The 72,089-nt window shown below is 39.7% G+C and overlaps 3 non-coding genes across 3 annotated transcripts; 1 reads left to right on the top strand and 2 right to left on the bottom strand.

Annotated features, from left to right (window-relative positions):
* Positions 1 to 32,290: 32,290 nt before the first annotated feature.
* Positions 32,291 to 32,397, top strand: LOC112739393 (small nucleolar RNA R71). Its single transcript, XR_003170331.1, has one exon. It is a non-coding gene; the product is annotated as a small nucleolar RNA R71 (small nucleolar RNA).
* Positions 32,398 to 40,978: 8,581 nt separating this feature from the next.
* LOC112739342 (small nucleolar RNA R71) lies at positions 40,979 to 41,086 on the bottom strand. The gene has a single exon (XR_003170278.1). It is a non-coding gene; the product is annotated as a small nucleolar RNA R71 (small nucleolar RNA).
* A 10,430-nt stretch (positions 41,087 to 51,516) lies between these two features.
* Positions 51,517 to 51,620, bottom strand: LOC112739842 (small nucleolar RNA R71). Its single transcript, XR_003170778.1, has one exon. It is a non-coding gene; the product is annotated as a small nucleolar RNA R71 (small nucleolar RNA).
* Positions 51,621 to 72,089: the final 20,469 nt, after the last annotated feature.

Here is a 72,089-nt window from a genome sequence, read left to right as displayed (position 1 = left end):
CTTGCAAAAAAAAAGTAAGCAGAAAAAGCCAAAAGCTCTTTAAACCAAAAGGCAAGAGCAAAAAGCCAATAGCTCTTAAAACCAAAAGGCAAGGGATAATAAAAAGGATCCAAGGCTTTGAGCATTAGTTGATAGGAGGGCCTAAAGGAATAAAATCCTGGCCTAAGCGGATAAACCAAGCTGTCCCTAACCATGTGCTTGTGGCGTGAAGGTGTCAAGTGAAAACTTGAGACTGAGCGATTAAAGTCGAGGTCCAAAGCAAAAACAGAGTGTGCTTAAGAACCCTGGACACCTCTAATTGGGGACTTTAGCAAAGCTGAGTCACAATCTGAAAAGGTTCACCCAGTTTTGTGTCTGTGGCATGTATGTATCCGGTGGTAATACTGGAAAACAGAGTGCTTAGGGCCACGGCCAAGACTCATAAAGTAGCTGTGTTCAAGAATCAACATACTAAACTAGGAGAATCAATAACACTATCTGAATTCTGAGTTCCTATAGATGCCAATCATTCTGAACTTCAAAGGATAAAGTGAGATGCCAAAACTGTTCAGAAGCAAAAAGCTAATAGCCCCGCTCATCTAATTAAGACTGATCTTCATAGATGTTTTTGGAATTCATTGTATATTCTCTTCTTTTTATCCTACTTTGTTTTTAGTTGCTTGGGGACAAGCAACAATTTAAGTTTGGTGTTGTGATGAGCGGATAATTTATACGCTTTTTGGCATTGTTTTTAGGTAGTTTTTAGCATGTTTTAGTTAGTTTGAAGTATATTTTTATTCGTTTCTAGGCAAAATTCATATTTCTGTACTTTACTATGAGTTTGTGTGTTTTTCTATGATTTTAGGTATTTTCTGGCTGAATTGAGGGAGCTGAGCAAAAATCTGATTCAGGCTGAAAAAGGACTGCAGATGCTGTTGGATTCTGACCTCACTGCACTCGAAATGAATTTTCTGGAGCTACAAAAGTCCAAATGGCATGATCTCAATTGCGTTGGAAAGTAGACATCCAGGGCTTTCCAGAAATATATAGTAGTCCATACTTTGCTCAAGGATAAACGACGTAAACTTGCGTTCAACGCCAGTTCTATGTTGCATTCTGGCGTTAAACGCCAGAAACAGGTTACAAGTTGGAGTTAAACGCCAGAAACAGGTTACAACCTGGCGTTTAACTCTGAAAACAGCCTAGGCACGTGTAAAGCTCAAGTCTCAACCCCAGCACACACCAAGTGGGCCCCAGAAGTGGATTTCTGCACTATCTATCTTAGTTTACTCATTTTCTGTAAACCTAGGTTACTAGTAGTATTCAAACAACTTTTAGAGATTTATTTTGTACCTCATGATATTTTAGATATGAACTTTGTACTCTTTGACGGCATGAGTATCTAAACTCCATTGTTGGGGGGTGCGGAGCTCTGCTGTATCTCGATGAATTAATGCAATTATTTCTATTTTCTATTCAAACACGCTTGTTTCTATCTAAGATGTTCATTTGCACTTCAATATGATGGATGTGATGATCCATGACACTCATCACCATTATCAACCTATGAACACGTGCCTGACAACCACCTCCGTTCTACCTTTGATTGAATGAGTATCTCTTGGATTCCTTAATTAGAATCTTCGTGGTATAAGCTAGAATCCATTGGCAGCATTCTTGAGAATCCGGAAAGTCTAAACCTTGTCTGTGGTATTCCGAGTAGGATTCAAGGATTGAATGACTGTGACAAGCTTCAAACTCACAAGGGTTGGGCGTAGTGACAGACGCAAAAGGATCAATGGATCCTATTCCAGCATGAGTGAGAACCGACAGATGATTAGCCGTGCGGTGACAGCGCACCTGGACCATTTTCACTAAGAGGATGGATGGTAGCCATTGACAACGGTGATCCACCAACACACAGCTTGCCATAGGAGGAACCTTGTGTGCGTGAAGAAGAAGACAGGAGGAAAGCAGAGATTCAGAAGATAAAGCATCTCCAAAACTCCAACCTATTCTCCATTACTGCATAACAAGTATTTAATTCATGCTCTTTTATTTTTCGCAATCCAAACTGATAATTATAATTGATATCCTGACTAAGAATTACAAGATAACCATAGATTACTTCAAGCCAACAATCTCCGTGGGATTCGACCCTTACTCACGTAAGGTATTACTTGGACGACCCAGTGCACTTGCTGGTTAGTGGTACGAGTTGTGAAAAGTGTGATTCACATTTCGTGCACCAATAGCACTTCATTTCAGTCTTCCAGCCTTCCAAAATGGGCCAAGAGCCTTCAAAATTCACGCAGCACGTGTTTCATTAATGAAATCATGTGCAGGGTCCTGTGCGTATGCACAGATGTGTTCGTACACACACTCAGCTGAAAGCTGACCTGTGCATATGCACAGGTACTTATGCGCACGCACACCTACAAATTTCCTCTTGTGCGTACACACTCTGGCTTATGCGCACGCACACTTCTCTGTGTGTACTTTTCCTTGTTTTCTTCATGTGTGCTCCCATGTACATGCTTTCTTCCACTTTTGGCTATCCATTCTTGCCTAATTGAGCTGAAATCACTCAACAAACATGTCATGGCATCAAATGGAATAAAAGTGGAATTAAATTGCTCAATTTAGGCACAAAAATGCATGTTTTCACATTTAGGTTCATTTTAGGAAGATAACACAAAAGTATGATATTTTGGTGTTTAAGTGTGAGTTTATGTGATGAAATCCACTCAAATCAAACTAAAATATATAGGAAAATATAGACTCATCATGTATATTGGATAGTAATTTTGAAATCATGTTGAAAATAGTAAAAGGTTAAACACCAGAGGATATTTTGAAATGTGGGGTTTTCTAACCTCAAACACCATCAATGTTATGATATGTGTCTTATTTTTATCGGTGTTTTAAAAATTTTTGAACACCCTGATGAGCGGATAATTTATACCCTTTTTGGCATTGTTTTTACATAGTTTTTAGTATGTTTTAGTTACTTTTTATTATATTTTTATTAGTTTTTATTCAGAAATCACATTTCTAGACTTTACTATGAGTTTGTGTCTTTTTCTGTGATTTCAGGTATTTTCTGGCTGAACTTGAGGGACTTGAGCAAAAATCTTATTCAGAGGCTGAAAAAGGACTGCAGATGCTGTTGGATTCTGACCTCTTTGCACTCGAAGTGGCTTTTCTAGAGCTATAGAAGCCCAATTGGCGCGCTCTCAACTGCTTTGGAAAGTAGACATCTTGGGCTTTCAAAAAATATATAATAGTCTATACTTTGCCTGAGATTTGATGGCCCAAACTGGCGTTCAAAGTCAGCCTAAAACATCTTGGCGTAAAACGCCCAAACTGGCACCAGAATTGGAGTTAAACGCCCAAACTGGCACCAAAGCTGGCGTTTAACTCCAGGAACAGCCTATGCACGAAAAAACTTCAATGCTCAGCCCAAGCACACACCAAGTGAGCCCCGGAAGTGTATTTCTGCACTATCTGCACTTAGTAACTCATTTTCTGTAACCCTAGGCTACTAGTTTAGTATAAAAACTACTTTTAGAGATTTATTTTACGTCTTTTGTTAATCTTATGCTATCATAGACCATTGTACACGTTTGGAGGCTGGCCTCGACCATGCCTAGACCTTTCACTTATGTATTTTCTACGATGGAGTTTTTACACCCCATAGATTAAGGTGTGGAGCTATGCTGTTCTTCATGAATTAATACAAGTACTATTGTTTTTCTATTCAATTCACGCCTACTTCTTCTCTAAGATATTGACTCGCACTTCAACCTGATGAATGTGATGACCCGTGACACAGATCATCATTCTTACTTATGAACGCGTGCCTGACAGCAGAGCATTCCATTCCGTGAGATCATTCCATTCTGTGAGCATTCCATTCCGTGAGATCAGAGTCTTCGTGGTATAGGCTAGAAATTATTGGCAGCCATTCCTAGGATCTGGAAAGTCTAAACCTTGTCTGTGGTATTCCGAGTAGGATCTGGGAAGGGATGACTGTGATGAGCTTCAAACCTGCGAATGTGGGGCACAAGCGACAGTGTGCAAAAAGACAATGGTCTTATTCCGACGCTAGCGGGAACCGACAGATGATTAGTCGTGCAGTGACAGCGCATATGGATTTGTTTTCATCCGAGAGGATCATACAGCTTGCCATGGAAGGAGGTAACGCATGGTTGGAAGAAGGCAGTAGGAAAGCAGAAGTTCAGAAGCAACAAAGCATCTCCAGACGCTTATCTGAAATTCCCACCAATGAATTACATAAGTATCTCTATTTTATTTATATTTTAATTATCAAAACCTCATAACCAACTGAATCCGCCTGACTGAGATTTACAAGGATGACCATAGCTTGCTTCAAGCCGACAATCTCTATGGGATCGACCTTTACTCATGTAAGGTTTATTACTTGGACGACCTAGTTCACTTGCTGGTCAGTTACACGGAATTGGGAAGAAGTCTTGAGATCACATTCTCCCACACCAAGTTTTTGGCACTATAGCCAGGGAATGAATAATCACGATTTCGCGTACCACACCCCAAGCTATATTTCCACTAATGCTACACTATGGCATTCTCTTAAATTTTTAATCACTTAGAAGTTTTAAACACAGAAGACATGGAGGAGTTCCTAATTTATGAAGAAATATCAAGTGGTGTTCCAAGAAAAAAGGGAATAACAAAAGAGAAAGAGAAAATTGTATATATGTTTTATTCCTTTCAATGGCCTCCACATCAAGAAAAAAGGCGTTGAATGAATATTTTTCATCAATGAGGTGTTCAACTCACACTTTTGAGAGAAAACAACAACTATGATGGTTGTGGTTGATTATCTCTTGCAAAAATGTTCATACAATAATTTGAAGAGAAGGACATGAATGTATGCCCTAGCAGAATCATTCAAATATTCAAAACGTGTGTGATACACCTGAAAAGGTGTCTAAAGGTGTTATCTCCATCTCTATCAGGTGTTCTTAGCAGAAAACTTCTAGAATGGGTACGTATATAAATTAAAATCAACACATTAAAATATTTTCTCTTTCTTGTCAAAGATGCAATGAGAAGTGTTCATTTGTATGACGGCACAGAAAAAGTGTCATCCTAATGATATTCAATTAGAATACGTCTATTCAAAAGGGATTTCATTCAAAAAGGGTACTAATAATTCGAATAAAAGTGTTCACTCATCTCCATCAGTTAGCTATTCTTTAAAATTATGAGTACATACCAAAGAAACATATTTTAAAAAAGGGAAGAAAGTGTACCTGTGCATCGAAGTCCTCACAATGAATACTTTCTGAGCCAGCATCCAAGAGTTCTTATAATAGTCCTTCTTTTGGGTTACCAACACTAATTGGGGCTAGCTACTGTTAGCATCATCTCCAATTTCTCTATATTAAGAATTTTTCTACAACAAAAGTTCTCTACCGAGGAAAATGATCTCTACAACAAAAATATTCTATCCAAACTCATCTACATTGATCATGTTAGATATCATAGAAAATTATCATGCATGGGTAGAATCTTTTGATCAAGGTCATTGTCTAATTAAGTAAAGTCTTGGGGTACCGATAAATCATATAAACACCTACACAAATACATGCTACATATCACATTTGCCACTTTAAGTGTTTATGATGCGCAAAATCATGTTATATACGATTAATGTAAAACCCAGTCAAACCGTAATTAATTAAATAATAAATTAAATATGAGCGAACATGGTTAGAAAATTTATCAATTGGAATTTGATAATTTAAATATAATATTTGAACTCAGTAGATTTTTCTGAGTCGGAAAATATAGTTTTCTACGTAAAAATGTACACAGGGAATTTGACCAGCAGTACCGGCTGAAATCTGTCTGGTACTGCAGCTGAGGAAATTAATTATAAGTGAATAAGGTTAGGAAACTAGAAATTATAATTTGGAAAGATAGAATTATTTAAAATACGATTTAAAACTCAAATGTTAAAGGTTTTGGCCCAAAATTTGGCCAACGGGCTAAATCAAGTGAACCGGGCCCAAGTGAGCCCAAGTCCACTCTATATAAACTCCATTTTAGCATACAAAAACCCCTTCTTCCCCACCTTGAGAGTGAGACACGGATTGAGAGAGAAGAGAGGTGAGAAACCCTTTTTACTATTCATCACCAACTTCAAACCACCATAACTTGAGCTACAGAGCTCCAATCGACGAGCCGTTTGTGGTCACGCGTCGCTCTTCTCGCCCTCTTGGATTCTATTTAGGTAATGTGGTGAGTTTCTTAATGACCTCTGTCCAGTTTTGTTTTTCCTTTTGTATTTTGAATTTGTTTTGGATTTTGACGAAATCTTGTGACTTTGGTTGTTTAGGGGTGGTCTAGTATGAGCCATTGGTGAATTCCATCAACCAATTTTGTGGGTTAAGGTAAGGAGTCTTCTAATCCTTGTAATTTATGATATTTAGTGAGCCCTAAGTTGATGTATGTATGTAATGTGTTTATTAGAGTATTGGGTACACTTTTGGAACTTAGATCTTTCTTGTGAAAGTGTTTGTTAGAGCTTGGAGCTAAGTTTTGGTGGAGACTTCCAAGTGAGAGCTTAAATTTGACTTCCAAGAAGTACGGTTTAAGTTTCATTTAAGTACTGTGTGGTGTGATGTGAATTCCTAGGCTAGATGACCCTAGGATTAGGTTTGAATTATGTGTCTTGATTGGAATTGATTTATATAGATATTATAATGTGGAAATTAATGAATTAGAATGAGTTTTATGTGAATGAGTGTGTTTGGTATGTTGTGGAATTGAAGAGTTGGATAATGTTTAATGGTTTGTGGAATGTGCATTGAATTATGAATTTGGGCCGGAGGCCGTGGAGTTTGGGTCGGAGGCCGGAAAAAGGTAAAGACGGTAAGAGATGATTGAATTGTGTGATAATGTATGAGATTGAATGAAGGGTTGGTATGCAATGTATGAAAATGTGATTAATTAATGAAATAGTGGAAAATGAGGTTTTTAGAATGTGGAATAGATGCAATTGAGGTGAAAAGTGTAAAAGGAGTATAATTGGAATTAGTTGTGTGTGAATAGGTAATTGGAGTTGGTCTAGGTTCATTTTTTGGTTGGAAAATGATTGAGACTAGTGAATAATTGGAAAATTGGTAAATATGTATTTTTGGTAAAAATGAGCTTTAGGCTAACTTTGACGGATCATATCTGGAGCTGCCGTTTTTGAAATTTGATGAATTTGATATCAAATTAAAGATTATTCAAAGAGCTTCAAAATAGTATGGATTTTGTAGAAATCTGAATTTTGTAGAGAAAGATATGATCATTGAAAGTTGATGTCCAAAATTTAAATTCTGAGATGTTGCAGAATTTGTGATTTCTGGTTTGTATGTGCACATACAGCCTTGTGCGCACGCACACCCTGTGCATTTTTGAACTCGTGCATACGCACACTCTTGTGCGCATGCATACACAGGGATATGTCTACTGTTGGGAGCGCTAGCACGCTTTGTGCGCATACTCAACCTACGAAGTTTCGCAAGCTGTGCGCACGCACACGCAGGTAGGTGCTTGATGATTTGCATCATCTACCCTTCTTTCTTGCATAAAGAAGACCATAAAAGAGCATAAATCTCATTTGATTAGTACAATTCATGCATTATTTGATGAATATTATGGTACACTACTTTGAGATGAGTTGTGCTGAATTTCAGGTGAAGAAGGCATCAAAAATGGGTAGAAGACAAACAAGAAGCTGGGCGTGCAAAACTGGCGTGCCACTTGGGAGAAAACGCCACAAAAAAGCACTGGCGTGGCACGCCAGGAGCTAGACGTGGTATGCCAGTACTAAAGTCCAGAGACGAAGTCCAAGCATGCCTGTGAGCTTGGCACGCTAGGGACTGGGCGTGGCACACTAGTACAAAAATCAAGAGAGCAACAATGGAGGACACAAAAGGGACGTGGCACGCCAGGTTGGGCGTGGCATGCCTAACCCATCAACTACTATGGGCGTGCCACTTGAGCAAAGGGGCGTGGCACGCCAACTCGCCATTCCAAGAAGAACCTCCACTATGGCGTGCCACTTGGTATCGAAGGCGTGGAACGCCAGCTCCAAGAAGTCACTTGGGCGTGCCACTTGAGAACCCAGGCGTGGCATGCCAAGCTTGAAGAGTTCACAAATCCATGGGCGTGCCACTTGAACAGCATGGCGTGGCACGCTGGTACAATAATCCAGAGAAGGGGGCTAAAGGCAATTGAAGACTGGGCGTGCCACTTGAAGTCAAAGGCGTGGCACGCCAACCTCTCAACCTCACTTAGGCGTGCCACTTGAGCAACCAGGTGTGGCACGCCAATGCACAAAGATAACAAAAGCAAGGACTGGGCGTGCCACTTGGTGTCGAAGGCATGGCACGCCAACCCAAGCATGTCACTATGGCGTGCCACTTGAAGGCTGAGGCATGGCACACCAACTACTAGAACCAAAACAAGATCATGGGCATGGCACGCCAACCTTTAGGCATGGCACATTGGTATAAGTTCCCAGAGAGGATGAAAGAGGCTAATTACATGGGGCGTGCCACTTGGTATCGGAGGCGTGGCATGCCACTCACTATTCTTCACTTAGGCGTGCCACTTGAATCCCAGGCATGGCACGCCAGTGCCATTCAGAGAGCAAAGAAGCATTGGGGCATGCCACTTGAGTTCGTGGCGTGGCATGCCAAACAGAGGAACCACTCACTCATAAAGGGGCGTGGCACGCCAGACCCTGGGCGTGCCACGCTAGTGCAACTTTCCAGAGAAGCTTAGCCAAGCATAGAGCAAGGGCGTGGCACGCCAGACCCTGGGCGTGCCACGCTAGTTCAAGTTTCCAGAGGCAAAAAGAAGTGGAAAAGGCAAAGGGCGTGCCACTTGAGTTTGAAGGCGTGGCACGCCAATACAAGAATTCCACTATGGCGTGCCACTTGAAGGGCTGGGCGTGGCACGCCAAGCTAAAAGCAAAGAGCACGTGACACACCACTAGAGCGCCAATCACACGCCAGCTGGGAGATCACACTTATTGAGCTTCTTTTCCCTCCAAAATGTAATTTTTCTTTTTCACTTTTGTAATTCTTTTATTTTACTAGGAGTAGTATAAATACCCCCAAGGAGTTCTGAAGAAGGGGGTTAAGCAGTCAGTTTAGATCCACTTTTACACTTTACTTTTGAGTACTTTTTGAGCTATGAGTAGCTAACTTCCCTCTCATTGAGAGAGGGAGCTCTGTTGTACTTGATGGATTGATAATAGTGAAATTCTTCTTCTCTTCATCTTCTCTTTGATTTGCTAGAAGGAATTTCGTTCTTAAGGCTTAAGTGTTCAATTATCTTGGAAAAGAGATTGAATTTAATTGGGTTTCATGGGAACCTTGGGAAAGAAAACATGAAACCATGCTTGAAATCCCTTCTCACACTTGAGTAGAATCTGGGTTTTGGTGTTTGGATATGTGACATATAATCCTCCCTCTACTTGGACCTATAATGGTGTGTGGTATAATCAGGGACCAAGCATATCTCTTCATGAGCAATTAGACCAAGGAATTAGCTATTGATCAAGATCTGAGAGATTGAGTCACCAAGGGATTGGGGCTCAATCAATCATGATTGCCAAGAGGTCAATGAATTGCATGATTGAAGAGGATATAAGCTAGATTTGATCCAAAGAGACAACATCTCCCAATCTCAATGAATTTTCCCATTCTCATCTATCCATTTCTTTATAGCTTAATTTTACATTCAGTAATTCCCCATTTCCATTTACATTCAAGTCATTTATGATTCTGCAATTTGCATTCTGCCATTTCTATTTCTGCACTTTATTGCCTTTCTTTATATTCTAGTCATTTACATTTATGTCATTTACAATTCTGCACTTCACAATCTTATTGATCCGCTTGACTAATTCATCAATTAATTAAAACTGCTCGAATTTGCCAATCTCTGTGGATACGATCCCACTCCACTGTGGGTTATTACTTGACGATAATTTTGGTGCGCTTGCCAAAAGAACTAATTCACCAATTTTTGAATGGGGATGTGAATCGGACTCATCAAGTTTTATGGCCGTTGCCGGGGATTGGCTTAAATTTGATAGTGATTAAATTGATTGGAGAGTTAGATTAAGCAATTTAGATTCCTTGTTGGTTTATTTTATTTAGCGCCTTTTATTTTTTATTTTTATTTTTATTTTGAGTCATATTTCTTTCTTCTTTGATTATTTTATTCATCATCCATATTTCCACTCTTCTAACTGTTTGATTAATTGCACCACTCACACTAACAACTATTCTAACAAGAGTAACTTCTTCATTCATTTTCTTTCTTGCTTTTTTGCCTTGTTGGTTGTATGACAGGTAGAAGAAGCGGGGCTTCAACTTCTTTTGATTCTAAACCTGAGAGGACCTTCCTTAGATTAAGGAGGGAAGCAAGAGGGAAGGGAGTTGTTGGTGCTAAGGAAGAGGAAGAGTATTTTGAAACAGACATGGAGGAGAATATGGAGAACCACCATGACGAAGAAGCTCACAATCATGCTAGAGAAGGCCCAGTAAATCATGATGGGCAAGAAAGGAGAGTCTTAGGCTCCTACATCAACCCAAACCCAGGAAATTATGGCAGCAGCATCCTAAAGCCAACAATTCATGCCACTAATTTTGAGCTGAAACTTCAGCTCATCACACTTGTTCAGAATAATTGCTCATATAGAGGAAGTGCCCAAAAAGACCCTAATCAACATCTCAACACATTCTTGAGGATATGTGATACTGTAAAGTCCAACGGGGTACACCCTGACATCTACAAACTACTCTTGTTCCCTTTCTCACTTAGAGATAAGGCAGCAAAGTGGTTGGAATCATTCCCCAAGGATAGCCTAACTACATGGGAGGAGGTCATGAACAGATTCCTTACAAAATTTTACCCTCCACAAAGAATCAACAGGCTGAGAGCTGAGGTGCAGACCTTCAGACAACAAGATGGAGAAACACTCTATCAGGCATGGGAGTGATTCAAAGATCTGACAAGAAGATGCCCACCAGAAATGTTCAATGAGTGGGTACAACTACATATCTTTTATGAGAGTTTATCCTATGAAGCAAAGAAGGCAGTGGATCATTCTTCAGAAGGCTCACTCAACAAAAAGAAAATCATTGAAGGGGCCATAGATGTCATTGAGACTGTAGCTGAAAACGAGTATTTCTATGCTTCAGAAAGGACTCAGAAGAAGGGAGTGCTAGAACTCAACTCTGTAGATTCTTTGTTAGCTCAGAACAAGGCAATTGTAGCTCAAATAGCAGCTTTAACCAAGAGGATGGAGGCCAATCAAGCCTCAGTCATTCAAGACCAAACCCCTCAACAAGAAGGGAATGCACCAGAATCTGAAGGTGGCTGGGAACAAGCTAATTATGTGAACAACTCACCCAGACCACCTCCCAGGTTGGAGGAACCACCCAAATTTTGGGTGGGGAAATCAACAAAATCACAGCCAGGACCACAACAAACCTTATTCATCAAATCAACATTCCAACCACAACCCCAACCATCAAATAGGGAACTATAATCCCTACCATAACTCACAAAACACATCATACCATACCAACCAACCCATATACAACAATCTCAATCAAGATGCACCATCCTCATCTATGCAACCATGTGAAATCAAGAGCAACTTTGAGAGGATGGAGGCTGTAATAGCACAACTGTCATCACAGATTACAGGGGCAGTCTCTACCTTCATGGACAGACAAGCACAAACTGAAAGAAGGATAGACATTAATCAAGAAGAATACAGGTCAAATCTGAAAAATCAAGGTACGACAATCTCAAAGTTGGAAGCACAAGTGGGGATTTTATCCAAGCAAATCCCACTTCCCACACACACATTTCCCAGTAACACCATGGCTAACCCAAGAGGGAAATGCAAAGCCATTATTCTAAGAAGTGGGAAGGTTGTAGAGGAAGGAACCCCAAGCAAAGACAATCATGAAGAAGTTACAGCAAAGCATGGGAACAAGAATGAAGGAGAGATCCCTGCTCTACCTCCACCAAAACCAGTCTTGAAGCCTTATGTGCCAAAAACACCATACCCACAAAGACTGGGAAAAGATGGGAAGGATGGCCAGTTCTCTAAGTTCCTAGAGATCTTCAAGAAGCTCCAAATCAACATACCATTTGCTGAGGCATTGGAACAAATGCCACTCTATGCCAAATTTTTGAAGGAGCTTATAACCAAAAAGAGGAACTGGGAGGCAAAAGAAACCATAGTATTAACTGAGGAATGCAGCGCCATCATACAGAAGAAGCTGCCTCAAAAGCTGAAAGACCCAGGGAGTTTTCAAATCCCCTGCATCATAGGGGATATCACTATTGAGAAAGCTTTGTGTGATTTGGGAGCTAGTATAAATCTGATGTCCCTAATCATGATGAGAAGGATGAGGATTGAAGAAGCCAAGCCAACAAGAATGGCACTCCAATTGGCTGACAGAACATTTAAGTTTCCACAGGGGGTGGTGGAAGATTTGCTAGTGAAAGTAGGAAAATTCATTTTCCCTGCTGATTTCGTTGTGCTGGACATGGAAGAAGAGGCCAACACGTCAATTATCCTAGGAAGACCGTGAAGAGAAAATGGTCTTCAACGTCTTCAAAGCAATGAGTTACCCCAAGGAATCTATAGGAGAGTGCATGCTAGTAGACACCATGGAACAGATAGTTCAAGAAGTCTTGGAAGAAGAACAATGTGGAGGAACCATTGAGCTGAAACAAGCATCAGATGAAGAACCACCACAAGCAACCATGAGAAACTCAATCATGCCAACCACAACAGACAACAAAGATGTAGAGTCACCAAAACTAGAGCTGAAGACCTTACCACCCAGCTTGAAATATGCATATCTGGGTGCTAACAACACTCACCCAGTGATCATAAATTCAAGCCTGAGTAAGGAACAAGAAGAGGAGCTTATCCAAGTGCTAAGACAACACAAGGATGCCATAGGCTGGACACTTGCAGATTTAAAAGGGATCAGTCCTTCAATGTGTATCCATAAGATCCTGCTTGAAGAAGATGCCAAACCTTCAAGGCAACAACAGAGGAGGCTAAACCCAACTATGAATGAAGTGGTTCAGAAATAAGTGTTGAAATTGTGGCAAGCAGGGGTGATCTACCCTATCTCAGACAGCCCTTGGGTAAGCCTGGTGCAAGTAGTCCCTAAGAAGGGAGAGATCACTATTATAGCAAATGAGAAGAACAAATTGATACCCACAAGGACAGTGACCAGATGGCGTATGTGCATTGACTACTGGAAACTTAATGAAGCCACTCGGAAGGACCACTTTCCCCTACCTTTCATGGACCAGATGCTTGAAAGATTGGCAGGACATGAGTATTATTGCTTCCTGGATGGGTATTCGGGCTACAATCAAATTGTTGTAGACCCTAAGGATCAGGAAAAAGCTTCATTTACTTGCCCATATGGTGTCTTTGCTTATAGGAGAATGCCCTATGGATTGTGCAATGCACCTACAACATTCCAAAGGTGCATGCTCTCCATTTTTTCAGACATGATTGAGAAGTTCAAAGAAGTATTCATGGATGACTTCTCTGTATTTGGGAACTCATATTCTGATTGCCTATTCTATCTTGCTTTTGTGCTAAAAAGGTGTCAAGAAACTAACCTGGTTTTAAACTGAGAGAAGTGCCATTTTATGGTAACTGAAGGGGTGGTTCTTGGTCACAAGATTTCAAAAGATGGCGTAGAAGTGGACAAGACAAAAGTGGAAGTAATTGAAAAATTACCTCCACCTTGCAATGTCAAAGCAATCAGAAGTTTTTTGGGACACGTTGGGTTCTATAGGAGGTTTATCAAAGATTTTTCAAAGATTGCAAAACCCCTTAGCAACCTACTTGTCTCAAATACTCCCTTTGTTTTTGATAGAGAGTGCATGGTAGCCTTTGATGAACTTAAAAAGAAACTCTCCTCTGCACCTATTATAGCACCACCAAGCTGGGATCTTCTCTTTGAACTAATGTGTGATGCATCTGATTTTGATGTTGGTGCTGTTCTAGGACAAAGGAAAGACAAGCTAGTACATGTTATTTACTATGCTAGCAAGGTTCTTAATGAGAATCAAAGGAACTATACCACCACGGAGAAAGAACTTTTAGCCGTAGTTTTTGCTTTTGATAAGTTTAGATCATATCTTATTGGCTCAAAAGTAATTGTGTTCACTGATCATGCAGCACTCAAATACTTGCTTACCAAACAAGAGTCTAAGCCCAGACTAATAAGGTGGATTCTGCTACTCCAAGAATTTGATATTGAGATTAAAGATAGGAGCAGAGCAGAGAACAAGGCAGCTGACCACCTCTCAAGGATCCCACAAGAAGAAGAAATGCAGCAAGTAGCAGTAAATGAAAGCTTTCCTGATGAACAATTGATGATGATTCGAGTAGCCCCTTGGTTTGCAGACATAGCTAACTTCAAAGCTATTGGAGAGCTACCAACTAACATCAATAAGCACATGAGGAGGAAGCTAATTAAGGATGCCAAACACTACATCTGGGATGACCTCTATTTGTTCAAATAGTGTGCTGATGGAATCCTAAGAAGGTGTATATCCCATGAAGAAGGGCATGAAGTGTTATGGCAGTGCCATGGATTCGCATATGGAGGTCACTTCAGTGGAGAAAGAACAGCAGCAAAAGTGCTTCAATCAGGATTTTACTGGCCAACAATGTTTAAGGATGCCAAAGAAATGGTGTCAAGGTGTGATGAATGTCAAAGAGCTGGTAATCTAACCAAGAGAAATGAGATGCCATAGCAATACATACTAGAGCTGGAGCTATTTGATGTATGGGGGATTGATTTAATGGGACCCTTTCCAACCTCCTACTCAAATAGCTACATATTAGTGGCTGTTGATTATGTCTCAAGGTGGGTAGAAGCCATAGCCACTGCAACAAATGACAACAAAGTTGTGTAAGCTTCTTGAGAAGGAACATCTTCAGCAGATTTGGAGTTCCCAGAGCCCTCATTAGTGATGGAGGGACACACTTCTGCAACAAACAACTCGAGACACTCCTTCTCAGATATGGAGTAAAGCACAAAGTGGCAACTCCATACCACCTACAGACCAACGGACAAGCTGAAATCTCCAACAGAGAGCTGAAACGAATCCTTGAAAAAACTATTGGAAGCTCAAGAAAAGATTGGTCTAAAAAGCTGGATGATGCACTATGGGCCTACAGAACAGCCTATAAGACTCCCATTGGGATGTCTCCATACCAACTGGTATATGGCAAGGCTTGTCACTTACCAGTTGAACTTGAGCATAGAGCATTTTGGGCTCTAAAAATGTTAAACTATGATGAGCAAGCTGCTGGAGAAAAGAGATTAATGCAACTCAATGAGCTGGAGGAGTTTAGAAATCAAGCATATGAGAATGCAAAAATCTACAAAGAGAACACAAAAAGGTGGCATGACCAAAAGATAGCAAGAAGGGAGTTCACTGAAGGACAGAAGGTGTTACTCTACAACTCAAGACTCAAGTTCTTCCCTAGGAAACTTAAGTCTCGATGGTCAGGACCTTTCACCATACTCAAGGTGTTTCCCTACGGTCATGTGGAGCTCATGGAGGACAAGACTCATAGAACTTTTACTGTCAATGGCCATAGACTCAAACACTACTTGGGAGGCTCCTTAAAGGAGCATAGAGTGAGCTACCAGCTCAGCTAAAGATGAAGAAATGTCAAGCTAATGACAATAAAGAAGCGCAAGTTGGAAGGCACCCCAACACTTTATCCTTTTTGATTTAATTGCTTTTCTTAGAAGTAGTTTAAAATCTATTGCTTTAGATAGTTTAATTTTCAGTCTCACATTTGTGTTACATTACCAAATTAGGATTAGTTTACAATTGTAGATTAGAAAGTTTGATATTAGCTTTGGTAGCTAGATTTTCTTTACACTCTTTTATTTCTTTCTATTCTGGAATTGCAGCTTGATGAAGGCATAACTCATGATGAGTGAATGGGCTGAGAACTAGCTAAATCGCTAAGTTTGGTGTGGCCTCCCACCCACTTAATCTAGGCTTACAAACAATTAATAGCTTGATTTTGAAGAGTAAGCCCAGAGATTAAGTTTGGTGTGGCCACCACCAAGGATCATCTAGCAGCCCAAGTCACCCAATTCGAAAGCACTTAATGTTTTGGGCAAAAATATGAACGTGGTTTAATGAGTTCAAAAGAATCAGAATCAAAAGAAAATGAAAAGATTGATGTTACTCCATTCTTATGAACACATTAAATACACAATGATGAAACCAATTTATTAAGATGCCAAAGGATTAAGTTTAGTGTCCCAAGGGACACCCATCAGTTGCAATCCAAATCACTCTTGATAAGAAGGAATGTGAAGGGATTCTTTTGTTATTACTAATGGGTTCAGTTTCAATTTCAGGAAAGAAGATGGGGCCCACATGGTAAACAACTCACAAAGCAAGGAAGTTAAAGTGTACTTGCACTTTGGAACTCAACACATGCAGAAGACACTGTGAGAAAAGAGTTGGCGCCTCTCCCCACGCTAGGCACCACTCCCCAAGTGGGAAAACATTTAACTCTTTTTATTTCCTGATGCACGGAAAACTTGTCTCATAACAAATCTCCCTTCGGCAAGTGTACCGAATTTGTCATCAAGTAAAAATTCACAATAGAGTGAGGTCGAATCCCACAGGGATTGATTGATCAAGCAACTTTAATTAAAGGAATGTTCTAGTTGAGCGAATCAGAATTTGAGTTGAGAATTGCAGAAAATTAAATGGCGGGAAAGTAAATAACAGAAAAGTAAATGCCAGAAATAAGAGCTGAATGTAGATGACGGAAAGTAAATTGCAGAATCTTAAATGGGAATGGGGAAATTGCTCATAAAAGTAAATGACCGAAATTAAAGAGAATGGGTAAGATCAGAAATGGGGGGTTCATTGGGCTCAGGAGATGTTGTATTCTCCGGATCAATTTCGTTTTCATCTCTTCCTCAATCAATGCACTCATTGATCTCCTTGGCAATCTTAAGTGATCAAATTACAATTTCTTGTAATTTAATCTCTCAAATCTTGATCAATAGCCAATTCCTTGGTCAATTGTTCATGAAAAGAGATGAAGTATGGTCACTGATTATACCACATGCATTTCCCAAATCAAGTGTTGAGAGGATTATAGTCACATATCCATCCAAACCCAATTTTGTCCAGCATGAGAAAGCATTTCTAGCATGATCTCTTCATTCCTCTTTCAAGGTTCAGAAGAGATCCAAGTTTGAATAGCTTCTTTTCCAAGATAACTACCCAATTGGATGAAGATTGAAAGCTTTCAAGTAAAATCAAGAGAAAAGATAGAAGAAGAATAATGAAAACTAGTATTGATCCATCAAATTACAACAGAGCTCCCTAACCCAATGAAAGGGGTTTAGTTGTTCATAGCTCTGGAAAATGAAAACAAAGATGGAGAATACATGATGAAACTAGAAGTGCAGAGAAAGTAAATATAGAGAGTAGTTCTATGCCAAGAGGCTCCCTATAATTTCCAACTCCCAATTTAATTCAAAGCTACTCCTATATATACTACTCTTCTGTTCTTCTAGTTGGCTCTTCAAGTCTTGGGTATGGGCCTTTGGATCTTGAGTTTGAAGCAGTTCTCTTCTTCATTAGGCTTGGCTTTACTTGCAGAGAGAAAGTGTGAAGTGGGCAGAGACTTTAGCTCAGGACGTTAGTGGTGTTAACGTTCAGTGAAAATATGGGTTCGAGAACGTTAGTGACAATCACCTTTTTCACTAACGTTCCTCACCCCAAGTAAAAGCCACGTTATCTTCAACGTTAGTGGCACAAACGTTGCCACTAACGTTGCCTCTTTGTCCTTCGCACACGTTATTGGGACTTGCCTTTCCCAATAACGTTGAGAAGTCTCCCCCTTCCCTACGTTAGAGTCCACATTAACTTAGTTAACGTGGCTCTTTTAACGTAGGCTTGCCAACCTTCGAGAACGTTAGTGACACTTACAATTGTCACTAACGTTCCAATGTGCCCCTATTTCTCATGTTAGAGTCCACGTTAACTAGGTTAACGTGGCTTCTAACGTGGCCATGCTAGCCATCTCCAACGTTAGTGACAAAGTTGAGTGTCACTAACGTTGGCTCATCATTCCCTTATCCACATTAGCTTCCATGTTAACTAAGTTAACGTGGGAGTTAACGTGGCACATAGTGGCTTATGTGGGCTAATTCCAACGTTAGTGACAATGTTGGGTGTCACTAACGTTGGCGATCACCTCCCTTCTTCACGTTAACTTCCACGTTAACTAAGTTAACGTGGGAGTTAACGTGGCTTATTGGGGCTTGTGTGGGTTCCTTCCAACGTTAGTGACAATGTTTGGTGTCACTAACGTTGTCGACCACTTTGTCTCCTCACGTTAGCTTCCACGTTAACTAGGTTAACGTGGAAGTTAACGTGGCTTATTGTGACTTGGCCAACATTAGTGACAAAGTTGAATGTCACTAACGTTGGCTTCCCCTTTACTTCTTAACGTTAGAGGCCACGTTAACTAAGTTAACGTGGCAACTAACGTGGCCACTTATGAGCTTGGTCCAACGTTAGTGATAATGTTAAGTGTCACTAACGTTGGCTCTATTTCCTTTCTTCCACGTTAGAGTTCACGTTAACTTAGTTAACGTGACTCTTAAAGTGGGCAATGATAGCTTCGAGAGCGTTATTGGCAATCACTTTTCTCATTAACTTTGCAAGTTACTCCCATTCCACGTTAGTGTTAACGTTAGTGTAACTAACGTAGCCACTAATGTGGTTCTTCTTTGCTTCCTTTGTCCTGAAATCAAGCAATAAAGTGCATCAAAGTTCTAGTCCAAGTCATGGGAAATGCAACATCCAATTTGTCCTTAAATTCATGCAAAATACTCATGAAATCATGTAAAGTGCACAATGTATACTTGAATCAAGATGTAAGTGAATATCTACCCAAAACTAGCTTATTTTCTAAGGAAATACATAAAACTACCCTAAAAACAGTAAAGAAAAGGTCAGTGAAACTAGCCAAAATGCCCTGGCATCACAACACCAAACTTAAAGCTTGCTTGTCCCTAAGCAAGTACTGGAACAAGAGAATGATGAATGGAATGCAAAGAGAAATGAGTCATTCTTGTGGAAGTCATGTCCCTAGTTTTATGGTGGTTTCATGCATAGCAACTTAGGTTCATTCCTGGCTTTCAGACCTTTATCATGTCCTAGAATACTCACTATGATTGCATCCCATGAGACTTTTATTCATTGATCCTTTTGTTGTTATTTCAGGGCTTATTTTTGTTCTTAAGCTAAGTGCTCTGTAAGGGGGCAACTCTTTAAAATAAGCTTTTAGCCAACACTCCCGAACCAGTTGGTTCAAGGTGCTAGGTGTTGAAGCACCCCTAAGGACTTACTTGCTCAAGTCTCTCCCCCATACATACACACCACAGGCACATAGTTTATTTATTTTCTTTTCTTGAGACCTTGGTGTCCAGCACCTCTTTGGGTTACTAAATGCTCTGTATTGAGGGTTACTCTTGATAGTGGACTTTCAGCTGATAATCCCGAGTTAGTTAACCCAAGTTACCAACTGATAAGGCACCCCTAAGAGCTTATTCATCCAAGTAGATCCCTCACACAGGAGCACCACAGACATATGCCTCAAGATTAAAACCATTTGTGCCTAGCCTTATTGCTTACTCTTTTTCTTTTATTTTTCAACCTTTATTGTTCTTTCCCTTTTTCTTATTAGGATCTTCTTATTTAGCTAGTCTCATGGGGTGTTTCTCAAGCACAGTATTCATGATAGATAGTTATCTTCTCACCTTGTGGTTGAACCAACTTAGCTAACTTATGATCACACCATAAACTCATGAACATACTCCATAGTATGAACTCCTCTCTGGTCTTTAAAAACACTCATTCTCTTTTCATTTGATTTAAAGGGACAAACATACAAGTAAGCAAAGTAAGGGTGCAGTGACATAAAGACCAGCAAACATAGACCTTTTCAACACAAAAACTTAAAAGATAGAATTTAAAAAGGTTTAAACATAACATGGAAGCAAGTTCTATTTCATACAAGATCTTCCTTATTCAAAGCATAGAAAAAGATGGACCAAAGAAGGAACGTCACCACCTTTTACTCTTGTGGATGCCCATGCTTTCCTCCTTGTTTGTCTTCTTTGTGTCCTCTTGCATTCCCTCGCATCCGTGCCAATCTTGCTTGCTTCCAATCCTCAAGTGCCTTCCTCACTGATTCATGACTCTCTTCCACCTTTTGTCTTTCTTCTCGTGCTAATTCATCCCTCATTTCTTCATATCTTGTGATTCCTGAATGCAATATAGGCAGCTGTCCTACCAAGTAACCGAGCCTGGCTTGAATATTTATATGATGCCCAGTCTCGCTCAGGTAAACTCCTTCTGCGAATGCCCTTTGCTCGTCCAATAGTTCTGCCTGTTCTATCTGTCTTCGATGCATCTCATGTATATGTGCACCTTGATGTGCTTGGATGTTGATTAGCCTCTGGATGGATTCTTGTTGCTCATTTTGCCTTTGTTCCATTCTGTGGAATGTTTCACTCCATTGTTGCCCTTGACTCAGTTGCTGATCCATCATTTGCTTTTGCCACTCCCCTTGTTGAGTCATCCATCTTGAGAGTGACTCCTCTTGCTGCCCCATCATCTGTAGTTGAAGCTCTCTCTGTGCTCCTTGTCTTTCCAAATATTGTCGAGATAGCCCATCAATGGCTTCCTGCAATTCGTGCATATCCAATGTGGCTGGTGCTTGCCCCTCTAAGACTTGTCCTTCCACTACTTGAGGGGCTGTCCTCTTCCTTTGCTTCCGTTGAGGCAGGGGGGATGCGGTAGCATGCATTCGTCGAACGGTTATTGGAATGCCCTCTTTTATCCACACGGGGTCCTCATCTTCAAACACCACCCCAGCTTTCTTGCCAGTCGGTAAATAGTGCTGGGGTAACCTAACATTCCTCTTGAGTCGCTTTTCTCTGCCATTTTTCTAATGCCTTCTGCTATGAGTTCATGAACCTTGATCTCTCCTCCTTTGAGTATACAATGTACCAGTGTGGCTCTTTTGAGATTCACCTCCGAGTTGTTCGCTGCTGGGAGGATGGACCTCCTTACAATTTCGAACCACCCCTTTGCTTCCGGAGTGAGATCTGCTCTCTTGATGAACCTTGGTCTCCTATCTGCATATCTTTCTCAGTCAGCTCCTGGTACACAAATGTCTTGCACAATCTGGTCATGATTAGGGTTGTTGTCCATTCTTGAATGATAACTCTCTTCTTCAAACGGTATGGACCGCAGTTTTAATGCTTTCATGACACTCATGGGACCAAAATCCACAATCTTTCCTCTCACAAAGCTTGTATATGACTCATCTGCCTTATCATATCGGACCGCATTTGCATAAAACTCTCTTATAAGATTTGCATTCACCTTAATGACCGGATCAGTGAGGAGCTCCCATCTTCTCTTTTCTACCTTCTTTGTGATTTCGGGACACTCAGTTTTCCTAACTTGAAATCTCAGCTCATAAATGATCTCCTTATCCACCATCCACCCATATTGCAATGCCTGGTGCAAGCTTCTAAATCTCTTTTCATCATACGGGTGTTGCTCCATAGGTTCCTTTTTCTTCCTTCTTTTAGAGCTCGAAGATGCCATGAATGAGGGTTAATGTGTAAAGTTAGCAATGGTGTAGAGGCTTTTAGTTGTTTAGGGTTGAGTGCAATGAAGGGAGTGAAGGGGAATCCGAAATGGAGAGGTGTGCAGAGTGGGGTACGGAACAAGGATCACTTATATAGAGAGGTTGTGAGTGAATGGAGGGTGTGGATTGATGGAGTGGTTGTTTAATGGACGGTTGGGGTTGTGCATGGAGAAAGGACAAGGATCATCACTTTATGATGGAGATTGCTCGGTCTTCAAGGGTCCCATTCTTTTCAATATTGCATGGCAACATTTTCCAATGCCTTCCCTTTTTAGAACAAGTGTGTAGTTTCTCCTCATGAAGTGGCCGAACCCTTCTCATTTAGTTGTCCAATCAATCTCCTTCAATGTTCCTCTCCTTTTCCTAAAAAGATAAAAGAAGAAAAGGAAGAATTAACATCATAAAAAAAACAATTTAAACTTTACGACTAGAATAATAAAAAGAAGAAAAGATTAGATTGTTTATTCATGAACTTCAACTAACTAACTAACTGTGTATCCTTATATGCACATTGGTGGCACCATGGGGTGACACCAAACTTAGTTTGGAGCACTGTGATGAAAAGTTCTGTTCAAAGCTCCAAGACTAGCATGCTCTCAGTTGCATTCATACTTTCTTGGCACGCTTTGAACACCAAACTTGTTCTTCACTATATACTGCAATATAAAGATTTCACCAAGTGTTTGTCAAGTTTGGGTTGGAATTCATGAATATTGACTTATTCACTAGTAAAAGCTCATAAAACATGGGTTGCCTCCCATGAAGCGCTTCTTTAGCATCACTAGCTTGACGTTTCTCCTTCATCAGGGAGGTTGATAATGCTTCAAGTCCTCCCCTCTTGCCTTGGACTTATATCCATTGGTTGTATCAATGATCTCTACATGTTCCAAGGAGAGAACTCTGTTGATAGTGAAGACCTTAGGTAACTGAGATGGTACAGTGGGGAGATTAGGGGGATATCTAGGAAGTAAGCTGAGATCACTTTATCTCCTGGAGAGAAGTCTTCTGTAGGGATCTTCTTATTCCTCCACCCCCTTGGTACCTTCTTCTTTGTCCCTTTTGATGTTGCCTTGCTCTTTGTGACTTCTTCTTCTAAAGAAATTTTGTTGTTGTCTTCACATGTCTCTGGTGGTTTAGGTTCCTCCAGCTTTTCCTTGAGTTATGACAACTGCTTATTTCCTTGTTCATCAACCAAGGGCTTTCCCAGATGGGCTGGTTGTGCTTCAGTGCTTGCTTCCTCTGTCAGCATCTCATTATGATCTTTGCTTGGTTCTTTGTTTTCTTGGTCTGCTTTTTGTGAGAGTTTGAAGACATTAAAGCTGAGTCGTTCATCATGGATCCTCAATATTAGCTCCCCTTGCTCCACATCTATGAGTACTCTGGCTGTAGCTAGCAATGGTCTTCCCAATATGATTGGGTGAGTGTGACTCTCTTCCATGTCCAAGATGACAAAGTCTGTGAGAAGAAAGTATTTCCCAACCTTTAACAACACATTTTCCACCACCCCTATTGCTTGTTTTTGAGTTTTGTCAGCCAGCCTGATGACTACATCTGTGGGCAATATCTCATTGATCTGCAGCCTCTTCACCAGGGATAAGGGCATTAAGTTGATGCTTGCTCCCAAATCGCAGAGTGCTCTATCAAACAATGTTTCCCCTATGGCACAGGGGACATGAAAACTCCCTGGATCTTTTCTTTTCGTAGGCAACTGTGGTTGAATAAGGGCACTGCACTCCTTGTTCATCACTATAGTTTGGCCTCCCTTGAGTGAGCTTTTCCTGGGATGCAGCTCCTTCATATACTTAATGTATGCGGGCATTTGTTGAATAGTCTTGATGAATGGTATGTTGACATGCAGAGATGCAAACAAATCTAGAAACCTTGAGTATATTCTCTTCTCCACAGCACCATTGAGCAGTTGGGGAAAAGGTGCATAGAGTCTCAGCAGCTCCTGTTGTGAGATTTCTGGTTCTTGATGATCTTTTTCCTTCTTCTCTACTGAGGTATCTTCAGGTTGTTCTGACAGCTTGCTTGGCTTGTCCTCAGTCTCCTTATCACTTATAGTGACCATCTTGCAATCTTCCCATCTTACTTTCTTTGTTTCACCTCTCGGATTTTTCTCTGTGTCACTTGGGAATCCATCTGTGGGTTTGGGAATTTGCTCAGAGAGATATCCCACTTGAGATTCCAACCTCTTGATTGTGTCTCCCTGGTTCTTGAAATTGGCTCGCACTTCCTCCTTGAACACCTTGTTGTCTTGAATCTCCTTGCCTATGCCTTCAAGTAGATTCTCAATCCTTGAAAGTCTGTCATCAAATGATTGTAGATCGTGATTAGAGGTGGAAGGATGAGGTAAGTTATTTTGGTTTTGATGTGGATGTGGAGAGGTGTTGTTATTGGGGTGTTGATATGGTCTAGATGTGAAATGTTGGTGGCTTGCATTGTTGAGATTTGGGTGTCTTTGACCAAGGCTTTGGTCTTGTTGATTTCCCCACCCAAAATTTGGGTGATGATGACATATCGCCATGTCATGTTTTTCTATGCTTTTTTCCTTTGTTTTCAATAGGTTTTATGCACTTTCTTGAGTCTTAAGTAAGCCAATTGGGTAGAATTTCATATTTCCTTTGACTCAATCAACCATGGATGAATTAATGCAATTTCATGAGATTTTATGCTATAATTGTCATATATTATGAAAGAATAACAAACTCATGATTTTGAGCATAGCTTTGATGTGTTTGGTTGACTGATGATAGGTGAAAAGAGTTTTGAAGAAGGTTGAAGGAAGAAGGAATGGCTAGGAGCAAGAGAGAACAAAAAGTTTGAGCCAAAGTTTGCCTCAAACTTTAGCTCAAACTTTTGGAAGAGTTGAAAACATCCTAGAGGAAAAAAAGTTTGAGCCAAAGTTTGCCTCAAACTTTAGCTCAAACTTTTGGAAGAATTGAAAACACCCTGGAGGAAAACGCTTGAGCCAACGTTTGCCTCAAACTTTTTGGCAAACGTTGGCATCACAAAAACAACACCCTGGAAGAGAAAAGCTTGCGCCAACGTTTGCCTCAAGCTTTTTGGCAAACGTTGGTGCCACACACCACACAGCCTGAAGGGGTATACTTCCAACAAGAATAACTTGAGTTACAGAGCTTCAAATGAGGTGATTCAAAAAGCAATGGAAAGTAGGAATCGAGAGCTTTCCAAGCATATATGGCATTGCATGGTGGACACTAAAATTGAGGGAGAAAACTGCCCCGCAATAACAAACATGGTGGCAACCTGCAGTGAGGCCAACTGACCTCTGCACCTTCAACGGAGTATAACTCGAGCTGTAGAGCTCCAAATGATGTGCTTCCAACGGCATTGGAAAGTAGACATTCAGAGCTTTCCAACAATATATAATAGTATAGGGTGGACAATGTGTTTGAGGCTCCAGAACTGGCGTTTTCGACCACGTTTGAGGCAAACTTTTCCTCAAACGCTGCACACTAAAGCCAGCGACCCTGTCCTCTTCAAATGAGCATAACTTGATTTGTAGATGTCCAATTGAGGTGATTCCAATTGGGTTAGAAAGCGGACATTCAGAGCTTTCCAACCATATATAATAGTCTATAGTTGGCATGAAATTGGCAACGTTGACAAGAGGACAAAGTAGCACCCCACACATGCACACAAGGGGATCCACGTTTGGCTAAAAGTTTGACCTCAAACTTTAGCTCAAACGTGGATATCAGCAAAAGGGGGTGGTTGATATAAAAAGCTTGAGCAAAAGTTTGCCTCCAACTTTGACTCAAGCTTTTGTGCTTTATGTCCCGATTCACAATGGGTTTCTCTCCAACTCCAAGTGCAATCAACAGAGGCCATCTTCAACCCAAATCCAAAGCACGCAAAGCCCATTATCATCACTCAAAGGCACAAGAAACAATTTGATTAGGAATTTCATTTTCTTTGTAATTTTTTTTTCAATTTCATTTTCATTTGTCATGTTTGTAAAAGCCTATAAAAAGGCATCATTTTCATTTTAGAAAGGGGGCCCGAATAGAGAGAGTAGAAGGTTAGCTCCATTAGAGAGCATTGAAGGTTGGCTCCTCGAGGGAGCACTAGCATTAGAGAGCTCTCTCTCTTTAGTTTTTCTCTTTGTTTTGAATCTTGGGTTGAGAATTGAAGGAATTCTGTTCCATTCTCACTTTGAGATTTCTCTTGTTCTTCTTCTACAAAAGTTTAGTGAATTAAGGATTTGAATCAACACTCTGTTTACTGCTTTCATCTTCATTTCTTTTGCAAATTGTTCTTTATTGGATCAAGGAAGGACTTGAGATCTAGACTTGTTTTCTAGTCTCATTGAGCCCCTGAGATCTTCAATTTCTCATTGAGATTTTGAAATTGAGCCAAGCTGCTCTCTGTTTTGATTTTAAAGTGATTTTCCAAATCTGTTGAACCTGTTGCATCTTTTACTTCTCTGTTTGATTGTTATTTACACTTTCGTGTTTGATTTCATGAATCCCAGTACCTAATTTCCTTTATTCTTCTTCCAATTTAACTTTCCAGTTACTTGATCTACTGCTTTCTTTTAATTTCCAGCACCCACTCCCTTTTAATTTCATGCAATTTACATTTCTTGCAATTTAAGATTCTTGCAATTTACATTTCTTGCTCTTTAAGTTTCTGTCCAATTTTACTTTCTGCAACTTTATAATCCCTGCAATTTACTTTCTATTGGCTAGCTCTCATCCAATTTCACTTAAATGTTAGCTTGACTAAACTAATCACCCACTAAAGTTGCTTGATCCATCAATCCCTGTGGGATCGACCTCACTCACGTGAGCTTTACTACTTGATGCGATCCGGTGCACTTGCCGGTTAGTTTTAGGTGTTTTGGAAATTCATTTTTCCACAAAAACACCATCAAGTTTTTGGCGCCATTGTCGGGGATTGATTTAGATCAACAATGATTAAGTGGGTGAGAAGTTTAGATCAAGCATTTTTTTTGTTTTTGTTCTCTGTTTTAAACTGAAACCAAGGTGTTTATGTTTTTGCTTCACTGAGAAATTCTGTCTCTGTGACATGAATTTCAATTTTCAATGGTGTTGTGTTTTGCAAAATACAAATGGAGTTCAACTCATCTTGCAGTCAAACAAAATTTTTCAGGATATCACCCACCATCACCAACCTCTAATGGTGGCTGGGGATATCACCAAGAATTAACAGATTCTGAGCACTCCAATCCATGGAGAATTGCTTCAGAGACACAAGATGAGCAAGGGAATCATATGGGATACTTCCCAGAGACACAATATGATCCAGATTTTGATGAGTCCAACAACTACTCATATTGTGACTGGGAAAGTCAAAATCAAAGAAATCTTAGCAATCCATACTGTGATGAGTTCAACAATTCTTCAAACTGTGATTCAGAGGATCTCCTTCAAAAGTCCAGAGGAATTTTTGAAAGACAAGAACAATCCTAGAAAAGGCAAGAAGCTCTCTTCAAAAATATGAATGGAGATTTAGAGAAAATAAGGAGGAGCTTAGAACCACTGAGCAAGAAAAATGAAGGCCAATTGATGGATATGAAGGAGAAAGTGGAAGAGCAAGATAAGGAGGCCACTGCATCAAGTGAACTTTCAATGAAGAATGAGGTGGTTGAAAATGAAACTGCACTTGAGGTAACAAAGGAACATTCACAACCCTCACAAACTTCCCTTGAATCTGTGATCGAAAAATATGAAGAAGAGATGAAGAAATCTTGGGAAGAACAACAAACCTCCTCCATAAAAGAACTATTAAGTCAAATGTTGGGTGCAAAGAAAGGAGTGGAGGAGCATGAAAGTGAGGAAGTCATTCCAGAGAATTCACACTCAAGTGAAGCAGAAAATCACATGAAGGAAGGGCTCATGGAACCACCAATACAAGAGGCTCTTAATGAAGAAATCACACCAATAATCACACAGCAGCCATGTCTTGACATCCAAGAAGTGAAGGCAATTGACAAAAGCACTAAGAAGAGGATTGTGACCAAGATACCAAGGACAACATTTATGAGAAGGTCAACTGCAAACAATCCTCCCCCTGATCCAGCAAGCAAGATCAATCAAGCCAATTTTACAAGGAAGCTTGTTGAAAGAAGACCAAGACAGGGGACAATAACTGAAGCTTCTCCCCTCTTGGAGTCATTCCTCTTAACAAACTGGAAGAAGAGGAAGAAAGTGAAGAACAACATGTCAAGCTAATGACACTAAAAGAGCACTTGTTGGGAGGTAACCCAACCGTAGGTAACATTTTTTCTCTACTTTGTTTTCTTCCTTTGTGTAGTTTAAATTTCAATAGATTGACATATGGTTGCATTCTAAGTTTGGTGTTGCTATGCAACAAAATTTAGTTCTAATCCTTACAAGATACTTGCATCAATTCCAAGTGAAAGTGTCACACTAAGTTTGGTGTGCCACTTATTCTTTATGCAAAGTATTATGCTCACCTTCTTAAGTTTGCAATCACAATGTCTCTGTCTCTTGTGCCTTGATTATTATCTTTAATTTTGCTTGCTTGAAACACATGTACTTCTAACATTTTTTGTGTAAGACATTCATGATCCATCTTAGCCCCATAGCCACAGTTCTAATAGTTGCTTGAGGATGAGCAAGCATTCTGAGTTTGGTATGGGAAGGAGGAGAATGGGAGGAAAATGACAACAATAGAGAAGATGAACTACAAGGTTGTAAAGTTCCTTTTCCTCTCATTTGTTTCAAGCACTATAAACTGCATGATTGTCTTTACCTTCTCTGTATGCATGTGTGTATGAAAAGGCATAGTTTGATTTCTAAATTGCAACATGGTGCTGTGCCATTATGATTACCAACTTGAGTTTTGTGAATTCAAAAGCAATAAAGTATCATGATTATAAACAAACAAGGCATTAAAGAAGAATTTAGCATGTGCATAAAAGTATTGGAAAGCTAGTATGTTTGATTGTTGCTTAATTGTATTAGATTTTATTTAATTGAAATTTTCATTTAGCACGTTTTGTGAAATCTTTTAAAATCATGAAAACCTTGAAGAAGCAAATGCAAAATAAAGCAAGAAAAGAAAAAGGGAAAGAATGAGAAAGCTAAAGGCTCTGAGTACCAATGGCAATTTATTTGTTAAATACTTGTGGTGTTTATGTATCAAGCCAAATGCTTGAAAACAAAACACTTAGAAGTCAAGGTTAGGCTCAAAGTGCAAAAGCACTCCCTCAAAGCTCAAGGCTCTGAGCATCAATGATTAGAGAGTCAAGAAAAGAAAAGAAAAATGAGCTTAATGAAGTCCTCTAATCAAATGCTTGTGGTGCTTATGTATCAAGTGGTAATACTTGAAAACAAAGCATTTAGAAGTCGTAGCTTTGTTATCAACTCATGGGGCAAAGCACCCATAAGGAGAAGCTAATAAGAAAAATCAAAAGCTTGCTTCAAGGAAGAAATATAAGAGAAAGATTTCATAAATTGAGCTAGAGAGAAGCATCAATCATTTACATCTCTTTTGTAATTGTAGCATGCATAGAAAACTAGCTTGCCATGAACATTGAGTTGCTATTCTTCTTACCTTGAATTGTCAATTTCTATTGCATGATTCTTTTCTTGCTTGGGGACAAGCAAGGTTTAAGTTTGGTGTTGTGATGACATGTCACCATGTCATATTTTTCTATGCTTTTTTCCTTTGTTTTCAATAGGTTTTATGCACTTTCTTGAGCCTTAAGTAAGCCAATTGGGCAGAATTTTATATTTCCTTTGATTCAATCAACTATGGATGAATTAATGCAATTTCATGAGATTTTATGCTATAATTGTCATATATTATGAAAGAATAACAAACTCATGATTTTGAGCATAGCTTTGATGTGTTTGGTTGATTGAGGATAGGTGAAAAGAGTTTTGAAGAAGGTTGAAGGAAGAAGGAATGGCTAGGAGCAAGAGAAAACAAAAAGTTTGAGCCAAAGTTTGCCTCAAACTTTAGCTCAAACTTTTGGAAGAGTTGAAAACATCTTAGAGGAAAAAAAGTTTGAGCCAAAGTTTGCCTCAAACTTTAGCTCAAACTTTTGGAAGAATTGAAAACACCCTGGAGGAAAAAGCTGAGCCAACGTTTGCCTCAAACTTTTTGGCAAACGTCGGCATCACAAAAACAACACCCTGGAGGAGAAAAGCTTGCGCCAACATTTGCCTCAAGCTTTTTGGCAAACGTTGGCGCCACACACCACAACAGCCTGAAGGGGTATACTTCCAACAACAATAACTTGAGCTACATAGCTCCAAATGAGGTGATTCAAAAAGCAATGGAAAGTAGGAATCGAGAGCTTTCCAAGCATATATGGCATTGCATGGTGGACACTAAAATTAAGGGAGAAAACTGCCCCGCAATGTGCATAAACGAACATGGTGGCAACCTGCAGTGACGCCAACTGACCTCTGCACCTTCGACGGAGTATAACTCGAGCTGTAGAGCTCCAAATGATGTGCTTCCAACGGCATTGGAAAGTAGACATTCAGGGCTTTCCAACAATATATAATAGTATTGGGTGGACAATGCGTTTGAGGCTCCAGAACTGGCATTTTCGACCACGTTTGAGGCAAACTTTTCCTCAAACGCTGCACACCAAAGCCAGCGACCCTGTCCTCTTCAAATGAGCATAACTTGAGTTGTAGATGTCCAATTGAGATGATTCCAATTGGGTTAAAAAACTGACATTCAGAGCTTTCTAACCATATATAATAGTTTATAGTTGGCATGAAATTGGCAACGTTGACAAGAGGATAAAGTTGCACCCCACACATGCACACAAGGGGATCCACGTTTGGCTAAAAGTTTGACCTCAAACTTTAGCTCAAACGTGGATATCAGCAAAAGGGGGTGGCTGATATAAAAAGCTTGAGCAAAAGTTTGCCTCAAACTTTGACTCAAGCTTTTGTGCTTTATGTCCCGATTCACAATGGGTTTCTCTCCAACTCCAAGTGCAATCAACAGAGGCCATCTTCAACCCAAATCCAAAGCACGCAAAGCCCATTATCATCACTCAAAGGCACAAGAAACAATTTGATTAGGAATTTCATTTTCTTTGTAATTTGCTTTTCAATTTCATTTTCATTTGTCATGTTTGTAAAAGCCTATAAAAAGGCATCATTTTCATTTTAGAAAGGGGGCCCGAATAGAAAGAATAGAAGGTTAGCTCCATTAGAGAGCATTGAAGGTTGGCTCCTCGAGGGAACACTAGCATTAGAGAGCTCTCTCTCTTTAGTTTTTCTCTTTGTTTTGAATCTTGGGTTGAGAATTGAAGGAATTCTGTTTCATTCTCACTTTGAGATTTCTCTTGTTCTTCTTCTACAAAAGTTCAGTGAATTAAGGATTTGAATCAACACTCTGTTTACTGCTTTCATCTTCATTTCTTTTGCAAATTGTTCTTTATTGGATCAAGGAAGGACTTGAGATCTAGACTTGTTTTCTAGTCTCATTGAGCCCCTGAGATCTTCAATTTCTCATTGAGATTTTGAAATTGAGCCAAGCTGCTCTCTGTTTTGATTTTAAAGTGATTTTCCAAATCTGTTGAACCTGCTGCATCTTTTACTTCTCTGTTTGATTGTTATTTACACTTCCGTGTTTGATTTCATGAATCCCAGTACCTAATTTCCTTTATTCTTCTTGCAATTTAACTTTCCAGTTACTTGATCTACTGCTTTCTTTTAATTTCCAGCACCCACTCCCTTTTAATTTCATGCAATTTACATTTCTTGCAATTTAAGATTCTTGCAATTTACATTTCTTGCTCTTTAAGTTTCTGTCCAATTTTACTTTCTGCAACTTTATAATCCCTGCAATTTACTTTCTATTGGCTACCTCTCATCCAATTTCACTTAAATGTTAGCTTGACTAAACTAATCACCCACTAAAGTTGCTTGATCCATCAATCCCTGTGGGATCGACCTCACTCACGTGAGTTTTACTACTTGATGCGACCCGGTGCACTTGCCGGTTAGTTTTAGGTGTTTTGGAAATTCATTTTTCCATAAAAACACCATCAAGTAATTCCTCCATCCAGGGTTGTAGGTCTTGGAGTATGGATCATGGTTTTGCCTAGGTGAATTCCCAATGTAGTTGGCTTGCTCCTGACTACCCTCTGCTTCTTCATTCACTCCTTCTTGGGTTGTTGATGAAGTGGCGATTGCTGCTACTTGGTTCCTCTCCATCTTCTTGGTGAGGTCAGCCAGCTGCTGGGTAATGAGCTTGTTTTAGGCCAGCAGAGCATCTACATTGTTTAGCTCCATTACTCCTCTTGTGTTCCCTCTTTCGGAAGCATAGAAGTAGTCATTCTCTGCTACAGTTTCAATGACATCTATGGCCTCCTCAATGGTCTTCTTCTTGTTCAAAGATCCTCCGGATGAATGGTCTATGGCCTTCTTTGACTCATAAGAGAGCCCTTCATAGAAAATGTGCAGCTGCACCCATTCATTGAACATATCTGGTGGGCACCTCCTTGTTAGGTCTTTAAACCTCTCCCATGCTTCATATAGAGTCTCACCATCTTGTTGCCTGAAAGTTTGGACCTCAGCTCTCAGCCTATTGATTCGTTGAGGGGGGTAAAATCTTGCTAAGAATTTGTTCACCACATCTTCCCAAGTTGTCAAGCTCTCCTTTGGGAAAGACTCCAGCCACTTGGCTGCCTTATCCTTGAGTGAGAATGGAAATAAGAGCAGTCTATAGGCGTCAGGATGAACACCATTAGACTTCACTGTGTCACATATTCTCAGGAAGGTGGTTAGATGTTGATTGGGGTCTTCTTGGACACTTCCTCCGAACGAACAGTTGTTCTGCACAAGGGTGATGAGCTGTGGTTTTAGTTCAAAATTGTTGGCATGGATGGTTGGCTTTTGAATGCTACTTCCACAGTTTCCTGGGTTTGGATTGATGTAAGAGCCTAAAACTCTTCTATCCTCCCCAGCATGATTTGCTCGTTCTCTTCCGCCATGGTTGTGAGCTTCTTCTTCACGATGGTTTTCCATGTTTTCTTCCATGTTTGGTTCAAAGTATTCCTCAAAGTGTTCCTCCTCTTCTTCAGCACCAACTACACGTTTTTCTCTTGCCTCCCTCCTTAGTCTAAGGAAGGTTCTCTCAGGTTCAGAATCAAAGGAAGTTGAAGCCCCGCTTCTTCTCCCTATCATACAACCAACAAGTGCAAGCAAAGAGAATAGGTGCAGAAAGTATATCTGTCAGAATTACTGTTAGTGTGAGTGATGCAATATATCAAATAGTTAGTGGGTTAGTGAAATGAATGGTAAATAACAAAGAAAAAGTAGGGGGAAGGGAAAAAAATTAACTAAAACAGAAAGTAAATAACTCAAACAGAAAATTAAATCAAACAAAAATAAAATGCTCAATCTAGTTATCCTCCAAATTAATCATTGTTGATGCACAATCAATCCCCGACAACGGTGCCATAAACTTGATGCACGAAAAACTTGTCTTATAACAAATCTCCCTTCGGCAAGTGTACCGAATTTGTCGTCAAGTAAAAACTCACAATAGAGTGAGTCAAATCCCACAGGGATTGATTGATCAAGCAACTTTAATTAGAGGAATGTTCTAGTTGAGCGAATCAGAATTTGAGTTGAGAATTGCAGAAAATTAAATGGAGGGAAAGTAAATAACAGAAAAGTAAATGCCAGAAATAAGAGCTGAATGTAGATGACGGAAAGTAAATTACAGAATCTTAAATGGGAATGGGGAAATTGCTCATAAAAGTAAATGACAGAAATTAAAGAGAATGGGTAAGGTCAGAAATGGGGGGTTCATTGGGCTCAGGAGATGTTGCATTCTCCGGATCAATTTCATTTTCATCTCTTCCTCAATCAATGCACTCATTGATCTCCTTGGCAATCTTAAGTGATCAAATTACAATTTCTTGTAATTTAATCTCTCAAATCTTGATCAATAGCCAATTCCTTGGTCAATTGCTCATGAGAAGAGATGAAGTATGGTCACTGATTATACCACATGAATTTTCCAAATCAAGTGTTAAGAGAATTATAGTCACATATCCATCCAAACCCAATTTGGTCCAGCATGAGAAAGCATTTCTAGCATGATCTCTTCATTCCTCTTTCAAGGTTCAGAAGAGATCAAAGTTTGAATAGCTTCTTTTCCAAGATAACTACCCAATTAGATGAAGATCGAAAGCTTTCAAGTAAAATCAAGAGAAAAGATAGAAGAAGAATAATGAAAACTAGTATTGATCCATCAAATTACAACAGAGCTCCCTAACCCAATGAAAGGGGTTTAGTTGTTCATAGCTCTGGAAAATGAAAACAAAGATGGAGAATACATGATGAAACTAGAAGTGTAGAGAAAGTAAATACAGAGAGCAGTTCTATGCCAAGAGGCTCCCTATAATTTCCAACTCCCAATTTAATTCAAAGCTACTCCTATAAATACTACTCTTCTGTTCTTCTAGTTGGCTCTTCAAGTCTTGGGTATGGGCCTTTGGATCTTGAGTTTGAAGCAGTTCTCTTCTTCATTGGGCTTGGCTTTACTTGCAGAGAGAAAGTGTGAAGTGGGCAGAGACTTTAGCTCAGGACGTTAGTGGTGTTAACGTTCAGTGAAAATATGGGTTCTAGAACGTTAGTGACAATCACCTTTTTCACTAACGTTCCTCACCCAAGTAAGAGCCACGTTATCTTCAACGTTAGTGGCACAAACGTTGCCACTAACGTTGCCTCTTTGTCCTTCGCACACGTTATTGGGACTTGCCTTTCCCAATAACGTTGAGAAGTCTCCCCCTTCCCTACGTTAGAGTCCACGTTAACTTAGTTAACGTGGCTCTTTTAACGTAGGCTTGCCAACGTTCGAGAACGTTAGTGACACTTACAATTGTCACTAACGTTCCAATGTGCCCCTATTTCTCATGTTAGAGTCCACGTTAACTAGGTTAACGTGGCTTCTAACGTGGCCATGCTAGCCATCTCCAACGTTAGTGACAAAGTTGAGTGTCACTAATGTTAGCTCATCATTCCCTTATCCACGTTAGCTTCCACGTTAACTAAGTTAACGTGGGAGTTAACGTGGCTCATAGTGGCTTCTGTGGGCTAATTCCAACGTTAGTGACAATGTTGGGTGTCACTAACGTTGGCGATCACCTCCCTTCTTCACGTTAACTAAGTTAACGTGGGAGTTAACGTGGATTATTGGGGCTTGTGTGGGTTCCTTCCAACATTAGTGACAATGTTTGGTGTCACTAACGTTGTCGACCACTTTGTCTCCTCACGTTAGCTTCCACGTTAACTAGGTTAACGTGGAAGTTAACGTGGCTTATTGTGACTTGGCCAACGTTAGTGACAAATTTGAATGTCACTAACGTTGGCTTCCCCTTTACTTCTTAACGTTAGAGGCCACGTTAACTAAGTTAACTAAGTTAACGTGGCAACTAACGTGGCCACTTATGAGCTTGGTCCAACGTTAGTGATAATGTTAAGTGTCACTAACGTTGGCTCTATTTCCTTTCTTCCACGTTAGAGTTCACGTTAACTTAGTTAACGTGACTCTTAACGTGGGCAATGATGGCTTCGAGAGCGTTATTGGCAATCACTTTTCTCATTAACTTTGCAAGTTACTCCCATTCCACGTTAGTGTTAACGTTAGTGTAACTAACGTAGCCACTAATGTGGTTCTTCTTTGCTTCCTTTGTCCTGAAATCAAGCAATAAAGTGCATCAAAGTTCTAGTCCAAGTCATGGGAAATGCAACATCTAATTTGTCCTTAAATTCATGCAAAATCCTCATGAAATCATGTAAAGTGCACAATGTATGCTTGAATCAAGATGTAAGTGAATATCTACCCAAAACTAGCTTATTTCCTAAGGAAATGCATGAAACTACCCTAAAAACAGTAAAGAAAAGGTCAGTGAAACTGGCCAAAATGCCCTGGCATCATTTCCCACTCTTCGAACCACATCATTCACCCATTATAAAAGCCTCACCTCCTCATCTCCTCTCCCACTTCAACAATCCCCAATCACACACGAAGAGCATACACCCCTCACATTCCTTTCTCTTTTCATCTTTTACCGTCTCTTTCCTTAATTTCTTTTTTTTTTTCTTGATTGGGACAATCAAGTCCTTAGTTTGGTGTTGGAGCAAAACCTTATTTTGCTTGCTCTTTCTTGCAACCCCCATTTTTTTTCACAACCTCAAACACACTCTCTCAACCTAATGGCACCACTAAAAAGCTCAGCCTCAAAGAAAAGAAAAACCAAGGAACCAACCTCTGGATCCTTAAGCTCCTTCAATGACTATAAATTCCTCTCCGCATTCAACCAAAATCAATTCTATGGTTGGGTGAATGAGAGGGACATCATTCCAGAAATTGGGTTTCAACCAGGGAGGAATGAGCATATTGGAATCAACATTGAGATCAACAACAGGGGTTGGTCACTTCTATGCAACCCACCGAGGAAAGTGGTAGAGAGCTTAGTGAGGGAATTCTATGCTAACGCAGTACCTCAACCAGGGTAACAATATGGCTACATTAGCTATGTAAGGGGGAAGTCCATTGACTACAGCCCCTCTAGCATAGAAAGAATGCTAATGGTGAAGAGGACAAGCTCAACTCGGAGCTATGAAGAAAGAATGAAGCAGCAAGACCCTGGGTTTGATGAGATCCTGAATGAAATTTGTGTGCTGAATGTGCGTTGGATAAATGATAAGGATGGGATACCCAACCAATTGAGGAGAAGAGTTTTGAACCCCCAAGCTAGAGGGTGGCTAGAATTTGTGAGGAGGTCCCTAATCCCCACATCCAACACTTCAGAGGTGACCAAGGAGAGAGCTGTACTCATCTACAGCATCATGAAAGAAGAGAACATCAACGTGGGGGAGATGATCGCCAACAACATCAACAAAGTACTGAAAAGCACCAGTGACAACACAAGGTTGGCATTCTCCAGCATTATACAGAGGCTATGTGATGAGGCTGGAGTTGAAAAGATCATTGATGAGGTGCTTGTGAAGCAAGATAAATTCATAACTGCCAAAAAGATGGCCAAGGTGGTGGCTGTTCACCCACTCAACAGGGCCAGAGAACGAAGAGATCATGCTCATGGACCACAACAACAACAAGAAGAGGAAGAGGCAGAAGAGCAACCTTACTTCCTGGCACTTCAACCACCACCACAATACCAATATCAGCAATTTCCAGAGGATTCAACTGGGAGCAATTACAAGGAGATGTACACCAAATGAAGGAAGACCTACACCACTTGAGGGAAGATGTCAATCAACTCAAGGAGACTCAACAACAACAAGGGAGCCAAGTCAACCAGAACATTCAACAACTCCAAGGGGGTTTTGAGAACTGATGAGCGGATAATTTATACGCTTTTTGGCATTGTTTTTACATAGTTTTCAGTATGATTTAGTTAGTTTTTAGTATATTTTTATTAGTTTTTAATTAAAATTCACATTTCTGGACTTTACTACGAGTTTGTGTGTTTTTCTGTGATTTCAGGTAATTTCTGGCTGAAATTGAGGGACTTGAGCAAAAATCAGATTCAGAGGTTGAAGAAGGACTGCAGATGTTGTTGGATTCTGACCTCCCTGCACTCAAAATGGATTTTCTGGAGCTATCAAACTCCAAATGGCACGCTTCTAATTTAGTTGGAAAGTAGACATCCAGGGCTTTCCAGCAATATATAATAGTCCATGCTTTGAATAAGAATTGACGACGTAAACTGGCATTCAACGCCAGTTCCATGCTGCATTCTGGAGTCAAACGCCAGAAATAGGTTGCAAAGTGGAGTTCAACGCCAGAAACAGGCTACAAACTGATGTTCAACTCCAAGAGAAGCCTCTACACATGAAAAGCTCAATGCTCAGCCCAAGCACACACCAAGTGGGCCCCGGAAGTGGATTTTTACATCATTTACTCAATTTTGCAAACCCTAGTAACTAGTTTAGTATAAATAAGACTTTTTACTATTGTATTAGACATCTTGGGACGTTTAGTTCTTAGATCATGGGGGCTGGCCATTCGGCCATGCTTGAACCTTTCACTTCTGTATTTTTCAACAGTAGAGTTTCTACACACCATAGATTAAGGTGTGGAGCTCTACTGTTCCTCAAAGATTAATGCAAAGTACTACTGTATTTTTATTCAATTCAACTTATTCCGCTTCTAAGATATTCATTCGTACTTCAATATGATGGATGTGATGATCGTGACAGTCATCATCATTCACAACTTATGAACGCGTGCCTGACAACCACTTCCGTTCTACCTTAGATGAATGGATATATCTTGGATATCTAATACAGTGGACCGAGTCCGAGTTATTAGTGTCTTCGTGGTATAAGTTAGAACCCATGGATGGCCATTCTTGAGATCCAGAAAGTCTAAACCTTGTCTGTGGTATTCCGAGTAGGATCTGGGAAGGGATGGCTGTGACGAGCTTCAAACTCGCGAGTGCTGGGCGTAGTGACAGACGCAAAAGGATCAATGGATTCTATTCCAGTATGATCGAGAACCGACAGATGATTAGCCGTGCCATGACAGAACATTTGGACCTTTTTCACTGAGAGGATGGGATGTAGCCATTGACAACGGTGATGCCCTACATAGAGCTTGCCATGGAAAGGAGTAGGATTGATTGGATGAAGACAGTAGGAAAGCAAAGATCAGAGGAATGAAAGCATCTCTATACGCTTATCTGAAATTCTCACCAATGAATTACATAAGTACCACTATCCTATTTTATATTTTATTTATTTTCATCCACTATAATTTCTTAATACAATTTAATCCGCCTGATTGAGGTTTACAAGGTGACCATAGCTTGCTTCAAGACGACAATCTCCATGGGATCGACCCTTACTCACGTAAGGTTTATTACTTGGACGACCCAGTGCACTTGCTGGTTAGTTGTACGAATTTGTGAAACAGATATAAGATCATGAACATGCGTATTGAGTTTTTAGCGCCGTTACCAAGGAATGGAATGATCATGATTTCGCACACCAAGTTTTCGGCGCAGATGCCGGGATTGTTTGAGTTTGGACAACTGACGATTCATCTTGTTGCTCAGATTAGGTAACTTTCTTTTCGTTTTCTTTTCAAAAAAATTATTTCTTCTTTTTCATTTTTCCCAAAATAATTTTCGAAAACAAACCAAAGATATTTTACAAAATCATGAAATCAAAAATATTTTTTGTGTTTCTTGTTTGAGTCTAGAGTCAAGTTTTAAGTTTGGTGTCAACTGCATCTTTTTAATTTTCCAAAAATTTATTTTTGAAAATTTCATGCATTACATTCTTCATGATCTTCAAGTTGTTCTTGGCCAGTCTTCTTGTTCGATCTTCATATTTTCTTGTTTTGTGTCTTTTCTTGATTTTCATATGCATTTTCAATTTGTTAATGTCTAAAGAATAAAAATTTTTAAGTTTGGTGTCTGGCATGTTTTCTTTTCTTGAAAATTTTTCAAAAATAAGTTCTTGGTGTTTATCTTGACATTCAAAGTGTTCTTGGTGTTCATCTTGACATTCATAGTGTTCTTGCATGCATCACATGTTTTGATCCAAAATTTTCATGCATTGAGTCAATTTTGTGTTTTTCTCTTTCATCATTAAAAATTCAAAAATCAAAAAAATATCTTTCCCTTTTTCACTCATAAATTTTCGAAAATTTGAGTTGACTTTTTCAAAACTTTTTAAAATTTAGTTGTTTCTTATGAGTCAAATCAAATATTCAATTTGAAAATCCTATCTTTTTCAAAATCTTTGTCAAAACTCAAATCTTTTTTTCTCTTATTTATTTTCGAAAATTATAAAAATATTTTTCAAAAATATTTTTCTTAATTCTATCTCATAATTTTCGAAAATATTACTAACAATTAATATGATTGATTCAAAAATATTAAGTTGTTACTTGCCTAGTAAGAAAGATTCAACCTTTAAATTTTAAAATCATATCTTTTTGTTTCTTGTTAGTCAAGTAATCAACTTTAGCTTTAAAAATCAAATCTTTTTAAATTTCTTTTTCAAATCTTTTTCAAATTCAATTTCAAAATCTTTTCTAACTTCTTTCCTAACTTCTTATCTTTTTAAAATAAATTTTAAATCATTTTCAATCAATCTTTTCTTTTTGTTTCAGTCATATCTTATTAAATTTAAATCATATCTTTTTCAAAAACAAATTTTAAATCTTTTCTAATCAATCAATATTATCTTTTTGTTTCAATCATATCTTTTTCAAAACTACCTAACTAATCCTCTCTCTCTTATTTTCGAAAATTCCCTCTCTCCTTTTTCAAAATTCCTTTTTAATTAACTAATTGTTTTAATTTTAATTTAATTTCAACTTTAATTTTTGAAATCTAACTTTCAATTTTAATTTTTATTTTAATTAAATTTCGAAATTCTCTCTCTCATCTCCTTCTATTTATTTATTCATCTACTAACACTTCTCTCCCATCCAAAAATTCGAACACCACCTCCCTCTCTGTGTTCGAGTTTTTCCTCTTGTCTTCTTTACATTACATTCTTTTCTTCTTCTACTCACACAAAGGAACCTCTCTCTACTGAGGCAAAGAGGATCCCTATTATTTTCTGTTTTCTTCTTTTTCATATGAGCAGGAGAAAGGACAAGAACTTTCTTGTTGAAGCAGATCCTGAACCTGAAAGGACTCTGAAAAGGAAACTAAGAGAAGCTAAAATACAACAATCTAGAGACAACCTTACAGGAATTTTTGAACAGGAAGAGGAGATGGCAGCCAAAAATAATAATAATGCAAGGAGGATGCTTGGTGACTTTACTGCACCTAATTCCAATTTACATGGAAGAAGCATCTCCATCCCTACCATTGGAGCAAACAACTTTGAGCTTAAACCTCAATTAGTTTCTCTGATCCAACAGAACTGCAAGTTTCATGGACTTCCATCTGAAGATCCTTTTTAGTGTTTAACTGAATTATTGCAGATCTGTGATACTGTTAAGACCAATGGGGTTGATCCCGAGGTCTACAGGCTTATGCTTTTCCCGTTTGCTGTGAGAGACAGAGCTAGAGTGTGGTTGGACTCTCAACCCAAAGATAGCCTGAACTCTTGGGATAAGCTGGTCACGGCTTTCTTAGCCAAGTTCTTTCCTCCTCAAAAGCTGAGTAAGCTTAGAGTGGATGTTCAAACCTTCAGACAAAAAGAAGGTGAATCCCTCTATGAAGCTTGGGAGAGATATAAGCAACTGACCAAAAAGTGTCCTTCTGACATGCTTTCAGAATGGACCATCCTGGATATATTCTATGATGGTTTGTCTGAATTAGCTAAGATGTCATTGGATACTTCTGCAGGTGGATCCATTCACCTAAAGAAAACGCATGCAGAAGCTTAAAAACTCATTGACATGGTTGCTAACAACCAGTTCATGTACACTTCTGAGAGGAATTCTGGGAGTAATGGGACGCCTCAGAAGAAGGAAGTTCTTGAAATTGATACTCTAAATGCCATACAGGCTCAGAACAAAATATTGACTCAGCAAGTCAATATAATTTCTCAAAGTCTGAATGGAATGCAAGCTGCATCCAACAGTACTCAAGAGGCATCTTCTGAGAAAGAAGTTTATGATCCTGAGAACCCTGCAATAGCAGAGGTAAATTACATGGGTGAACCCTATGGAAACACCTATAATCCTTCATGGAGAAATTACCCAAATCTCTCATGGAAGGATCAACAAAAGCCTCAACAAGGTTTTAATAATGGTGGAAGAAACAGGTTTAGCAAAAGCAAGCCTTTTCCATCATCCACTCAGCAACAGACAGAGAATTCTGAGCAGAATCCATCTAGCTTATCAAATTTAGTCTCTGATCTATCTAAGGCCACTGTGAGTTTCATGAATGAAACAAGATCTTCCATTAGAAATTTGGAAGCACAAGTGGGCCAACTGAGTAAAAGAGTCACTGAAACCCCTCCTAGTACTCTCCCAAGCAATACAGAAGAAAATCCAAAAGGAGAGTTCATGGCCATTGATTTAGCCATCATGGCTGAACCCACAAGAGAGGAGGAGGACATAAATCCCAGTGAGGAAGACCTCCTGGGACGTCCAGTAATCAATAAGGAGTTTCCCTCTGAGGAACCAAAGGAATCTGAGGCTCATCTGGAGACCATAGAGATTCCATTAAACCTCCTTATGCCATTCATGAGCTCTGATGAATATTCTTCTTCTGAAGAGAATGAGGATGTTACTGAAGAGCAAGTTACCAAGTACCTTAGTGCTATCATGAAGCTGAATGCCAAATTATTTGGTAATAAAACTTGGGAAGATGAACTTCCCTTGCTCACCAATGAACTGAGTGATCTGGATCAACTGAGATTGCCTCAGAAGAAACAGGATCCTGGAAAATTCTTAATACCTTGTACCATAGGCACCATGACCTTTAAGAAGGCTCTATGTGACCTTGGGTCAGGGATAAACCTCATGCCACTCTCTGTAATGGAGAAACTGGAAATCCTTGAGGTACAGGCTGCCAATTTCTCATTAGAGATGGTAGACAAATCTATAAAAATGGCTTATGGACTAGTAGAGGACGTGTTAGTAAAGGTTGAAGGCCTTTACATCCCTGTTGATTTCATAATCCTAGACACTGGGAAGGATGAGGATGAATCCATCATCCTTGGAAGACCCTTCCTAGCCACAGCAAGAGCTGTGATTGATGTAGACAGAGGAGAATTGATCCTTCAACTAAATGAGGACAACCTTGTGTTTAAAACTCAAGAATCTCCTTCTGTAACCATGGAGAGGAAGCATGAAAAGCTTCTCTCAGTACAGAGTCAAACAAAGCCCCCACAATCAAACTCTAAGTTTGGTGTTCGGAGGCCTCAGTCAAACTCTAAGTTTAGTGTTGAATCCCCACATCCAAACTCTAAGTTTGGTGTTGGGAATCTATAAAATTGACCTGATCACCTGTGTGGCTCAGTGAGAGCCCACTGTCAAGCTATTGACATTAAAGAAGCGCTTGTTGGGAGGCAACCCAATTTTTATTTATCTAATTTTATTTTTATCTTTATTGTTCTTTCAGGTTTTATTAGGTTCATGATCATGTGGAGTCACAAAATAAATACAAAAATTCAAAAAACAGAATAAAAAACAGCAGAAGAAAAATCACACCCTGGAGGAAGGACTTACTGGCGTTTAAACGCCAGTAAGGAGCATCTGGTTGGCGTTCAACGCCAGAACAGAGCATGGATCTGGCGTTGAACGCACAGAACAAGCAACATCCTGGCGTTTAAACGCCAGGAATACACCCTGAGAAGAGCTGGCACTGAATGCCAGAAACAAGCATGAAGCTGGCGTTCAACGCCAGAAACATGCTGCACATGGGCGTTGAACGCCCAGAATAAGCATCACTTCGGCGTTTAAATGCCAGAAATTCTTGCAAAGGTATTTTGCATGCTTAATTGGTGCAGGGATGTAAATCCTTGACACCTCAGGATCTGTGGACCCCACAGGATCCCCATATACCTCCACTCACCTTCCCTCCTCATAATCCTATATCACCCTTTTTCCAAGAACCCTTCACCAATCACCTCAATCTCTCATCCCTTCTGTTTTCCATTCACCACTCACATCCATACAACCCACCTACCTTCAAAATTCAAAATCTCTTTCCCACCCAATCCCACCCATATAGCCGAATACACGCATCCCTCCATATATTCTTCTCCTTCTTCTATTCTTTCTTCTTTTGCTCGAGGGCGAGAAACATTCTAAGTTTGGTGTGGTAAAAGCATAGCTTTTTTGTTTTTCCATAACCATTGATGGCACCGAAGGCCAGAAAAACCTCTAGAAAGAGGAAAGGGAAGACAAAAGCTTCCACCTTCGAGTCATAGGAAATGAAGAGATTCATCTCAAGGGTCTATAGCTCAGTGGTAGAACATTTGATTGCAAATCAAGAGATCCCTGAGATACCTCAGGGGATACATTTTATTTGATAATCTGAAAAATCATAAAAATGATTCTTGAAGCAAGAAAAAGCAGTGAATACAAAGCTTGCAGAAAAAAATGGCGAAAATAAAAGAAAAAGAAAAAAGAAAAAGCAAGCAGAAAAAGCCAAAAGCTCTTAAAACCAAAAGGCAAGAGCAAAAAGCCAGTGACCCTTAAAACCAAAAGGCAAGGGTAATAAAAAGGATCCAAGGCTTTGAGCATCAGTGGATAGGAGGGCCTAAAGGAATAAAATCCTGGCCTAAGCGGCTAAACCAAGCTGTCCCTAACCATGTGCTTGTGGCGTGAAGGTGTCAAGTGAAAACTTGAGACTGAGCGGTTAAAGTCAAGGTCCAAAGCAAAAGAAGAGTGTGCTTAAGAACCTTGGACACCTCTAATTGGGGACTTTAGCAAAGCTGAGTCACAATCTAAAAAGGTTCACCCAATTATGTGTCTGTGGCATTTATGTATCCGGTGGTAATACTGGAAAACAAAGTGCTTAGGGCCACGGCCAAGACTCATAAAGTAGTTGTGTTCAACAATCAACATACTGAACTAGGAGAATCAATAACACTATCTGAATTCTGAGTTCCTATAGATGCCAAGCATTCTGAACTTCAATGGAGGAAGTGAGATGCCAAAACTATTCAAAAGGCAAAAAGCTACTAGTCCCGCTCATTTAATTGGAGCTAAGTTTCATTGATAGTTTGGAATTTATAGTATATTCTCTTCTTTTTATCCTATTTGATTTTCAGTTGCTTGGGGACAAGCAACAATTTAAGTTTGGTGTTGTGATGAGCGGATAATTTATACGCCTTTTGGCATTGTTTTTACATAGTTTGAGTATGATTTAGTTAGTTTTTAGTATATTTTTATTAGTTTTTAATTAAAATTCACATTTCTGGACTTTACTATGAGTTTGTGTGTTTTTCTGTGATTTCATGTAATTTCTGGCTGAAATTGAGGGACTTAAGCAAAAATCAGATTCAGAGGTTGAAGAAGGACTGCAGATGCTGTTGGATTCTGACCTCCCTACACTCAAAGTGGATTTTCTGGAGCTACAAAACTCCAAATAGTGCGCTTCTAATTGTGTTGGAAAGTAGACATCCAGGGCTTTCCAGAAATATATAATAGTTCATGCTTTGAATAGGGATTGACGACGTAAACTGGTGTTCAACTCCAGTTCCATGCTGCATTCTGGAGTCAAACGCCAGAAACAGGTTGCAAAGTGGAGTTCAACGCCAGAAACAGGCTACAAACTGGCGTTCAACTCCAAGAGAAGCCTCTATACGTGTAAAGCTCAATGCTCAGCCCAAGCACACACCAAGTGGGCCCCGAAAGTGGATTTTTACATCATTTACTCAATTCTGCAAACCCTAGTAACTAGTTTAATATAAATAGGACTTTTTACTATTGTATTAGACATCTTGGGATGTTCATGGGGGCTGGCCATTCGGCCATGCCTGAACCTTTCACTTATGTATTTTTCAACGGTAGAGTTTCTACATACCATAGATTAAGGTGTGGAGCTCTGCTGTTCCTCAAAGATTAATACAAAGTACTACTATTTTTCTATTCAATTCAACTTATTCCGCTTCTAAGATATTCATTCGTACTTCAATATGATGGATGTGATGATCGTGACAGTCATCATCATTCGCAACTTATAAACGCGTGCCTGACAACCACTTTCGTTCTACCTTAGATTGAATGGATATCTCTTAGATATCTAATACAGGGGACCGAGTTTGAGTTATTAGTGTCTTCGTGGCATAAGTTAGAACCCATGGATGGCCATTCCTGAGATCCGGAAAGTCTAAACCTTGTCTGTGGTATTCCGAGTAGGATCTGGGAAGGGATGGCTGTGACGAGCTTTAAACTCGCGAGTGCTGGGCGTAGTGACAGACGCAAAAGGATCAATGGATTCTATTCCAGTATGATCGAGAACCGACAGATGATTAGCCGTGCCGTGACAGAGCATTTGGACCTTTTTCACTGAGAGGATGGGATGTAGCCATTGACAACGGTGATGCCCTACATAGAGCTTGCCATGGAAAGGAGTAGGATTGTTTGGATGAAGACAGCAGGAAAGCAGAGATCAGAGGAACGAAAGCATCTCTATACGCTTATCTGAAATTCTCACCAATGAATTACATAAGTACCACTATCCTATTTTATATTTTATTTATTTTCATCCACTATAATTTCTTAATACAATTTAATCCGCCTGACTGAGATTTACAAGGTGACCATAGCTTGTTTCAAGCCGACAATCTCCGTGGGATCGACCCTTACTCACGTAAGGTTTATTACTTGGACGACCCAGTGCACTTGCTGGTTAGTTGTACGAAGCTATGAAATAAATATAAGATCATGAACGTGCGTATTGAGTTTTTAGCGCCGTTACCAAGGAATGGAATGATCACGATTTCGCACACCAAGAACCTAAAGGAGCAGCAAGAATAATTTGAGTAGGGAGAGGTGCGAAGTGCACTGGATAAAATAGTAGAGCAAGGCAAGTGGCAACAGAGGAACTTGGCTGAATTCAGAAATCTCTATGATGCCAGAACCATATCCAGGAGGCAGTATGACATCAATACACAAGCGAAGCTGAATCACTTGTGTAATGCTGTGGCCGCTCTAAACCCAGGATACCCAACCTTCATGCAAGGAATGGAAGAGCTAAGTGGAAGACAAGAGGAAATCTTAGTCAAACATAAGGAAGATGAAAGGAATTATATGAGGAGGGCAGGATTTTGAAAGCCCAAGGATGCCAAAGCACAAGAAGGTTCCTCCAAGCCAGATGAAGGTGGCTCCTCCCCTTCCAAGAAGAAGGACAAAGGGAAAGGGCCAATGAACTGAAGATGGAGCTGCTCAAGCTTGTTGAGTCCCATGGTTGACACTTTCTAATTTCTGAAATCCTATTTTAAGCTTTTTATTGATTTACTTTTTGAATAAATAATCATGCTAGGATAGTTTATGTTTTATGCTTAGTTTTAATTCCTGTTTGAAGTATTTATGAGTTTTTTTATTACAAGAAAGAAAATGCCATGTATTTCAAGTCTTCATTTCAACATAAATAAAAGTAGAGTTTATCTCCATAAGAGTTACTGTGAGTTGTGCAAAAATAATAAGAGAGACCAAGGCCAAGAGAGATCATCAAACAAACTAAGAAATAAGAAACTAAGTATAGAACCTTGGATGAACTAAAAAGAAAATGAGTCATGGAGAGCAACTAGTCCTAGAAGGTATAACAAGGGAAAGTTAAAGGGTGTTCCTTGAATATCCATAGAACCAAGAGGTAGTAAGAAATAAAGGCCCAAGGCTCTGAGTATCAACTACTGGGATGAAAAAAAAAGAAACACTAAAAAGCTCAAAAAGAATTAAAGATCTTAGTAGATGCTTGTGGTGAAGATGTGTCAAGAAGAGACCTGGGCAAGTAAATTCTTAGGGGTGTCTCAATACCTAGTACCCTAAAACCAACTGGTTTGGGAGTGCTACTTGAAAGCCTAATTAAAGGGTTGTCTTGAGACAAAACACTTAGAGTCGTGGTCAAGAAAGCAAAACAACCCTTACTACTTCAAGGTGACAATCAATAGAGAGGACCCCTAAAGCCTATACCTGAAAGAACCCTCAAGGATCCAAGAGCTTTTCATGACATTAAAACATTCATACATGTGTTCAACACTTAGTTTTACTCTTAGTTGTATTGCAATCATTCAAAGCATAGGCCTCAAGTTATAAATGCTTACTCACATTGATTTGCTTGGGACAAGCAAAGCTTAAGTTTGGTGTTGTGATGACTTGCATCATCTACCCTTCTTTCTTGCATAAAGAAGACCATAAAAGAGCATAAATCTCATTTGATCAGTATAATTCATGCATTATTTGATGAATATTATGGTACACTACTTTGAGATGAGTTGTGCTGAATTTCAGGTGAAGAAGGCATCAAAAATGGGTAGAAGACAAACAAAAAGCTGGGCGTGCAAAACTGCCGTGCCACTTGGGAGTAAACGCCACAAAAATGCACTAGCGTGGCATGCTAGGAGCTAGACGTGGCACGCTAGTACTAAAGTCCAGAGAAGAAGTCCAAGCATGCATGTGGGCGTGGCACGCCAGGGACTGGGCGTGGCACGCTAATACAAAAATCCAGAGAGCAACAATGGAGGACACAAAAGGGGCATGGCACGCCAGGTTGGGCATGACACGCCTAACCCATCAACTACTATGGGCGTGCCACTTGAGCAAAGGGGCGTGGCACGCCAACTCACCATTCCAAGAAGAACCTCCACTATGGCGTGCCACTTGGTATTGAAGGCGTGGCACGCCAGCTCCAAGAAGTCACTTAGGCGTGCCACTTGAGAACCCAAGCGTGGCACGCCAAGCTTGAAGAGTTCACAAATCCATGGGTGTGCCACTTGAACAGCATGGTGTGGAACGCTGGTACAATAATCCAGAGAAGGGGGCTGAAGGCAATTGAAGACTGGGTGTGCCACTTGAAGTCGAAGGCATGGCACGCCAACCTCTCTGATGCCAAGGCATCTTAGGCGAGTTTCACTAGCATTTTTCTGTTAGTTTTAGTTGTTTTATGCACTTTCTTGAGCTTAAAGTAACCAAGAATGGTTAAATGAATAACAAAGCAATGAACCATCCAAACAGTATGATTTTTATGCAAATTTCATGAGTTTTTAGTTATATTACTTGAATGCTATGAATGGAAGATTCTCATGAAAATTTGCAAGACATTGATGCAGTTGTTTGGATGATTTCAGGGAAGAAGAGGCTAGGCAAGGAAGCAACAAAAATCAATAAAGGAAGCTTGAATATCACATGTGGAGTTTAAGTTCCAGTTTAAGCTTAAACTGGAACTTAAACGGCCAAAATCATGAAAGCTGAGAAAAGGGTGAAAGTGGCATTTAACCTCCAGTTTAACCTTAAACTGGAAGTTAAACGCCAGAAATGGGAAATGCACCAGGGAGCCATTTCCACGTTTAAGCTCCAGTTTAACCTTAAACTGGAGCTTAAACGTGTTCGACCAAGTTTTCTCCTCCAAGGTTGCTTTCTCCATTTCCACGTTTAAGCTCCAGTTTAACCTTAAACTGGAGCTTAAACGTGTTCGACCTCTAGGGCTACCTTTCTCCGCTTCCACGTTTAAGCTCCAGTTTAACCTTAAACTGGAGCTTAAACGTGTTCGACACCTCCAGGGCTACCTTTCTCCGCTTCCACGTTTAAGCTCCAGTTTAACCTTAAACTGGAGCTTAAACGTGTTCGACCTCCAGGATGGCTTTCTCTATTTCCACGTTTAAGCTCCAGTTTAACCTTAAACTGGAGCTTAAACGTGTTCGACCTCCAGGGCTGCCTTTCCTATCTCCACGTTTAAGCTTCAGTTTAACCTTAAACTGAAGCTTAAACGTGTTCGACTACGTTACCCTCCAGGGCTGCCTTCTTCCATTTCCACGTTTAAGCTTCAGTTTAACCTTAAACTGAAGCTTAAACGTGCTTCCACAAAAGGCATCACTGGAAGTGTCTGGCGTTTAAGCTGCAGTTTAAGCTTAAACTGCAACTTAAACGCCACTATTGGAAAAAGGTTTCTGGGCCAAAAATATTGCAGTTTAAGTTAGCTTTTGAGCACAAACATTAACTTAAACTTACTCTGGTATGAAACCCAATTGAATATCATGGTTTATGGGATTGGGCCTGAAGGATTGATGAGTCTGGAATTTCAATTTGTTGAGTCATGTGTCATTACTTGATTATCACTAAGTTGGCTCAATGAATGTTACAGAATGTGGATCAGCAGCCTCATCAAGATTATGGATCATAAACCCAAAGCAAAAGGAAAGCAGGGAGAGGCCTCAAAGCCCAAGAAACACAACAGAAGCTCAATATAGAAAGTGTATAAATAGGATAGAATTTAAGTTACGACTACTTGGACCTTTTCATTTTGCTAGTTTTCATACCTTTGTAATTGAACTCAGAGCTATGACTCACTAAACCCCCTTTCATTGGGTTAGGGAGCTCTATTGTAATTCAATGAATCAATAATAGTTTATCTTCTTCTTCAATCTTTTCTCTTGAATTTTGTTAGAAAGCTTCTCGATCTAATTCCATTGGGTAGTTGTCTTGGGAAAGAAACTACCCATAATTGGAATCCTTCGGAACCTTGGGAAAGGAATGGAGGATTCATGCTAGAGAAGCTTTCTCACAGTGAATTGGATTGGGGTTTGGATGGATATTGTGACATGTAATCCTACCAAATTGTGGTTCATGAAACTGTGTGGTATAATCAGTGATCGAGCATCATCTCTTCTTATGAACATTTAAACCAAGGGATTGGGAATTTGTTTGTTTTTAGAGAGAATTGGTGAGCCAAGGGATTGGGATCCAATCATATAAGATTGCCAAGCAAAATTCAATGAACGCATTGGTTGAGGAAGAGATAAACATGTTTTGATTCGGAGATCTCAATATCTCCTATAACCCAATGAATTCCCCATCTCCGATTTCCACTTTCTCTTTACATTCTGCAACTCAATTCATGCAATCACCCCCATTCCCTTTTAATTTCAGCAATTTGGCTTCTGCTCTTTAATTCATGCAATTTAAGATTCCGCCATTTCAATTTCTTGCCATTTACGTTTCCCGCCAATTTTACATTCCGCAATTCTCATCTAATTCTTTATTCCGCTCAACTAGACACACTTCTAATCCGAATTGCTCATTCAACCAATCCTTGTGGGATTCGACCTCACTCTATTGTGAGTTTTTACTTGACGATAACCGGTGCACTTGCCGGAAGGAATTTTGCCGATCGTGCAATTTCCTAAATCGTGGCATAACTAGTTTATGCGCATCAAGTTTATGGCGCCGTTGCCGGGGATTGGTTTTCGATTGACAATTCTCCAATTGGAAGTTAACTAGATTGAGCATTTTTTTTTTGCTTTGTTAATTCAGTTCAAGTTATTTGTTGAATTTTAATTTCTGCACTCTGTTACATGCTTTCTTTCTTTATGCCTTTAAATTCAAGCAACTAACTCACTGACTCACTAACTATTTGAATTAATTCCTCAACTGCTCTAACCATACTCTTCCATTAACCAAGAGTATTTTACTTGTTTGTTGCCTGTGCTGTGTTCTTGTATGACAGGTAGGAGAGGAGAGACATCAACTCCTCCATATACCGAACCAGAGAGGACCCTTCATAGACTTAGAAGGGAAGCAAGAGGGAAGAGAGTACTGGGAGAAGAAGAATCTGAAGGAGAATCTGAGGACAATTTTGAGGAAGCTCTAGATCTCAACATGGAAAGAGAAGTTCATAACCATGGGAGAGCTGATGGAAACAATGCCATTCCCGAGAGGAGGGTTCTTGGTTCATACATAAACCCAACATCTGGGAATTGTGGTAGCAGCATTCAGAAACCACCCATTCAGGCCAACAATTTTGAGCTCAAACCACAGCTAATATCACTTGTGGAGAATCATTGTTCATTTGGTGGGAGTGCTAATGAAGACCCAAACCAACATCTCACAAAATTCCTGAGAATTTGCGACACTGTGAAGTCTAATGGAGTCCAGGAAGATGCCTATAAACTGCTTTTGTTCCCATTTTCACTTAGGGACAAGGCAGCTAAGTGGCTGGAATCATTCCCAAGGGGAGCCTAACAACATGGGACGAGGTGGAAAGCAAGTTTCTGGCACGTTTCTACCCCCCACAAAAGGTCAATAGGCTTCGATCTGAGGTTCAGACTTTTAGACAACAAGATGGTGAAACTCTCTACGAGGCATGGAAGAGGTTCAAGGATTTGACAAGGAAATGCCCACCAGACATGTTCCATGACTGGGTGCAATTGCATATTTTCTATGATGGACTTTCTTATGAATCAAGGAAGGCTGTGGACCATTCATCAGGAGGTTCATTGAACAGGAAAAAGACTGTGGAAGAAGCCATTGAAGTGATTGAGGCAGTGGCTGAGAATGAGTACTACTATGCATCAGAGAGACACAACACTAAGGGAGTCATGGAGCTGAACCATGTTGATACAATTCTAGCCCAAAACAAGGTGTTTGCCAAGCAACTAGCAGAGCTCACCAGGAAATTAGAAACAAAGCAAGTGGCTGCAATACACACACAAGATCAAGAGGAAGAAAGCACTGAAGGAGGTGATTGGGAAGAGGCCAATTATGTAGGAAATCAACAAAGGCAACCATATGATCCACATTCCAACACTTACAACCCAGGCTGGAAAAACCACCCAAACTTTGGGTGGGGAAACCAGCAAAACCAACATAACAAGTCCACATACCAAAACCCCAACCAAAGATCATACCAAGCCACACAAAACACTTACTCCCAACCATCATATCAAGGCCAAAATAATCGACCTACCCAACCTAATCCGAACCAACAATTTCAAGATCAATTAAACAGGATAGAAGGAATGCTTGCAACCATGGGTCAAGACATAACCGAATTGAAAGCTTTTAAGGAAGAAGTAATTTCCAACTTGCAAAACCAAGGAGCTGCCATCCAGAAGTTAGAAAATCAAATTGGGTATTTGTATAAGCAAATCCCTGGGCCAAGTGTTTCTCATGCTGCCAAGGCTATTGCAAGGGAAGAATGTAAAGCCATAACCCTCAGAAGTGGAAAAAAGCTAAAGGAGATCTCAAGTGAACCCACAGAGGATGAAGCAAAGGAAAATGTGAGAGACAAGGAACAGGGACAATCCTTTACACCGTCTGCAACAAGAGAAAAAGAAAAAGAGGTCCTGAAGCCGTATACACCCAAAGTACCATATCCTCAACGTTTGATGAAAGGTGAAAAGGATGGCCAATTCTCCAGATTTTTGGAGATTTTCAAGAAGCTTCAAATCAACATTCCATTTGCTGAGGCAATAGAGCAAATGCCACTCTATGCAAAATTCTTAAAGGAATTAATGACCAAAAAGAGAAGCTGGAGAAATGAGGAAACTGTGTTGTTGACTGAAGAATGCAGTGCCATCATTCAACACAAATTGCCTCAGAAACTGAAGGATCCAGGCAGTTTTCAAATCCCCTGCATCATAGGAGAAGTCATGGTGGAGAAGGCCTTGTGTGACTTAGGGGCCAGTATCAATTTGATGTCTCTAACAATGATGAGAAGAATGGAGATTGAGGAAGCCAAACCAACAAGAATGGCCCTCCAATTGGCAGATCGAACCTTTAAATTCCCTCTTGGGATAGTTGAGGATTTGTTGGTAAAAGTGGGAGATTTCATATTCCCTGCCGATTTTGTGGTATTAGATATGGAGGAAGAAGCCAAAGCTTCAATAATTCTGGGAAGACCCTTCCTGGCTACTGCAAGAGCCATCATAGATGTCCAAAAGGGTGAGCTCATTCTTAGACTGCATGATGAGCAATTGGTGTTTAACGTATTCAAGGCAATGAGCTATCCATCAGAATCACTAAAGGAATGCATGAGGGTGGATGTAGTGGACATTACAGTACAAGAAACCTTTGAGGAAACAACAAAGGAAGTGGCAGAGGAGGAGTTCACCAAGGATATTGAAGATAGTGACATCAAGGCTGCTGAAACAACCATGCCAAGCATGCCAGATAGAGTGAAAGAAGAGAAGGAAGCACCAAAACCTGAGCTCAAAGCATTGCCCCCTAATCTCAAGTATGCATACTTGGGTAGTAATGAGAGCTATCCTGTTATCATTAGCGCTGCCCTGAGCCAAGAACAAGAAGAAAAATTGATCAATGTGCTACAAACTCATCAAGACGCCATTGGATGGACCCTAGCTGATTTGAAGGGGATAAGTTCATCCATATGCATGCATAAAATCTTGTTAGAAGAGGATGCTAGACCCTACATTCAAGCTCAGAGAAGATTGAATCCCGTCATGAAAGAAGTGGTACAAAAGGAGGTCATGAAGTTATGGCAGGCAGGGGTAATCTACCCCATTTCTGATAGCCCATGGGTTAGTCCCATCCATGTAGTGCCCAAGAAAGGTGGCATAACTGTGGTGCCAAATGAGAGGAACGAACTCATACCCACAAGAACTGTCACTGGGTGGAGGATGTGCATAGACTACAGGAAGCTTAATGAAGCCACCAGAAAAGATCATTTCCCACTCCCATTCATGGATCAGATGCTTGAAAGGCTTGCAGGACATGCTTACTATTGCTTTCTGGATGGATACTCAGGCTATAATCAGATAGTAGTTGATCCTAGAGATCAAGAGAAAACATCATTTGTTTGTCCATATGGAGTTTTTGCTTATAGACGCATGCCCTTTGGATTGTGTAATGCACCTGCCACTTTCCAAAGATGCATGATGTCCATCTTTTCGGACATGATTGAAAAATTTATTGAGGTTTTCATGGATGATTTTTCTGTGTTTGGAGATTCTTTTCCTAGCTGCCTACACCACCTTGCCTTGGTGCTTAAGAGATGCCAAGAGACCAACCTAGTATTAAACTGGGAAAAGTGTCATTTCATGGTCACAGAAGGAATAGTCCTTGGCCACAAAATCTCGAATAGAGGCATTGAGGTGGACAGAGCTAAGGTGGAACTCATTGAAAAATTACCTCCACCAAGTAATGTCAAGGCAATTAGAAGTTTTTTGGGACACGCTGGCTTTTACAGAAGGTTTATTAGAGTCTTTTCTAAAATAGCCAAACCTTTGAGTAACTTGCTCGTCTCTGATACACCCTTTGTATTTGATAAAAATTGCATGATAGCCTATGAACTTTTGAAGCAAAAACTTTCCTCTACACCTATCATTGCCCCACCTGATTGGAACTTACCTTTTGAACTGATGTGTGATGCATCAAACCTTGCTGTTGGGGCAGTGTTAGGACAAAGGAAAGACAATTTGATACATGTGATTTATTATGCCAGTAAAGTCTTGAATGATAACCAAAGGAATTACACAACCACTGAAAAAGAACTCTTGGCAATAGTCTTTGCATTTGACAAATTTAGATCTTATCTCATTGGATCTAAAGTCATTATTTTCACTGATCATTCAGCTTTAAAATACTTACTTGCTAAACAAGAATCCAAACCAAGACTTATTAGATGGGTTCTTTTGTTGCAGGAATTTGACATTGAAATCAAAGACAAGAAGGGTGTAGAGAACAAGGTGGCAGACCATTTATCAAGGATACCATGTGAAGAAGGAAGCGCACAAAGCACACATATAAATGAGTGCTTTCCTGATGAACAACTCATGGTAATTCACAAAGCACCCTGGTTTGCAGACATAGCGAACTTCAAGGCGACTGGGAGTTTGCCGTTGGAATTTAACAAGCATCAAAGGAAGAAATTGGTAAATGATGCCAAATACTTCATCTGGGACGAACCATACTTGTTCAAAAAATGTTCGGATGGCATACTCAGAAGATGCATATCAGAGGAAGAAGGAAGGGAAGTCTTATGGGACTGCCATGGCTCCACTTATGGAGGACATTTTGTAGGAGAAAGAACAGCAGCTAAGGTGTTGCAGTGTGGTTTTTATTGGCCCACTATCTTCAAAGATGCAAAGGAACTAGTGAAGCACTGCCATGAATGCCAGAAAGCGGGGAACCTGCCAAGAAGAAATGAAATGCCACAACAATTCATTCTGGAACTTGAATTGTTTGATGTATGGGGGATAGATTTCATGGGACCCTTCCCCACCTCATACTCAAATAATTACATCCTTGTGGCAGTAGACTATGTCTCCAAATGGGTTGAAGCAATAGCAACTCCAACCAATGATAATAAGGTAGTCATGAATTTCCTCAGAAAACACATTTTTTGCCGTTTTGGGGTTCCAAGAACAATCATCAGTGATGGAGGAAGCCACTTCTGCAACAAACCATTAGAGGCATTGCTTCTAAAATATGGAGTCAAACACAAGGTAGCCACACCATACCATCCACAGACAAGTGGGCAAGCCGAAATATCTAATAGGGAACTCAAAAGAATCCTGGAAAAGACTGTGGGAACTTCAAGGAAGGACTGGTCGATTAAGCTAGATGATGCTCTTTGGGCATATAGGACAGCTTTCAAGACACCAATTGGAATGTCTCCTTACCAACTAGTATATGGAAAAGCTTGCCATTTGCCACTGGAGTTGGAGCACAAGGCATTCTGGGCCTTGAAACTCTTGAACTTGGACAGCAAAGCTGCTGGAGAAAGAAGGATGTTGCAAATTCAAGAGTTGGAAGAATTCAGAGCTGAAGCTTATGAGAATGCCAAAATTTACAAAGAAAGAGCAAAGAAGAAGCATGACAGCAACATAGCCCCAAGGAAATTTGAGGAGGGACAAAAAGTATTGCTCTACAATTCTAGGCTGAAGCTATTTCCAGGGAAGCTAAAATCAAGGTGGTCTGGACCATTCCTTATCACCAAAGTCTCCCAATATGGACAAATAGAAATCATGGAAGAAAAGTCACAATGAACCTTCACGGTGAATGGTCAAAGACTCAAACATTACTTGGGAGATGTGGAGGAGAAGGACAAAGTTAAATATCACCTCAACTGAGGCAGCTGACCGTCAAGCTAATGACGTTAAAGAAGCGCTTGTTGGGAGGCAACCCAACCTGAGGTAATACTACCTTGCTGTTTCTTTTATTTGTTTCAATAAAAAGGTGAAGTAGTTTCTGTGCATTGCAAGGAATTAAGTTTGGTGTTTCACACCAAACAATGAATTCGTGGATCAATAATTCAAAGGGGAATGTGTGACTCCAAGTTTGGTGTTCCACCACACAGATTAACTGAACACAACAACCTTTGAATTATATGAAAGGAACAACCATTCTAAGCAATCATAGAAATGCTTAAAATCCTTAGTAGCAACTTCATTCCAAGGAGAATTCAAGGACTCAAAGAGCAGAGGAGTAAGTAGAAGACTAAGTTTGGTGTTCACACACCAACTTAAGACTCAGACACTTACCCATATATAGTTAAGCTAACCACTCAAGTGCTTGAGAAGCAAGCAACTTCATCACTCTTTGCAGGAAAGGAAACGAGGATCTTAGAAAGAGCATGAAACAACAACTAGGAGAAGAAGGAGAAATCAAATTGTTTCCTGGCAACAAAGAGAAAACAAGGAATTTCACAAGGTGGTATTGTTCCTTGACAATTCTTTAAAAAGGGCAAACAAAAGCATGCTTGTTCTGATTTAAACTGTAATTGTTGAATCTTTCTGGAATGTGAAGTTTTTAGTATGAGTGTCTGTTTATTGCTTTGAATAAAGTGAATGCCTAGATGTTTGGATATAACTTCACCTTCTTAAACAAATACTTGCCATGCTTGTTCTGTTTCCAAAAATTAAAAGAAAAGTTTGAACAAAAGTAGCTTGGCTCAATTAGTGACAAATCAAGTAGAATTAAGTGGTGGTATGCATGCTTGATTGTTTAGTCAGATCACTGGAAATAGAGTGTAGAATTATCATTTTTTGTGTAGAAATTGAAAACTGTCTATGGATCTTGATGAATAAATGTCTTTGGCTATGAAAAAGAAAGAAAAAGAAGAAGAAAAAGCCACTGAAAAAGGGCAACCAAAAAGCAAAAAAAAATTGAGAAAATAAGCTAGGCACCAATGGTTCGAACTTCTGAGACAAATGCCTGTGGTGTTTATGTATTAAGGATATGCTTGGATGAATAGGTTCTGAGGAGTGTTTCAACACTTGGTAACTTGGGTTAACTAACCCGGGATTATCAACCAAAAGTCCATTATCAAGAGCAACCTAAATACAAAACATTTAGTCACACAAAGAGGTGCTGGGCACCAATGTCTCAAGAAGAAATGTGAACTAAAATGCCTGCAGTGGATATGCGTAGTGCACTGATAAGAAAAAGAAAATGCCAAAGGCTTGTGCAACACGTGACACTAAGCAAACAAGGAGCAAAGGAGCTCAAAGAAAAAGAAAAGAAAAACAAAGAAGAGAAAAGTGCCAAGGACATAAGAATAACAAGAGGCCATAGCAGTGTTTGATGAATGCAATGAAAAAGTGATAATCTTACCTGATAAGAATGAAAAAGTGATACTGCAACTTTCTGCATAAAACCCTTCTGATGAACTTCAAGTGCTTACTAATATAGCCAATGTAATTGCTTTCTGTTTCATACTTTCTTCTCAAATAACTCAGGACTTGCTTAGGGACAAGCAAGTATTAAGTTTGGTGTTGTGATGCCAAGGCATCTTAGGCGAGTTTCACTAGCATTTTTCTGTTAGTTTTAGTTGTTTTATGCACTTTCTTGAGCTTAAAGTAACCAAGAATGGTTAAATGAATAACAAAGCAATGAACCATCCAAACAGTATGATTTTTATGCAAATTTCATGAGTTTTTAGTTATATTACTTGAATGCTATGAATGGAAGATTCTCATGAAAATTTGCAAGACTTTGATGCAGTTGTTTGGATGATTTCAGGGAAGAAGAGGCTAGGCAAGGAAGCAACAAAAATCAATAAAGGAAGCTTGAATATCACATGTGGAGTTTAAGTTCCAGTTTAAGCTTAAACTGGAACTTAAACGGCCAAAATCATGAAAGCTGAGAAAAGGGTGAAAGTGGCGTTTAACCTCCAGTTTAACCTTAAACTGGAAGTTAAACGCCAGAAATGGGAAATGCACCAGGGAGCCATTTCCACGTTTAAGCTCCAGTTTAACCTTAAACTGGAGCTTAAACGTGTTCGACCAAGTTTTCTCCTCCAGGGTTGCTTTCTCCATTTCCACGTTTAAGCTCCAGTTTAACCTTAAACTGGAGCTTAAACGTGTTCGACCTCCAGGGCTACCTTTCTCCGCTTCCACGTTTAAGCTCCAGTTTAACCTTAAACTGGAGCTTAAACGTGTTCGACACCTCCAGGGCTACCTTTCTCCGCTTCCACGTTTAAGCTCCAGTTTAACCTTAAACTGGAGCTTAAACGTGTTCGACCTCCAGGATGGCTTTCTCTATTTCCACGTTTAAGCTCCAGTTTAACCTTAAACTGGAGCTTAAACGTGTTCGACCTCCAGGGCTGCCTTTCCTATCTCCACGTTTAAGCTTCAGTTTAACCTTAAACTGAAGCTTAAACGTGTTCGACTACGTTACCCTCCAGGGCTGCCTTCTTCCATTTCCACGTTTAAGCTTCAGTTTAACCTTAAACTGAAGCTTAAACGTGCTTCCACAAAAGGCATCACTGGAAGTGTCTGGCGTTTAAGCTGCAGTTTAAGCTTAAACTGCAACTTAAACGCCACTATTGGAAAAGGTTTCTGGGCCAAAAATATTGCAGTTTAAGTTAGCTTTTGAGCACAAACATTAACTTAAACTTACTCTGGTATGAAACCCAATTGAATATCATGGTTTATGGGATTGGGCCTGAAGGATTGATGAGTCTGGAATTTCAATTTGTTGAGTCATGTGTCATTACTTGATTATCACTAAGTTGGCTCAATGAATGTTACAGAATGTGGATCAGCAGCCTCATCAAGATTATGGATCATAAACCCAAAGCAAAAGGAAAGCAGGGAGAGGCCTCAAAGCCCAAGAAACACAACAGAAGCTCAATATAGAAAGTGTATAAATAGGATAGAATTTAAGTTACGACTACTTGGACCTTTTCATTTTGCTAGTTTTCATACCTTTGTAATTGAACTCAGAGCTATGACTCACTAAACCCCCTTTCATTGGGTTAGGGAGCTCTATTGTAATTCAATGAATCAATAATAGTTTATCTTCTTCTTCAATCTTTTCTCTTGAATTTTGTTAGAAAGCTTCTCGATCTAATTCCATTGGGTAGTTGTCTTGGGAAAGAAACTACCCATAATTGGAATCCTTCGGAACCTTAGGAAAGGAATGGAGGATTCATGCTAGAGAAGCTTTCTCACAGTGAATTGGATTGGGGTTTGGATGGATATTGTGACATGTAATCCTACCAAATTGTGGTTCATGAAACTGTGTGGTATAATCAGTGATCGAGCATCATCTCTTCTTATGAACATTTAAACCAAGGGATTGGGAATTTGTTTGTTTTTAGAGAGAATTGGTGAGCCAAGGGATTGGGATCCAATCATATAAGATTGCCAAGCAAAATTCAATGAACGCATTGGTTGAGGAAGAGATAAACATGTTTTGATTCGGAGATCTCAATATCTCCTATAACCCAATGAATTCCCCATCTCCGATTTCCACTTTCTCTTTACATTCTGCAACTCAATTCATGCAATCACCCCCATTCCCTTTTAATTTCAGCAATTTGGCTTCTTCTCTTTAATTCATGCAATTTAAGATTCCGCCATTTCAATTTCTTGCCATTTACGTTTCCCGCCAATTTTACATTCCGCAATTCTCATCTAATTCTTGATTCCACTCAACTAGACACACTTCTAATCCGAATTGCTCATTCAACCAATCCTTGTGGGATTCGACCTCACTCTATTGTGAGTTTTTACTTGACGATAACCGGTGCACTTGCCGGAAGGAATTTTGCCGATCGTGCAATTTCCTGAATCGTGGCATAACTAGTTTATGCGCATCACTCTCAACCTCACTTAGGCGTGCCACTTGAGCAACCAGGCGTGGCACGCCAATGCACAAAGATAACAAAAGCAAGGACTGGGCATGCCACTTGGTGTCGAAGGCGTGGCACGCCAACCCAAGCATGTCACTATGGCGTGCCACTTGAAGGCTGAGGCGTGGCACGCCAACTACTGGAACCAAGACAAGATCATGGGCGTGGCACGCCAACCTTTAGGCGTGGCACGCTGGTATAAGTTTCCAGAGAGGATGAAAGAGGCCAATTACATGGGGCGTGCCAGTTGGTATCGAAGGCGTGGCACGCCACTCACTATTCTTCACTTAGGCGTGCCACTTGAATCCCAGGCGTGGCACGCCAGTGCCATTCAGAGAGCAAAGAAGCATTGGGGCGTGCCACTTGAGTTCGTGGCGTGGCACGCCAAACAGAGGAACCACTCACTCATAAAGGGGCGTGGCACGCCAGACCCTGGGCGTGCCATGCTAGTGCAACTTTCCAGAGAAGCTTAGCCAAGCATAGAGCAAGGGCGTGGCACGCTAGACCCTGGGCGTGCCACGCTAGTTCAAGCTTCCAGAGGCAAAAAGAAGTGGAAAAGGCAAAGGGCATGCCAATTGAGTTCAAAGGCGTGGCACGCCAACACAAGAATTCCACTATGGCGTGCCACTTGAAGGGCTAGGCGTGCACGCCAAGCTAAAAGCAAAGAGCACGTGACACACCATTAGAGTGCCAATCACACGCCAGCTGGGAGATCACACTTATTGAGCTTCTTTTCCCTCCAAAATGTAATTTTTCTTTTTCACTTTTGTAATTCTTTTATTTTCCTAGGAGTAGTATAAATACCCCCAAGGAGTATTGAAGAAGGGGGTTAAGCTGTCAGTTTTAGATCCCCTTTTACACTTTACTTTTGAGTATTTTTTGAGCTATGAGTAGCTAACTTCCCTCTCATTGAGAGAGGGAGCTCTGTTGTACTTGATGGATTGATAATAGTGAAATTCTTCTTCTCTTCATCTTCTCTTTGATTTGCTAGAAGGAATTTCGTTCTTAATGCTTAAGTGTTTAATTATCTTGGAAAAGAGATTGAATGCAATGGGTTTCATGGAAACCTTAGGAAAGGAAACATGAAACCATGCTTGAAATCCCTTCTCACATTTGAGTAGAATCTGGGTTTTGGTGTTTGGATATATGACATATAATCCTCCCTCTACTTGGACCTATAATGGTGTGTGGTATAATCAGGGACCAAGCATATCTCTCTTCATGAGCAATTAGACCAAGGAATTGGCTATTGATCAAGATCTGAGAGATTGAGTCACCAAGGGATCAATCAATCATGATTGCCAAGAGGTCAATGAGTTGCATGATTGAAGAGGATATAAGCTAGATTTGATCCGAAGAGACAACATCTCCCAATCTCAATGAATTTCCCCATTCTCATCTATCCATTTCTTTATAGCTTAATTTTACATTCAGCAATTCCCCATTCCCATTTACATTCAAGTCATTTATGATTCTGCAATTTACATTCTGCCATTTCTGTTTCTGCACATTATTGCCTTTCTTTATATTCTAGTCATTTACATTTATGTCATTTACAATTCCGCACTTCACAATCTTATTGATCTGCTTGACTAATTCATCAATTAATTAAAATAGCTCAAATTTGCCAATCTCTGTGGATACGATCCCACTCCACTGTGGGTTATTACTTGACGATAATTTTGGTGCGCTTGCCAAAAGAACTACTTTACCAATTTTTGAATGGGGGTGTGAATTGGACTCATCAGTGCACTCTGCCGAGGGTGTTTGCACGCATCATGCGTATGAGCAGAATTACAATTTTTACTTATTGTCCGTACGCACACCCCTATGCGTACGCACATTCTTGAAAATCCTTCTGGGCGTGCGTACGCACAACCATATACGTACGCACACTGCCCTGTTTTTCAAAGAAAACTTTATTTTTTACCTTCCTGACAAGCTTGCAACCTTCCGTAACAGTTACTTAAAACCTTTTTACCAGTTTTAGGGTATTGAATCATGGATGAGAATAGTAAGAGAATAAAAGGGGTAATTGGGGTTATGAGTTTAAAAGACGGTGACTTAAGCTTGGTAAGTTCTATGGATGAAATAAGAAGAGAATTAGTGATGAATCGTGAGAATGATGAAGGAGTTAGCTTGAGATTGAGTGTGACTTTGAGACGAGATTAATGATGAGGGTGATTGTGATTATGAAAGCAATATTGAATATGATTATAATTTTGATATACCTGCCTGGGTAGATGCAATGTAGTGAATCCGCTTGCTTCGGATTTGGGCTGAGACTCCTGGGATAGATGCAGTGGTTAGCCCCCACTTACTCCCAGTCGAGGTCGATTTAAGATTTGTGAAACTATCTGAGTTTCGGATTTCCTTGGGCAGATGCAATGGGTCGGCTCCACTTGCTCCAGGTTGAGATCCGAGATTCTGTTGACCCTACGTCGTAAGATGTGGTCGGGCACTTAGACCTTTCCGGATGAGCTCTCCCCCATGGATGTTTTATTTTGATTGATTATGATTCTGAGCTTAGGGATTCGCACTCGCAGGAACTGTCCAATGGTTAGCTACCAGGACATGTCGGGTTGGCTTTGTAACCAACAGATGATATCATCGGCCATAGGGTAGGCATCCATCATTTGCATATGTTTGACTAGTTTGGGTTTACCTATTTGTTTTGGATTGCTAAATTATATATATATATATATATATATATATATATATATATATATATATATGTTAACTAATTATATGCTACTTATTCTACTTGCACCTTAATTGTGTTTTACTTGTCTGTATTGATTGTGTTTGTACAACTGAGAGGTCCTTCATGCTGGTGTCGGTTGACGCTGAGGGCTGTTCTTGATGAGATGAGTTGATGATATAATTGAATAATGATGATGGTTATTAAATGAGATCATTTGAGCTCCCTGGGTAGAAGCAGTGAAATTGTTTCACTTGCTCCAGGTAGAGAATGAGACAATTGGTATTGAAGTACTGAGTTCGAATTGCTGGTTTTAGTTTTGTTCTGAATTGAACATTAAGAGGTTTGGAAAGATGGGAAAGATGTGGATTTGTCTAGACTTAATATCCCTTTGAATATTTACCTAATTCATGGATTAGAGAGAACCTAAGATGATTAAATGAATGAAGAAAGTTTAGTATGTTTAGTGAGTTTTTATTGCAGTATATTGTATTTATTTAGCACTTTTACCGTACTGGGAGCCCATGGGTCGGGGGTTCTCATTCTGTATATATCTCTTGTTTATCAGATGCAGGTCCAGGTGCTCAGCAGTGAGCTGTGGTTTGTCTGAAAGATGGCGAAGACATCTAAGATCCCTTATTTATATTTTGCTTAGATTCTCTCCGCTTTTGTTTTTAAAGAACTCATGCTATGTATTTAAATCCATTTGGAAACTTGCTTATAGAGGCTCTTGTGTATCTTTAGGGAGAGATTAGGAGATATGGTTGTCAAAATGTTTTTATATTGTACCCTAGCCGGCCTAAACTTCGCGGGTTGCGACTAGTGGCTAATTACTTTTGATATATATCTATATTTTGTTTTATCTCATTCTTCTCGACAGAATTATCTTTACATCGTCTCAGTTCATGCTTTACCTTCTTTTTGTCGATATGTGAGTGTTACTATTTTGCGATTTTATTTTTGCTCCTTTTTAGACTTCTCGATTAATACTCCTTCAATTATACTTACAACTCTGTATTAAAAATCCACCTTGAGAGTCGTACTACCTTATTATTATTGACTTATGACTCGAGCATAAGAATTTGAATATTAGGGTGTTACAATTAACAAACAAAATTAGGCAAGGAGACACATCTACTTCTTTACTAGGCCTATTGACAGAGGCTTTGAAAAAATTGAGGATATAATATATTATCAAGCAACCTCCTAATAAAAGAATTTACAATGAACTCCAAAAATCTCAAATTAGAACACTGGATGTCATTGACGAAAGAAATCAAGAAGAATATCGTTTGAAAAATACCTCTATAAAGAGCACCACCTCAAAGGACACCAACTCAAAATATAAAGGAGAAATTACAAAATGCTCAACTTCAATCTTTGCTCAATTCATAAAAACACATTCCCAAAAGATTTCAATTATGTATCAACAACTACAATGAAGAAGAAGAAATCAACATTGGAGCACTTGAACACCTCAATCCTTGAAAAGCAATGTATTCAAAAAAATTTGAGGAAGTCAAAGAACATTGTATGTCAAGAAAACAACTAGAAAATTTTCTAATGAAAAAAAAATCAGAGGTATGAAAATTATTCATCGTACTCTTTACTTGATAAGGCCGTTAATTCCTCATATCCTCGTGGTGCACGAAACTGACTCTGCACGTTTCACAGAGATAGACTGGCAAGTATACTAGGTCATCCAAGTAATACTTCAGGTGAGTGAGGGTCAATCCCACGAGGATTGTTGGTTTGAGCAAGCAATGGTTACCTTGCAGATCTTAGTCAGGTGGATAGAAATTATAGTTTGTCACGGAAAAATTCATAAAATGGATAAATAAATAAAACGTTACTAGATAGGTGTGAAATCAATGGTATGAGACCGGTTGAGTCTTCGGAGATGCTTTGTCTTTCCGGATTAAATTTTCTTACTATCTACTTCAATAACTACCTGATTCATCCAGTGGTAGCCGTAAGTGATTAACTCATGTCCTCTTATCAAGTTAACCTCCTTCACTGCAGTAATCTACCATGTTGCAAGTGACTCATGTCCGCTCATCAAGCTACCTCTATGTTTCTTACTGTAGTAGAAGATGAAGCTCTAAGCAATCCACTCCCCTTCATGGTCCTACTTAAGGTGCCATAGACAAAGCAGATCTTCTGGATCAGAGAACGTTGCTTCTCAGACTCTAGCCTTAGCGCCACAGATACCTCACTTATCCACAATCAACGGGATTTCGTGTCATGTATCCAAAGTTGCCCAGGTACTCTATTGGAATCCGCAATGCAATCTCTAGCTTTGTTTCAATGCTATCCGGGTCAGGACTCGCATGGAACCCAAGTAGAACAAGGGTGATTGTCACGGGTCACCCTCAATTCATAAGATGAAGAATGAGAATGCATAAGAGAATAGAATTAGACATATTAAACTAGAATAGTAATATTATTAATCCATGAAACTCAGTAGAGCTCCTAACCTTAACCTTAGGAGGTTACTGACTCATGCTTATAGAAAAGTAATGAAAAACATGTAAAGTGGGAAAAGATCCTTAGCAATGGTGATCTTTGTTCTATATATACTAGTCTGCTAACTAAGAATTACAGAAATAAGATAAACTAGTCTTGTAGTGCAAAAATCCACTTTCCAGGCCCACTTGGTAAGTGTTTGGGCTGAGCTAAGGGTGTCTTCACGTGCTAGGACTCCTTAAGGGCATTGAACGCTGGCTAGGGACTCCTTTTTTTCCGTAGGATGCCAGCTGCTCCGATGTAGGTGCTGGACGCCAGGAATGGGGATGGTGGCTAGCGTTGAACGCCAATTTTGGGCCTTCATTTCTGAAGCCGTTGAGAGTGAGCCATTTGGACTTCAGCAGCTCTAGCAAAGCTCTTTTAAGTGCACAGAGTTCAAATCCTGACAACATCTATAGGCCTTTCTCTATCTTTGAATCAGAATTTTGCTCAAGCTCCTCAATTTCAGCCAGAAAATACCTGAAATCATCATAAAACACATAAACTCAAAGTAAAATCCAAAAATGTGAATTTTTCACTAAAACCTATGAAAATATAATAAAAATTAAACAAAACATAATGAAAACTATATGAAAATGATGCCAAAAAGTGATAAAATATCCGCTCATCCAAACACCAAACTTAAACTATTGCTTGTCCCCAAGCAACAAAAAACTAATAGAATTAAAAAGAAGAGAAGGATACAATAAATCTCAGAGTTCTCAATGAAGCTTAGTTTCAATTAGATGAGCGGGACTAGTAGCTTTTTGCCTCTGAATAGTTTTGGCATCCCACTTTCCTTTGATGCTCAGAATAATTGGCATCTTTAGGAACTCAGAATCCAGATGATACCATTGATTCTCCTAGTTTAGTTCTTTTTTATTATTGAGCACCGCTTTTTTAGAGTCTTGGTCGTGACCCTAAGCTCTTTGTTTTCTAGTATTACCACCGGATACATAAACGCCACAGACATTTAATTGGGTGAACCCTTTAGGATTGTGATTCAGCTATGCTAGAATCTCCAGCCAGTGGTGTCCAGAGTTCTTAAGCACACTCTTTTGCTTTGGATCACGACTTTAACTGCTCAGTCTCAAGCTTTTCACTTGACACCTTCACACCACAAGCATATAGTTAGGGGAGCAGCTCTTTTGAACAGTTTAGGCCAAGATCTTTCTTCTTTTAGGCCTTCCTAACCATTGATGCTCAAAGCCTTGGATCCTTGCTCTTGCCTTTTGGTTTAAAGAGCTATTGGCTTTTTGCTCTTGCCTTTTGGTTTCAAGAGCAATTGGCTTTCTTTTTTTGTTTCTTTCTTTTTCTGCTTGCTTTTTTTGCGTAAGCATATATTTATTTTTATTTTATTGCTTTTTGTTGCTTTTTCTTGCTTCAAGAATCAATTTTTGGATTTCTCAGACTACCAATAACACTTCACTTTCATCATTATTCTTTTAAGAGCCAACATTCTCTAACTCCAACATTAAATATGCACTATTCATTCGTGTATTCAGAAAGCAAAAACAATCCCACCACATCAAATAATTGAACTATTCTTAATATAAAACTCGAAATCCATGTACCTTTACTTCTTCTAAAAAAATCAGAATTTTATTCAAGTTCAATGAGATGATAAGATGGACATTTTATAGCTAATTGAAAAATAAAACTTAAATCCTAATAATACTCATGCAATCCTTAAATTAAAAGGCAGAAACATAAATAAAAACTTAAATGCTACTAGTGATCATGTAAGTGTAGACATAAGAAATAAGAATTAGAATAGGCACAGGAATAGGGAAGTTGAACTCAACCACCTTAATCATGTGAGGCGTTAGGCTGTTCAGGGGATAATTTCTGATGCTTCAGTTCTTCTAGCTCACGCCTCTGCTTCTCTTGTTCCTTGACCAGTTTGCAGAGTATGCTAGTTTGGTCTTTTTTTCCCTCTCTTAATTGATCTAAGGTAGTTTGCAATTGTGCAACAGATGCTTCCATCTAGGTCCAATATTCAATTGGAGGGATCTCTTGTGCTTGCTCAGGTGTTTTCCTTTTCGGGTGATCAGCTGGTACTTGGGTGCTTTCCATCACTTGCTTGGTGATTGGACTTTCTACTGGGATAAATGAGTCTTTGTTAATTATGACTCCATCTTCTTTACACAAGTGAATCTGGCTTGAGTTGGATAGGCTAATCTGGCTTGAGTTGACATCCTGTTTGCAACCTTGTACAGTTCAAAGAGGATCAATTGGTGGACTTCCACCTCATTCCCCATCATGATACAGTGAATCATCACCGCCCTTCTGATGGTAACTTCAAAGCCGTTGCTAGTAGGCAGTATAGAATGGCTAATAAAATCCAACCAATCCCTACCAACTGGTTTGAGATCTATTCTTCTCAGTTGGTTTGGATTACCTTTTGTGTTGTTGATCCACTTAGTTCCAGACAAACATATGTCTTCTAGAATCTGATCCAACTTTGCATTAGCCAACACCCTCCTATTAAAGGATTATGGATCGTCCATTTGTGGGAGTAACTTGAAAATCTCTCTCACCTTGTCAAGATGAAAATAGAGAGTCTTCCCTCGCACCATGGTGCAAAAAGTGTGGAATCCTTGTCTATCTTTCTTTTGCTTATCTGTCATCCACAGATTTGTATAGAATTTATGGATCATTGTTATTCCAACATTGATCTCAGGATCGGCCAGGATCTCCCAGCCTCTTTTTCGAATTTGCTTTTGGATCTCCTGGTACTCATCTTCTTTTAATTCGAATTTGGCTTCCGGGATCACTATCCTCTTGCACATAATTTTGTAATAATTTTCATCATGTTGCTTTGTGTAGAATTTGAAAGGGTTGAAAACAACTGTTTGGTTGTCTTCTTTCTTGCTTCTTGAAGTTGGATTTCCACTTTTTGGAGCCATGGAATTCGAATGGAGTGAAAAGGCAAGGCTCTTTCCATACCAAACTTAAAAGGTTTGCTCATCCTCGAGTAAAAGAGTAGAAAGAAGACAAAGAGGAGGAGAAGAATTTGAATGGAAGGAGGAAGAGGGAGTGGGTGGCCGAATGGTATATATAGGAATGGAGAGGGTGGGTTTTCAAAATTTATTAGATAAAAGATAGAGAAGATATGATTCACACTTTAGTAAAAGATAGAAAAAAATAAGTTTTAAAATCAAAAGATATGAAAAAGATATGAAAAAGATAAAAAGATAATATAGAAGGTATGAAAAATATTTTAAAGCTAAATAAAAGAATTGAAAAAGAATTGAAAAAGATATGAAATTTTGAAAAGGATTTGAAAAAGAGTTGAAAAAGATATGAGTTTTTTAAAAAGATTTGAAAAGATTTTAGATTTGAAGGTAATTTGAAAGTAAAAGATGATGGTTAAAAGAATCTTGTTTAGGAGATATGATTAAAAAAATTGGAAAAGATAAGCTTTGAAAAAGTCAACAACTTCCCTAACCTGTTTTGGGCGTTTGAACATCCAAAATGCCTTGATTCTGGCATTCAACGCCATGCTGGTACTCCTTCTGGGCGTTGAACGCTCAGCCAGTGCCCCATGGCTGGCGTTCAACGCCAACTTGCCACTCCTTCTTAGGCGTTGAACGCCCAACTAGTGCTCCCTGACTGGCGTTCAATGACAGTTTTGCATCCTCCATCAGGGCGTTGAACGCCCAGCCAGTGCCCCCTAGCTAGCATTCAACGCCAGGCTTGCTACCCCTTGAGGGAGTTCAACGCCCAAATAGTACATCCTGGCTGCCTCTTGGGGGCGTTCAATGCCCCTCTTTCTCTCTTGCCTGGCGTTCAATGCCAGCAAGTGGCCTTCCCCAGGGTGCTCTGTTTTCTGCTCTGGCTGTTTCTATTTCTGTTCTAACTACTGCATATGATCAAAAACTTAAACAATTGTAAAAATTAAACTGAGATAAGTGAAATAAACTTAATGAAAAATAGAAATAACTTTAATTATGGCTGGGTTGCCTCCCAACAAGCGCTTCTTTAACGTCACTAGCTTGACGGTACTGCGCTCATGTCAGCAATAGGGTGGATTTGTCTTGCTCAATCTCTCCACCCAAGTAATGTTTCACTCTCTGGCCATTAACAGTAAATCGTTTATCAGAGTATTTGCACTGGAGTTCTATATGACCATAGGGTGATACATTAGTGACCAGGAATGGTCCTGTCCAAAGTGACTTATGCTTTCCAGGGAAGATCTTCAGTCTAGAATTAAAGAGCATGACTTTTTGTCCAAGTTCAAAGACTCTGGAAGAAATCTTTCTGTCATGCCACTTCTTGGCCCTTTCTTTATAGACCTTTGCATTTTCAAATGCATCAAGTAGGAATTCATCTAACTCATGTATCTAGAGCAACCGTTTCTCTCCTGCTGCCTTTGTATCAAGGTTCAGGAGTTTGGTTGCCCAGTAGGCCTTGTGTTCCAACTCCACTGGCAGGTGGCTGATAAACCCCATTTTTAGGGTTTATCTTGTGTTGAATTTAGAGCATTTTGATAACCTTTCCTCACATTTATTCAATGAAATAGCATGATTTTGTGATTGTCTCTTTTTTTGCGCTTAGATGTGAAAATATGCTTTTTGGACCTTTAATTTGATAGTTTTAATCTTTCTTTGATTCCACTAGATGCCTTGATGTGTTTGCTAGTGATTTTAGATTAAAAAGGGCTAGGAAAGGATCAAAGGAGTGAAAGGAAAGCATACAAAGTGGAGAAATCATGAAAAGCCAAAGATTTGAAAAAGCTCATGGACGCACATGGGCACTATGCGCTTACACGCGGTTTCAAAATACTCTAGGGACGCGCACACACACTGTGCACGTATGCGCCGAAAGCCGCACGTGATTTTTAAGGAGAAAACGTGTCTGGCGATTTTTGAGGGTTTCTGGCCCCGATTGGAGCTGAGTTTTTGGTGGGAAAAGACTAAATAGACCAAAGAATGAAGGGGAAGGCATCATTCACTAAAAAACAACACACATTAGGCTAGTTTTAGTTAGTTTTAGAGAGAGAAGCTCTCACTTATCTCTAGGATTAGGATTAGGATTAGGATTAGGTTTAGTTCTTAGATCTAGGTTTTAATTCATGCTTTCATTTACTTCTACTCTTTAATTCTTTGTTGTTACATTCATCATTCTTCTATTGTTTGTTATAATTTCTTCTACTTTGTTTTCATGCTTTGTTGTAGATCTACTTTTGTTCATTCTATTTCTTTCAATTCAATTTGAGGTAATTCATGATAATTGAGTTTCTTTCGATTGTTGTTATTAATTCCTTGCAATAATTGTTGTTAGATTCTATTTTTGTTATCAATTTACTATGCTTCCTTTTATGCATTCCAAGTGTTTGATGAAATGCTTGGTTAGATTTTAGTGTATATTTTGTTCCTCTTGGCCTAGGTGGAGTAATTAGTGACGCTTGAGTTATCTAATTCCTTTGTTGATTGATAATTAGAAGTTGCTAATTGATTTGGATACCACTAAAGCTAGTCATTCCCGTGGGAGTTGGCTAGGACTTGTGGAATCAAGTTGATTCATCCACTTGACTTTCCTCCATGGTTAGAGGTTAACTAAGTGGTAGCAATGGACAATTATGGTCACAATTAAGGAGGATAACTAGGATAGGACTTCTAATTCTCATTCCTTGTCAAGAGCTTTTCTATTTGTTAGTTTATTTTCATTGCCATTTACATTTCATGTTTCTTATCCCAAAAACCCCAAACATAACTCATAACTAATAACAAGGACACTTTATTGCAATTCCTAGGGAGAATGACCCGAGGTTCCAATACTTCGGTTTATAAATTTAGGGGTTTGTACTTGTGACAAACAATCTTTTGTATGAAAGGACTATTTGTTGGTTTAGAAACTATACTTGCAACGAGAATTTATTTGGGAATTCTAAACCGTCAAAAATCCGATCATCAGTGGCATGCCTTCCCACACACTAATTGATATCGTGATGTTCCTATAGGGGTCTTGAAAGCTGTTCTGTATGCCCAGAGGGCATCATCAAGCTTTCCTGCCCAATCCTTTCTAGAGGTATTCACCGTTCTTTCCAGGATTCTTTTTAGTTCTCTATTTGAGACTTCAGCTTGTCCGTTTATCTGTGATGGGGTAGCCACTTTATGGCGACCTCCATATCGGCTCAGCACGGAGTCAAGCTGTTTATTGCAGAAATGAGTTCCTCTATCATTTATCAGTGTCCGAGGAACATCAAACCTACTAAAGATGTTCTTCTGAAGGAACTTCATTACTACTCTAGTGCCATTTGTGGGTGATGCGATGTCTCAACCCATTTAGACACATAATCTATTGCTACAAGGATGTAGGTGTTTGAGTATGAAGGTGGGAAAGGACCCATGAAGTCTATACCCTATATATCAAAAAGCTCAATCTCTAGGATTTCTTTCTGAGGCATGTCGTGACCATGGGGGAGATTTACATCTCTTTGGCAACTGTCACAGCGACGGACAAACTCTCGGGAATCCTTAAAGAGTGTGGGCCAGTAGAAACCACTTTTGAGGACTTTAGTGACTATTCGCTCTCCTCCAATGTGTCCTCCATAGTCGAAGCCATGG

This window comes from Arachis hypogaea, chromosome 13 (genome assembly GCF_003086295.3).
Source record: "Arachis hypogaea cultivar Tifrunner chromosome 13, arahy.Tifrunner.gnm2.J5K5, whole genome shotgun sequence".
Classification (NCBI taxonomy): domain Eukaryota; kingdom Viridiplantae; phylum Streptophyta; class Magnoliopsida; order Fabales; family Fabaceae; genus Arachis; species Arachis hypogaea.
The sequence above is the reverse complement of the archived record's forward strand: the minus strand, read 5'-3'. Positions and strand labels throughout refer to the sequence as shown.